The sequence below is a fragment of the Dasypus novemcinctus genome, chromosome 10, assembly GCF_030445035.2.
Source record: "Dasypus novemcinctus isolate mDasNov1 chromosome 10, mDasNov1.1.hap2, whole genome shotgun sequence".
Taxonomy (NCBI): Eukaryota; Metazoa; Chordata; class Mammalia; order Cingulata; family Dasypodidae; genus Dasypus; species Dasypus novemcinctus.
In genome coordinates, this window is record NC_080682.1 from 23,196,894 (window position 1) to 23,268,982 (window position 72,089).

The following is a 72,089-nucleotide window of genomic DNA, read 5'->3' on the forward strand; positions in this document are numbered from 1 at the left end:
TCCACATGCACAAGAATGAGAGAGGATTACCAACTCATGCTTTATACAAAAATCAACTCAAGATGGATCAAAGATCTAAATATAAACGCTAAGGCCATAAAGACCTTGGAAGATAATCTAGGAGAGTATCTACAGGACCTGATAATAGGAAATGGCTTCATGAACTTTATACCCAAAGCACAGCAGTGAAAGAAAAAATAGATAAATAGGACCTCCTTAAAATGAAAGCCTTTTGTACTTCAAAGGAGTTTATCAAGAAAGTGAAAAGACAGCCTACCCAATGGGAGAAAATATTTGGTAACCATATATCTGATAGGAGCCTAATATTCAACATATATAAAGAAATCCTGTATCTCAAAAATAAAAAGAGAAACAATCTATTCAAAAAATTGGCAAGAGATTTAACAGATGCTTCTCCAAAGAAGAAATACAAATGGCTAAAAAGCACATGTTGAGAAAACTCTTTAGAAAATATAATAAGTAAGGGTTACTTGTTTAAGGTGCTTAATGGGGGGCATCTGGAATAGGGGCATGTCGCAGTGTGGGCTCGCCCGGAGGGCCGCTGCAGGGGCAGTGTGGGCTCGGGCGGAGGGCTGCAACACACGGAGGGACCTTCCGAGAAGGCGCTCCGGGGCCGGCAAGGTGCGGAGGACGCGCGGTAGGAAGAAGACTACCGAGGAGACCAGGATCTGTGCGCAAGTCTGATTTATTCAGGAAGTACAGCAGTTAATATAGGGCGAAGACAGGGGAGGGGCAGGGGGCGTGGCCGGGGGGGCGGCAGACAGCTGATAGGTTCGTGCAGGGGTGCATCACTGGTTGCGGACAGAAGTCGGGGTATCCAGGGTTCTCGGAGGCAGCAAGGCGGGGCTGTCATGGCGCAGCGGTGCACCTTGGGGGAGAGGCGGGGTTAGGCCACCAAGGGGGAAGCGGGTGCAGCTGGGCAGAGGGGCGGGCAGTACGCCCGAACCCCAAGCAGAGGGCCTTAACGCCCGTTCCCGCCACCCGGGTCCCACTCGCATCGGCGCCTGGAGACGAGCCGACCCTTGCTGTCGCCGTGCTCCCACACAGTGCCACCCTACAGGGGCAGGATCACAGGTAGTGTGCGAGTCCTCATCTTGTCATTGTGTGCTATATCAATGGGTGGTGACCCACACAATGAGTGGGAAGATGTACGCACATCCTGAGGAAGCTTGATGTTCTCAAACATAGGGGATGGTGTCTCTTAAGAGAATTGGTGACTCCCAATGGGAAGGACAGTCTAGTGTGTCAAGTGCTCAGCATTGTTGCAAATATCTGTGAATCTGATCCTTCAAGCAGTGAAGCTTCCTTGTCACTGGGGGCCACGAGGGGAGTGAGAGAGAGGAATAGAATAGAGTGGGAGTAACTGGGGGCAATGGAAGAGTTCCACAATATCATGCAACAATGGATATAAGCCATGTTAAATTTCACCAAAAATTTATAAATGTGCATAGTCTAAAATGTAAACCATAATGTAACCAAAAATTTACAAAATTGTACACTCTAAAATATAAACCATAATGCAAACCAAAATGGAATGATGGTAGGTAGCTATGTTTCAATATCTGTACGTCAGCTGTAGCAAATATAACATCCACATGTAAAAAGATCATTGCTGGATAAGTGGGAAAAGGGTTTGATGATGGGTATATGGGAGTCCCCTAAATTGTATATATGACTTTACTGTGATCTAAAACTTTTTTGAAGACAAAATTTTAAAAAAGATATAGACTCTAGGAAGGAATGGAGGAGATTGCCTTGCCACTGGACATGCAGGACAACACCTATTACTGTGATGAAAGGCAAAACATCAAAAACAAAGTTTTACCATATTTTTCATTTTTTCATACCCCAACTTATATTTTACTTTATTTTAGCTTTTCTGAATTATAATATATTCTATTTCTAACCTTTAAACCTGTCAATACTATTTCATTTTCCTACTAATTGAATTTGGCAATATATTAGGCTTCATTTTGGAAAAAGTTTTGGATCACAGAAGGGTTCAACTATGGCAGAGGAGGAGCACTGATGTGGGGTGTCATTGACGGGGGATGTATGGGTGAGAGGGAGTTCTCCAGGGCATGCATAAAAGGTATATAGATATGGAAGGATATTCGTTGGATATTGTCAGAGTGGATATAGTTACATATTTTAGTAACAAACATATACAGTTGCAAACAACAACTGAGGGAGTGCTGAGTTCCCATCCTGGGGTGCTCTGCTGCATTCTCCAATGGAGCATCAACAATTCCCCAAGTGCAAGGACAAAGATCAGTGAAGAAGAATGGTCCAAGAATGGGTCATTGTTACTGATGACTATGCCTATGAGCCTGTGCTTGAAATTTCAACTAGGCCTAGAGCTGCAGGGTGCCTATGAATTATCTCCTGAGAACCTCCATGTTGCTCAAATGTGGCCACTCTCTGTGCCAAACTCATCGTGTAAATGCATTACCTTCCCTCAAGTATGGGACATGACTCCTGGGGATGAGCCTCCCTGAAGCCAAGGGGTAACTATCATCACATTCTGGCGAAGCAACTAGAAAAAGACCTTGAATAAAAGGGGAATTGGTAAAGACAAATGAGTTTATGTGGCTAAGAGACTTCAGAATGAGTCAGGAGTCATTAGAGACATTGTGCTTATGCCATCTCAACAGGATGCCAGAGTCAGCCAAAGTAGATACAAGCCCAGATACTGGTTCTCCTGAGGGCTATGGTGCCATACAGGTTCTACAGTCATGACAGATGGCTCTGGAGTTCAGTGCCTTGCCAGTGGTCCCTACTTTGGAATCTGTGCTCCTGAATGTGATGGATTTGAATTCATGTGTGACCCTTCTGCACATGCCTCTTCTGTCACTTTTACAGAACCTGTGGTTGGTGCTGGGGTTTATGTATGTTCAGGAGACTTGAATCTCTTCACCGTCCATGGGCCAGCTGGGCCCTGAGCCTCAGCAGATTTGCAAAACCTACTCTCCAGTTAGTTGGACTTATCCAGGTCAAATGATGAGTAGGTGAAAATGGTCAACCACCACACCAGGGAACCAAGAGTGTCTACAACTGCAAGCAGGAGAATCACATCCCATCAGCCATGTAGGATATAAGCTGCCTTTCAATTTATAGGTGGAGTGAACATTGACATCCCAGCATCCACAGGATGAAGGAATATAATATGGATTGGAGTGGACTTGCTGGTATTCTGCTATAGAACTGTTGTGACTCTATCAAGAAAGTAATTGTGTCATTGATGTAGAGACGGTGGCCACAGGAGTTGCTGAGGGCAGGGAGAGGGAGAAAGAGGTGTGATATGGCATTTGAGAGAGTGGAGTTGTCCTGAACGATATTGCAAGGACAGATACAGAACATGGTATATCCAACCATAACCCACTGGATGAACTGGGGGAGAGTCTGAACTACATGTGGTGTGGTAGTGCTCCAGGGTGTATTCACCAAATGCAATGAATGCCATACTGATGAAAGAGGATGTTGATGTGAAAGGAGTGGTGGTAGGGTGGGGAGTGGGATATATGGGATCATCTTATGTCTTTACTGTAACATTTTGTGTGATCAATTCATCTTTAAAAAAAGACAATAATAATAAAATTAAATTTTAAAAAGTAGTATGCAAACATAGGATTACCATGGGAACTACCAATCCATTATTACATACATATATAAAAGAATTGAAAATAGGTATCCAAACAAATAATTACACAAAAGTATTCATGGATGTACATTTCACAAAAGCCAAGGGTGGAAAAGAAGAGTGATTTAAAAAATCCATCCAATATGTTGTTTATATTAATTATTGTCTATTAAATTCATATTATATATATATATTTTGTATGAGTATACACATGTATACTTTTAAAAGCTGAAATCAATGTTATTGAGCTCAATTTTCCTTTTTATTGCTCTAATACAGTCTCAAATCCCTAGATCATATTAACTGATTTTTATTTTGGATACCCTAAATATTATAGCTATAATATGCATTAAAATACAAAAATATTGTAATATGTAAGTCACACATAGAATACTATTATTATCCTTATTAACAAACCAAATTAAAGTTATGCCTAATACTCTACTTTTATTTATAAAAGTGATATAATCCTAAACAAATAATTGTGTGCTACTTTGTTTTAGTAAAGTACCTTTTCTAAAATGGAAGGTTCTAGTTCCTCAAACTGTTTTGTTGTTTCCAAAATATTTAATCATTCTATATTTCTGATAGTGTTTCTATTTTAGCTCATTATTGGGGATAATATTTTGTAGCTGGGTCACATATAATTTGATTTATAAGAAAATGATGATAAAATTACAATTTAGATGTAAAAATGTGAACTTTTCTTAGATTAGAAGCCCAATATCTACATGGTGACTGGAGCAAGAACAAGACAGCTAGCACTTTGCTAAATTTTACTTACATGTTTGTTATAGCAGCCATCTTCTTTACCAGTCTAGAAATTAATGTTAGCATAGGTACTTTGCCAAGTCAAAGCCTAGAGTCAAACTATGCTACATTTTTGCAGAAGTTTCAACTTTGTTTAAGTTATTGAATTTGGTTGAGAAGTTCTTTTGTACTTAGTCCCTTTAATTCTTGACTAAGATTAAGAAAGTATTGAAAAAGGAAGATGCTTGGTTTGTTTGTTTGAAAGGAAAAAGAATTTGAAATGATATCTTTGTCCCCAGTGATGTGTTGCAACCAAATATATATTAATGGGAAACTTATTTATTATCTCAGTAGAATGTATATTAATTCCATTAAATTTTTTACTTGATCCTCCTTTTATTTCATTTATTTCATTTCTTTATTGTTTGTTTGTTTGTTTGTTTTTATTTTTTTATTTCTTTTCCCTTCCCCCCCATCCCAGTTGTGTGCTCTCTGTGTCCATTTGCTGTGTGTTCTTCTGTGACTGCTTCTATCCTTAGCAGCGGCACCGGGAATCTGCGTTTCTTTTTGTTGCATCATCTTGTTGTTGTGTCAGCTCTCCATGTGCGTGGTGCCATTCTTGGGCAATCTGCACTTTCATTTGGGCTAGGTAGCTCTCCTTATGGGGTGCACTATTTGCACATGGGGCTCCCCTACACAGGGGACATCCCTGCATGGCAGGGAACTCCTTGTGCGCATCAGCACTGCACATGGGCCAGCTCCACATGGGTTAAGGAGGCCCAGGGTTTGAACCGCAGACCTCCCCTGTGGTAGGTGGACACCCTACCCATTGGGCCAAGACCGTTTCCCTCCATGCTCCTTTTATAGTCTGCTACTGAATGATACTATTTTCTACATAGTGCCTTTACTAAAGATATTTGGATGTCAAACAATAAAAAAAAATTCCTAGAGTGATTTTTTCTGTTGACATGTTAGACTTTTTGGTACAATATTTAATCCTTTTAAAATATGGATATGAAAATAGGTCAACATTTTCTATTTTTTCCTGGTTCTTACAATACTTTTCTCTGTTCTATATCACTTTAAATTTTAATAATTTTTTAAATCATTCCAATCAAGCATACTAAATTTCCTTTTTCCCCCCTTACTTCTACAATCCCCATCCACCTGCTATGTTTTACCCCCCTTTCATTATCCATTCATTTCTATCCTAACAGCTACCTGTGCATCTGGAACATGGCCATGAGAATCAGTATGTGGGGCACTGGGTTAGTTAAGGGAAAGGGAGGATGAGTCTAAGACCAGGCAGAAAAACATGGCTGGGAAATTAGTGGCCATGGAACTCTGCCTGGAAACCTCCTGAGGAAAAGACTGCCACTAAGGAGCCTGCCAGAAGGGCTCCACAAGAATCCTGTTTAGAAGGAGATCTCCTTCAGAGTCAAGGGAAAGTCCAGAATACCCTCAAAGGGCCTCACCATGGATCCCTCTGAGCAGATGATGGGTGGGGTAATCAATTAGAATAGAAAACAGCTGGTTCCCTTCCCCCAAACATTAGCAAGGTGAGGAATAATTAATAGCATAAAAGGTAAAAACATAAGCCAAATCTCTCCCTCTGCCTGAGAGAGCCTGCACTGCACCTGAGAATGCACAATCTGTTATTTTCTACCATTTCTGATCTCTTCTCACATTTTCTTAATAAACTAGTGGCCTAACTAAACTACCATGTCCTTGAATTCTTTTATGGAACATAGCCAGGAACCTAGGGGATTCCATCAAACCTGACTTTCCCTGGCTTCAGTTTCTCATTAGAAAGGAAATCAAATTTACTACAGACAGATCAAAGTTATCAAGTCTGTTTCACATGTCTGAAGACAACATAGGTAATAATAAGGTAGAAATGACTGCTAAGAGATGGACAAAAATATTTCATTGTGTCATTAGGAGACAGAGAAAATTCTTTGCCTCATAATTGTTTTACAATGTTAATTTAGGATGAGAAAGCAGAATCAAAAGACAATTGAGAAAACCCATTTCCTTTAACAAACCTTACATAAACATGCACTGAGTTTATAGATGAAGAATATAATGCTTCCCATCAGAGGATGCTGAGGTTCTTTGAAATCACATAATGAATCTTATAATCACAATCAAGGAATGGTTTCATGTGTTGGCCTGGCTGATTATAGCATCCAGTTGTTTAGTCAAGTAAGTACTGTCCTGATGTTTACTGTGATGATATTTCATAGTAGCACTTAGTCATTTCATTGTCCTAGGCTGTTGAAAGCAGATACCATGAAACCGATTGGCTTAAAAAATGGGATTTTATTAATTTATAGTTTAAAGGCAGGAAAATGTGCAAATCAAGGCATCATTGAGGTAATTCTTTCTTCCCAAAGGCTGGATGCTGAGATCCTTGGCTCCTCTGCCACATACACAGCAAGGTACATGATGGCGTATTTTGGTGTGTCCCTTCTCTTTGGGTTTTATTGGTCTCAGCTTCTTGCTTCTTTGTCTTTCTATCTTTGTCTGAATTTCATTTTTTGTAAAGGATTTCAATAAGAGAATTAAGACCCATTCTGATGGAGGTGGGTCCTACATTAACTGAAGTACTCTCATCAAAAGATCCTAATTAAAATGTATTCCCACCCACAGGAGGAGGTTAAAGAACATGTTTTTCTGGGATACATACAGCTTTAAACCACCACAGCCTCAATGGCTGCTTGTATCTAAAATCAACAAATACAATGCCTTCAGCAATGAGTGTATTCTCAACATCCAGGCAGTTGCAGGCCTTTAAGAGTTACTTGAGGATTTCATCCAGAAGAAAGAAGAATTTCTAACATTACTTCAGTGCATCCACTTCTTTGAGGAATGAAATATCACAGTGGACTTTAAACTTGTGACCTTTTCCTACAGAATTTAGACTTGCCAATCTCCTTTAGCATGTGAACCAATTCTTAGAATAAATCTTTTAATATTCATACAATAAGTCTCCTGTCACTTTGTTTCTCTGGAGAACCCTGCCTAATATAGAGGGTAAGAAGGGATATTTAATTGTTATCTACTTATTAGGTTAATTTCTTAATAACAGGGAAACAGTCTGTGTCTTATAATTGGTCTTTGCTTAGGATGCAAAGATAATGAAATTTTATCTTTAAACATTTTTCAGGTACATTTTTCTTGCCATACTCTATTAGGAAAATATTCCATAATAAATATCAAATACAAATGCTGCATGTTTTCTTAAAAAACCTGTGGAAGGCATTTTTTACCTCTTTGTTCCTTAAGCTATAGATCAAAGGGTTAAACAGGGGATTAACTAAGGTGTAAAATACAGAGGCCATTTTGTCAGAATCAACAGAGTGTACAGATTTGGGCTGTATATATATAAAAAGGAGAGTCTCATAGAACACAACCACTACTGTAAGATGAGAAGCACATGTGGAGAAAAACTTTTTCCTTCCCTCAGCAGTATTCATTTGAAATATGGCCATCAAAATCAGCACATAGGATACTAGAACTATCAAAAGGGAGGAAATCAAATTAAAAGCTGAAAATATTATGGTCAACGTTTCTAGTTCTTGACCATTGTTAATAAGGGAACTTCATCACAGTAGAAATGCCTGATGATATTAGGGCCACAGAAAGACAAAGTAAAAGACTTAATGGTGAACAGCAAAGACTGAAAGGTGCTGTACAGGTAGGGGATACCCACAAGCATGTGACAAAGTCTCTGGGACATGGTAACATTGTAGAGCAGAGGGCTACAGATGGCCACAAAGCAGTCATAGGCCATGGTCGACAACATGAAAAGTTCACTGATAATGAACATAATGAAGAAAGTCATCTGTGTGGCACAGGCATAATAGGAAATGGTATTTTGACCCATGAGAAAACTTACCAGCATTTTGGAACAAATGACAGTGGAATTGCCAAGATCAATGAAAGCCAGATGTCTGATAAAAAATACATAGGTGTGTGGAGACGGGAGTCCACTTTGGTCAGGATGATCAATCCCAGGTTACTGACCACTGTAATCAGGTAGATGATGAGAAAGACCCCAAAGAGGGAGCCCTGCAGCTCAGGGCAACTTGTGACTCCCAGTAGCATGAATTAAGGTAGCACAGTCAGATTCTTTTGGCCCATTTTATCCAGTTATCTCTTCTGGGAAGAAAGAGAATATTTGTTATTAGTGTTCATGTAACAGTATGTAATGTAAAGATTTGTAGACAAAATGGGGAAAATTTCTTCATACACAGAAAAATAAACATCATATCTGATTATGAAACTAAAATAAGTTCTTCCCCAATCTGAAGAATCCATATGAAACCCATTTTGCACTGAAAGAAAATTGTCTAAAGTCTTAATAGAATAAACATTATTTGGGGCATATCCCTGGATATCAGAAACATATAGGTGTTAGAATAGAAATATTAGACTCTTACTTTTCTACACAATGAAATCAAAGTTTTTCTTAGTATTGTTGAATATCTGTGTAAGTTTTCTGTGGCGTTTTTATATTCTGAATGAAAGATGCACAGTTACCATGAAACCTCATTGCCCTGCATGTTGCTATAGCAATATGGTCACACAATGATTGGTCTTTTTATATGTTGTGAATGCATGATGATCATATCTGTGATTAATGAAGGCCACCTCCTTTTTCCATTCTGTCTTCTCTTCCATTTCACTGTAGTGTCTGGAGGTATTTCCAAGGTCCAAGTAAGTGGGAATCAAGTTAATAATAATACATATGTATCTATATGACTGAAATAAATGACAAGTTTCATTAAATAACACATACTTCTTTCTGATGTGGGATGGCTACTAAAGTGCTCCTATTACTAATTATTTTATCAAATAATCAAGCTTTTTAATAAAAATATTTTTATTTATGGATTTTCTTTGATTATGTGATCATTGTATTTCCTTTATATCTGAAATTTGTTTTTATTTCATTTCCTTTGAAATAAATATTCACATTTAGCCTTAAATTTGCATTTATAATTTTATTACTTCTTTATTAAAGGTCCCATAATTTGTGTAAGCTTCTAGGTCCATGAGACATAGGCACATAACTGCTAAGATTTATATTTTATATCAACTTTAAATATTTGTCTATTTAATTTATTATTCCTATTTTCTCTAATACATCACAGTGGAGATGATAGGGTCTACAAGACATTTGAAATATTTACTTGTGCTATTACTATATCATATTTTGCAAGCTATCAATTTATTTCTAGAACTTTACATTGAAGAATTATATAGTAAAAAACCGTGATTTCCAAATATTTCCATGGCAAATCCTACTCTCTTCATTTCATACAGTTTGACAAGGAAAAATCAGTAAATCAAAGTTGGAACTGCTTTCATTGAAACTAGGAAAGAAACTTTAGCATAATCCACTTGGAACCTTTTTAAGCTCTTCTCATATTCAGCATCCCCTCAATGAAAATCTAGTTTTCTGCAAGTAAGGTTTCCTAATTGTACAAGTGAATAGAGTTTAAAATATCCAGTCACATAAAATAGAAAGTAAAATCTTTATAATGTAACGGAATCTCCTGATTTATCCTCACAATCGATATGGAGGCCTTAAAGATGGGAGCAATTGCAGTCTAGAGTCACTTCCATTGGTCAGTTATCAAGTAAAGTGAATTTCAGTCACTTTTACTTGCTCTTTGGAATTTTCTGGAGCATGGCAGCAAATCTATTAATCTGCCGATTTTTGGTGTCTGTTTTGCAAGCCTGATCAACAGTATCGGGGCCAGGGCAATTCTTTTTTTTTTTTTTTTATCTAAGCAACATCTTTTTATCTTTTTATTTGCAACTTAATTTCCAAATTAGAAGTTCAATAGAAAACTTCTAACTTTTCAAATAAACACATCAAAAACAAAATTACATGAAAGTTGTAGCTCATATTATCCACAGATTGTGACACTGTGTTGTTAACAGTTTCTTGATTACCAGGAAAAGAATTAATTGTGCTTCTTCCTTCCACAAAGCTTTTTGTTGATATATAATAGAATATGGTGGGATACTACTTTTCGGTGCTATAAGAACAAGCACAAAAAAATGCCTACAGACATTAGAACTAATAAAACACTGACATTTATCTAAACAATATTTCAAAGGTATAGGCTGCAGTAAGCTATAGCAAACCTATTTCATGATCACATTACCATATGCTAAAATACAGACACTTCAGATTTCAGTGTGGAATGTACATTGCATATATACATGGCTTATTTATAAAATGTATCATCTGAAACCCAATCAGGAAAGCAGATGTGACTCAAGCAATTGGGCTCCCGTCTATCATATGGAAGGTCCAGTGCTCAGTTCCTGGATTTGACTCCCGGGGTCTCCTGATGCAGTCAGGCTGGCCTGTTCTGCAAGCTGGCTTGAGCAGAGAGCTAGTCCATGCATAGTGCTGGCTTGCATAGAGACCTAGCTCAAGTGGTGTGCTGTCTCTTGCCCATATGGAGAGCTGGCACAGCAGATGACGCTAAAAAAAGACACACAGAGGAGAGACAATAAGGGATGCAGCAGACCAGGGTGATGAGGTGGCTCAAGAGAATGAGCACCTCTCTCCCACTCCAGAAGGTCCCAGGATCGGTACCTGGTGCCACCAAAGAGAAGACAAGTAGAAAAAGAAGAACACACAGCAAATGGATGCAGAGAGCAGTCAGCAGTGTGGGGGGTGGGAGCAAGGAAGAGTGGGGGAGGTTGATAAATAAATAAATAAATAAATCTTAAAAAAAAACACAATCATACGAACTGTATTTATTAGAGTCCCCTATGTTTAATATACTGAGAATAATTTAACTTTTAATACAATAGCTTATTGCACTTACTACTGTTCCATTATAAAACAAAATTATACTTTATATTTTACATATTAAACTAAGAAAGAGAAAATAATTTAAACTATTGCTATTAATTGTTTTTAGATGAAGAGAACACTCATTTATAGGAGGTAAAAGTTTTACATATAAAGGTTTATATTATATAACTTATAAAACTGCATGAACTAAACAGTAGCAAAAACATGTTTAATCTAAAAAGTCAAAAACAGAAAAATATTAGCTTAAAGTGGCAAATTTTCAAACACCAATCTATGTAAAATGTTTAAATAATATTGTTACATGAAAATACATATTTATTTTATTTTTTCCCTTGCAACAGTTTATAAAGGCAAATTAAACTCAAAGTAAAAACTTTTAAGTACATTCATTTTTATTGCACTGAGAATCACATTTTTATCATGTCAATTTAATTAAATAACCTGCTAGTTATATGATATCAAAGTGAAAATTGGTCCTATATCAAATGCTATATATGAAAAGGGATGAGTGATTATTAGGGGAAGCAGTTTAAAGAGGAACATTAGCAGTGGTTGCCTTAACTTCAACCTCTAAACTGCTTTTAAATAAGAATACATAGTTTACTTTTTATGTAGTTTACTTTTTATGGTGATTTAAGGCTTTTCTATTAAGTATTTTGAATGTGAGATGATTTTCAAGGCTGTCTTTTAACAAAAAAATCAGTATTTTAAACTAAGCTTTATAAAATAATATATTCCTGAATTAAAATTTTTGTAACAATTAGAATTTATTTAATATTCTATAGAAGATGCTATTAAAACACAGGAACTCATTTTTCCTTATCCAAAGTTTGTGAATATGGCTTTCCTACCTCAATTGCAATTCTGAAATTGGGGACCACCGCCACCCCTTCTTCCTAGTTGAGGTTGTCTCTGTTCTTTACTGAGTGACATTCTAACTATATTGTATCTCAAATTGCCATTTCCTGTAGCCTGTGATCTCATAACTATGTTTTACAATAAGATATACAGTGGATTTTGGAAAGGAGTTTATATTCTGATACTGAATATAACACTTTGATGTCTTCAATGTTTTGCTAAGAATTATTCTAGTGTTTATTGAGTCTCTCTCCATTTTCATATTCAGTTACTCTCTCCCTTTCAAGAGTTTTGGATTCGTCTATCCTCCCTATTCTTCTGGTATGGGAAAGATATCTAAAATCTGTTATGAACATCGTAGTATGTACATTTTAATACCTTCATTTAGGGTAATATGAGAACACACAGGATACAGAGGTAAGCAAAGGAATGCCTGAGGTTTCAATATTTAGACATGGTGGTATGAGTTAGAAATTATTTTGGGTTAAGGGGTTTTCTATAACTCCATGACTCATAAAAAGCATACTCTTTATTTGTCAGTCTATTCAATCAGTTTGTAACGTCAATTCTGAAAGTCCAGGCCCAGAGGTAAATAACCCAGCTGGAAAAAACACACAAAACAAACAAACAAAAACAACTAAAACCTCAAAGTTCTCATAAGAAATGTTTACTTAAAATATTTTACCAGTTTATCAAATTTTGCATGGTGCACACTTGTACTAATAGTTTTATTTATCAAATACTATGTAGGACATACACTACAGACATTTGTTGTTTATCTGAAATTCATGTGAAACTGGTGGTCCTATATTACATCTGACAATTTTAACTTTCATACATTCAATTAGATGAGATTAATGATGAAATTTTCAGATTTTTCTAACTTTATCTTAACTTGCAGTATCCAAATGTCTATACACAGTCAGATCTAATAGATCTGTGCCATATGAACAGGTCATAGCATTTAAAACTTTAAATACATCATCATGCTCCCAGAAAACCCAGGTAACAAAGGAGATAATGAATCTTAGTGAAGGACTTGGAGAAATCAGCTCTCAGTTACCACAGAAGTATGCACTGTCAAAAGCCAGGTCTCCCATCCATATACTAACCAGGCCCAACCCTGCTTAGCTTCCGAGATCAGATAAGACTGGTGCGTTCAGGGTGGTATGGCCATAGACAAATGTATTCTATATCTAACCTTTAAACTCTTCACTATATTCTATTTTACTTTAAGGGAAATTGGCAATATATTGGGCTTCACTTTTCAGGAAGGTTTGGATCACAAAGAGGTTCAACAATGGCAGTGGAGGAATATTGGTGTGGGATGTTATTGACAGGGGACACATGGTTGGCAGGGATTTCTACAGGGCATATATCCAGGGTACATAAAAATGTTTTGATATTTTCATAGAGGATACAATTAAAAATAACAACTGAGCGAGTGCTGAGTTCCTAGCCAGAGACGCTCTATCACAGTCCATAAAGGAACAGCAACAATCCCCCAAGTGCAACGGCAATGACCAAAAAAGAACGAAGGTCCAACAATGAGCCCCTTATACTAATGACTATGCTTGTGAGCCTGTACACCTGAAATAAGAACAAGGCCTAGAGCTGCAGGGTGCCTAAGAGTTACCTCCTGAGAGCCTGTGTGTTGCTCAAATGTGACCAGTCTCGAAGCCAAACTCAGCATGTAAATTTGTTGCCTTCCCCCAAGTGTGGGACATGACTCCTGGAGATGAGCCTCCCTGGCACCGAGGGATTACTACCAAGTACAAGTTGATGATGTAACTAGAAAATGACCTTGAATAAAAGGGTCAACTCGGACCAGCAGAATAGCTCAGTCTACATATAATACCAGGAGTTAAAAATGCTTTTTGACCTGAATCAAGGGGCAAATGGAAAGGACAAATGAGTTTATATGGCTATGAGTCTCCAAAAAGAGCTGGGAGGTTATCAGAGGGGTTGCCCTTATGCACATCTCAGCAGAGTCCCAGAGAGAGAGAAAGTAGATACAACTCCAGGTATTGGTTCTTCTGAGGGCTACAGAGACCCACAGGTTCTATGGTCATGGCAGTTGGAGTTCAGTGCCATGTTAGTTGTCCCTTCTTTGGAATTTGTGTTTCTGTGTGATGGAGCTGGACTCAGATGTGATCTTTTTTCACAAGCCTCTCCTGTTACTTTTATCAGAACTGTAGTTGGTGCTGGGGTTTAATATATACCCAAGGGATCTGAATCTTTGGACTGACCATATGATAGCCAGGCCCTGAGACTCAACAGACTTGCAACTCCTACACTCTGGTTTATTGGACTTACCCCAGTCAGCTAACATGGAGTTGAAGAAGGTCAACCACCACACCAGGGAGCCAAGAGTGCCTACAACTGAAAGCAGAAAGATTGCATCCAGCTTTCATGTGGAATCTAAGCCTCTCTTGATATAGATGTGGAGTGGACACAACCAATCCAAGGTCAACAGGATGGAGGAATAGAATATGGATTAGAGTGGACTTACTGATGTTCTATTCATGAACTATTGTGATTAGTAATCGAAGAAAATGTGGTATTGGTATGGAGAAAGTGGCCATGGTGGCTGCTGGGTGTGGGGAATGGGAGGAAGAGATGAGATGTGGAGTCATTTTCGGGACTTGGAGTTGTCCTGGGTGATGCTGCAGGGACAGTTACCAGACATTGTATGTCCTCCCATGACCTACTGGATGGAACGTGGTAGAGTGTGGGCTATGATGTGGACCATTGACCATGAGGTGCAGTGGTGCTCAGAGGTATTGTATTCACCAAATGCAATAAATGTATGATGATGATGGAGGAGATTGTTGCTATGGGGGGAAGAGTGGGGTGAAGGGTGTTGGGGGTATAAAAAATTAAATTAAAGAAAATTTTAAAAAAAGCCAGGAGTCAGTGGAAGGTACCAAGATTCCAGCGATATTCGGAATTAAAGACAGTTCTTATTAAACCACCTCTACTGAAGAGTTGATTTTCTTCTCACACATTATGTTTTCCTTTCCTTTGGTATTAAGAATTTATGATTTCCCTCCCCTTTTGTGATCTTGCCTGAGGAAGTAGCATGTAATTCATTGATTATTCCCAAATCATCAGAGAGACTTAAAAACAAAGTCTTAATGTGTTTGCTAATTTATCTAGCAAACATTCTACATTATTTACATTCTACATATTCCCCAGTGGAAAAGGCAAGGGACAATTCAAGGAAAGAAACAAAAATAAAGGATTTATACCATCCCATGGAGACACCCATATCTAAAGGCACTTATTCACTTAGAGTGAATGACTAATGTGACAATGGAAGAACAAATAAGTATGTCGACTTAATAAAGTCATACTGGAAAAATGTAATCAATGAAATAGTAAATGAAATTAAACTTACTACATAAGTTTTTTTAATTTGTCATTGAAAGACAAATATGTAGTGAGCACTAAATTATAAATATAACATTAATACATACATATGAAATATTGACTACTACTTGTATATTCACGGTAAACCAAGATCAGGTAAACTTTGTCATTTTTCTGAAGTCACACAATAAAGAATTAAGGGATTATTACTTCTTTCCTAGTCCAATCTCTAAATGAGTACAATATATTCCTTAACTATTGATATAATTGATACATAACAAGATCATAGGAAAATCTCCTATCATAGTATTTCCTGAACTGAGATCCCCCTATTTTTGAATAATGTTGATCTATGTTGTATTTGATTTTCTGTATATTATTTCTTGGCTAAATATAACTCAATTCTTTCTCAGAGCTTTTATTAATGGGCATTTGAATTTGGGGCTTTTATGATACAAAAATCCACTATAAACATTCTTATTTATTTATGTACATATCAACTAATTTCCCTTTGTTATATGTCTAACAGTGAAATAACTGGGTCACAGGGTAGATGTATATTTAATGTTACATAAAAAAACTGCCAGCTTTCAAAATTTACTGTAACATTTTTCATCCCAACAAAAAGGTATGAGAAAGCCACTTGCTCTTTATTCTTTCTAATATGTGAAGGGGAAAGATTTTGTTCTTTTTCCCTTAATTAGGCTTTGAAATTTGTGTAAAGAAGTATCTCATTGTGATTATCATTACATTTGCCTACAGATTAATGATAATGAACAGTTTTCCATGTAATTATTGGTCATTAATATCTCTTATTTTAAATGCTCTAAATGTTATGCCCAATTTTAAATTGGCCTTATTTTCTTTTTATTGATATTTTAGATATTTAAATATGTTCTCTTAAAAACTTTTTTAAAAAATTATTTATTTATACCTCTCCCCCTTGCTGCCTGTCCTCACTGTCCTCTCTCTGTTTCCATTTGCTGCACATTCCTCTGTGTCTGCTGTCTTCTCTTCTTGTCTTCTCTTTAGAAAGTTCTGAGAAACAATCCAGGGACCTTCCAATGTGTAGAGAGGCACTCAATTGCTATAGCCTCTTCAGCTTCCAGGTTTGTTGTTTTTCTCATTGTCCTTCCTCTGTGTCTCTTTTTTCTTGTATCATCTTGTTGTGTCAGCTGTCCACACAGGCCAGCTCTTCACATGGGCCTGCTCACATTCACCTTGAGGACCCAGGACCTGAACCTGGAACATCCCATATGGTAGATGGGAGCCCAATTGCTTAAGCCATATCTGCTTCCCGACTGAGATGATTAGGCTATTGTGTCAAATCAGCCAGGGAATTGTGCCCAGCTGTTTGGTCAAGCAAGCACTGGACTAAATGTAATACAAGGACATTTATGGGCTTTAGTAAAAATTGGCTTTACTGCAGTGGTAAATCATAGATAGCTGATTAAAATTACATCAATCAGGGAGATGGCAATCAGCAATGAGTGATGCTTTATTCAATCAGTTGAATGCCTTACAAGGGGAAATGAGTGAGAATTTCCCAGCTTGTCTTTTTTTTTTTTATTGATTTTGTAAAAATATTACATTAAAAAAACAATATGAGGTCCCATTCAACCCCACCACCCCCACCCCACCACTCCCCCCCCCCCCCCCCAGCAACACTCACTCCCATCATCATGATGCATCCATTGCATTTGGTAAGTACATCTCTGGGCATCTCTGCACCCCATGGTCAATGGTCCACATCATGGCCCATACTCTCCCACATTCCATCCAGTGGGCCCTGGGAGGATTTACAATGTCCGGTGATTGCCCCTGCAGCACCATCCACAGCAACTTTAAGTCCCAAAGGCACCTCCACATCTCATCTCTTCCTGCTATTCCCCATACCCATATCAGCCACCATGTCCACTTTTCCCACTCCACTCCAATGCCACCTTTTCTCTGTGGACCTTGGATTGGTTATGTCCATGGCATCTCTATGTCAAGAGGTGGCTCAGATTCCACATGGATACTGGATGCAATCCTCCTGCTTTCAGTTGTAGGCACTCTAGGCTCCATGGTGTGGTGGTTGACCTTCTTCAACTCCATCTTAGCTGAGTGAGGTGAGTCCAATAAATCAGATTGTAGGAGCTGAAGTCTGTTGAGGCTCAGGGCCTGGCTATCATATTGTCAGTCCAGAGATTCAAATCCCCTAAATATATCTTAAACCCCAACACCAACTACAATTCCAGTAAAGTAGCATGAAAGTCTAATGAAAAGAGATTCCATCTGAATCCAGTTTCATCACGCAGAAACACTAGCTCCAAAGAAGGGCCATCTGACATGGCAGTGAACCCCATGTGCCATGACCATAGAAACTGTGGGTCTTTTTAGCCCTCAAAGGAACCAATACCTGGGGTTGTATCTACTTCATCTGTCTCTTAGATTCTGCTCAGTTGTGCATAAGGGCAATCCTTCTGACAGCCTCCAGACTCTTTTTTAGAGACTCGTAGCCATATAAACTCATTTCTCCTTTCCATTTCCCCCTTACATTAGGCCAGCTTGTCTTTTGACAGCCAACATCTCCCAGAATTCATCAAGAACCTTCACTGAAGGAAGCGGACTTGGCCCAGTGGATAGGGCATCCATCTACCACATGGAGGTTCATGGTTCAAACCCTGGGCCTCCTTGACCCGTGTGGAGCTGGCCCACGTGCAGTACTGATGTGTGCAAGGAGTGCCCTGGCAAGCAGGGGTGCCCCCCATGTAGGGGAGCCCCACGTGCAAGGAGTGCACCCCATAAGGAGAGCAGCCCAGCACGAAAGAAAGTTCAGCCTGCCCAGAAATGGCACCACACACATGAAGAGCTGATGCAACAAGATCATCCCATGCTGCTGAGAACAACAGAAGCAGACAAAAAGAAGAACACACAGCAAATGGACACAGAGAACAGACAACTGGGGTGGGGTAGGGTGGGGAAGGGGGGAGAAATAAATCTTAAAAAAAAGAAAAGAATCTTCATTGGACTTTTATTGTAGCCCATAGTTGTAACCTGCCTGCAGAACATGGACTTGTGCATCCCCACAGTTGTGTGAGAGATTCTGACAAAATCTCTTACTATTGACAAATATTTCTTGTTAGTTCTGTTTCCCCAGAGAAACCTGACTAATATGCCAACTTACTTTTCATAGGCTTATATTGTGAATATACAGGCATAAAACAGATATATTACAGGTTTGTTGCAAACTGCAATAAATCAAATATTGCAAAAAAGTTAATCAAACAATATATTTGGTTTCCCAGTGCATGTAAAAATTATGTTTACATTATATTTTATTCTATTAAGTGTGTTATAGCATTATGTCTAAAAAAACAAGGCACATTCTTTAATTAAAACTACTTTACTGCTAAAAAAAGCTATCTATATTGGAACGTTCAGAGAATCATAATTTATTTTGCTGGTGGAAGGTCTTGCCTTAATTTTTAACTTTTTTAAGAATTTTCAAAGATGCTTTAGAGTACATAAAATGTTACATGGAAACTGTAGGGTATTCTCATATTCCTCACCCCCTCCCCTCCCCACACACACACATTTTCCCATTAACAGTATCTTTCATTAGTGTGATACATTTGTTACAATTATTAAATACCTACTGAAGTATTGCTACTAACAATGGTCTATAGTTTACATTATAGTTTACACTTTGCACCACACAATTTTATGGTTATTATAATTTCACATTCACAAAAAAGGAACCTTGTAAATATAAGGATTAATGTCAAGGACCTGTAGTATTGATTTATCCTCCTTTGCTAGGCACTGCCCATTTACTCTAGGGATTTTTGTCACTCTATTAGGACTTCCAGCATGAGAATTCAAGATACTTTCAGTGATTGTATGTGTCACCACCACAAAGACAACACCTCATGACCATTTGAACACATTCTTATGCCATAGAATTATGCTCCAGGTGACCCCTTCCACCTATACTGCCAAAGGAACATTCCCACCATTGTTGTTTTAACCACAGATGTACAAATCCCCAGGATTCATCTGTCCCTCCCTCCAGCCCACCACCTCAATTCTATGACTAGTCCAACCCAACACTACCACCCTGCTCACCCTCACCTTCCAGCACCATCCATCCTAGTTACATCCCTGAACCACTATCACCCTCATCCAGTGAAAAGCCATTTCCTTACACCTTATCATATATTTTGCCCATATTGAGCATCAGGTCTCCAGCCTCTACTCCCTTTCTATCTCCTGATAACCTATCTTTTAGACTCTAACACTGTGGGTCTGCTCAATATGCTTAGGTCATATCAGTGAGATCATGTTATATTTGTGCTTTGGTGACTGGCTTATTTCACTCAACATAAGGTCTTTAAGATTCCTCCTTGTTGCGTGTGTCAATAGTTATTCCTTCTTACAGCTGGGTAATATTCCATTGTATCTATATACCACAATTTACTTATCCATTCAACACTTGATGGATACTTGGGTTGATTCCAACTTTTCTTGCCTTGATCTTGATGGCTCCTGACTGACGAGGGTGGTGATGGTTGAAGGTTGGGATAGCTGTGACAATTTCTGAAAAATAAAAAATAAAAGGACAACAATTTCACTTGAGGCGCTGAATGACCCTTTCATGAACGATTTCTCTGTAGCATGCAATGCTGTTTTACTAACAATAGAGTTTCTATCATAATTGGAAACAATCCTCTCAAATTCTGCCAGTGCTGTATATATTAAGTTTATGTATTATAAATCCTTTGTTGTAATTTCAACAGTGTTCTCAGCATCTTCACCAGGAGTAGATTCCATCTCAATAAACAATTTTTTTGCTTATCCATAAGTAGAAACTCTTTCTACTTATCCATAAGTAGAAACTCGGTTACAGTTTTTTCATAGGATTGTAGCAATTCAGTCACATATTTGGACTCAAATTCTAATTCCAGTTATCCTCCTGTTTCTACCACATCTTCAGTTACTTCCTTCACTGAAGTTTTGAACTACTCAGAGTCATCCATGAAGGTTGGAATCAACTTCTAAACTTCTGATAATGTTGATATTTTGATCTTCTCCCATAAATCACAAATGTTGTTCATGGCATTTTGAATGGTGAAACCTTTCCAGTAAGTTTTCTATTTACTTTGGCCAGATCCTTCAGAGGAATCATTCTCTGTGGCAGTTATATCCTTATGCAATGTATTTTTCACATAATAAGTCTTGAAATTCAAAATTTCTCCTTGATCCAATTGCTGCAGAATTGCTGTTTGGAATGAGGCATGAAAACAACATGAATTTTTTTGTACATCCCCATCAGAGCTCTTGGGTGTGCAGAATTATATATTTATAGATTTATATATTTATTTATATATATATATTTATATGTATATATATAAATGAGTATTAATATTTTGAGGAGAATCTTTTTTTTACTGGGCAGTAGTTCTCAACAGGGGCTTAAAATGGGTCCAGGAATCAGAGTGGAAATGGAAGAGGCATCACTCACTATTATCCTAGTGATCCACTAGTAATAATTTACTGCCCGTCCCTGTGACCTTAGGCTCTGCTGTTCTAAAAGTCTTATTTCCAAAAGAAGGAGTGCTTCCACCAGGAGATGTTATAAAGATTCCATTGAACTGGAAGTGAAAACTGCCATCGTGCCACTTTGGACCCCTCATGCCTCTAAATCAACAGGCAAAGATGGGTGTTACTGTACTTGCTGGTGCAATTGATCCTGATTATGAAGAGGAAATAGATCTGCTATTACAGAATGGAGGTGAAATAGAGCATGCTTGAAATATAGGAGATATCTTAGAATGACTGTTAGTGTTATCATCTCCTGTAAATAAAGTCAATGGAAAACTATGACTACTCAATTGGGGCAGGAATGTTAATGCCCCTTATGATTCAGGAATGAAAGTCACCTCACAATGAAAAGAACTATGATCCACTGAGTTGCTTGCTGAGGCTAAATGGAATATGAAATCAGTAGTGGAGAGAGTTACTTATAAATATGAGCTACGACTTTGTGGCCAATTGCAGAAACAAGGATTGTAAATTTTATGGTAATTTTTCCTTGTTTCATTATAAATATGTTAATATATAATAAATATATTTGTTTTTACCCTTATCATATTAAATAAGTTATATTAACCTTACACCACAGTATTCAAGTTATGCGATACAAAGGATAAGAGTGAATGAATATCACCCAAGGACTTGCATCTTCTTCTAGGGAAATGGTTAGTGCATTTCCTGTTGTATGTAGGACAATTAAATTATATTATGCAAAAATACAACTATATTATCATATTTACTTGGAGATTTAGGATGGTTTAATTAGATGGGTATGGGTGAACCTGACAGGAGGTGGGCAGTGATGGTAATTTACATGTGCTATCTTGTCTAAATTATAGTGTGCAGTTGTTTGGTCAAGAAACACTTTTTGATTGTTTTTGTGAGGGTATTTTCATGAATAGACTTAAATCATTATTCAGTGTTTACATCTACTGCTGGTTGCGTCTCTCAGCAACAAAGGAGATTGACTTGCACGGAGAGGAATCTGCTCATCCAATTATTTGGAGGCCTTAAAGTAAGAATTGAGAATTTCAGTAGATGGAACGAATTTCTATCCTTACTTCAGCCTGCATGTTTTTTCTGAGGAAGTCAACATCACCTTCACTGGAATTTCCAACTTGCAACCTGCCCTACTCAGTTTGGATTTAACAATCCCCATAGTCACATGAACTGATTTCTACAATTACCTTCCCAGGATGTGTGTGTGTATGTGTGTTTCTTTGGGGATACGTGACTATCTCACCCTATGAATTGGCAATTCCACTACAAGATATTATATATACTGAAATTATTGGAAATTGAAAACAAGTATTCAAACCAATACTTGTACAGTGATACTCATACAAACCCTTTTCAAAAAGTCAAATGACTGGGAAAAAACACAAATGTTCTTCAACAGATGAAGAGATAAGCTTGATGTGCTATATCCATACAACACATTACTATTCTGCCATATAAAAGAATGATGACATTTGGTGGATGAGTTTTGAAATTATTATGTTGAGTGAAAGAAGGCAAATGCAAAAGGTCATATATTTTATTATTAAATTTATATGAAATATCCAGTATAGATAAATCCATAGACACAGAAAACAGATTACAGTTGGTCAGTTGCCTGGGGAAAGGAGAATGAGGAGGGCTACTTAATTAGTGCAGAGTATCTCTTTTGAGGATATTGGAAGGTTTTTGGAATTCATGGTGATTGTTGTGCAAATTTGTGAGTGTACTAAAAGTCACAAAATTGTATTCTTTATAATGATTCTTTTTATGTTTTATAATTTTCACATCAATACAAAATTATTATGAATGTCCATTTGACATTTTTCATGCGAATTGTTTATAAATGATCTATTTATCAAATGCTTCTCTTGATCCTTTTCATTTGAGTTCTAGGATTTTTAGAATGTTTTATGTTATGAATAATCTAATAAAAAATAAAATATAAATGAGGACATAGATTCTGGATTTTGGTGATTGAAGAAAATAGTTACATATTAAAAGAAAAGATGGATAGAAATAATCTGATGTGTTTTTATATAATCAAATTTTTACTTCATCAATTACATATATATATGAAATAAAATTCTCGAGTTCATATTTTCTCCTGTTGATAGAACACAGGCTCTAACTCTATAGACAATATTCAGATCATTTACATTTTGCATTGTCCTCAATATTATATAATATATATATATATATATATTTTAAGATTTATTTATTTATTTCTCCCCCCTCCCTCCCAACTCCAGTTGTCTGTTCTCTGTGTCTATTGCATCGTCTTTGTCTGCCTCTGTTGTTGCTAGCGGCACGGGAATCTGTGTTTCTTTTTGTTGCGTCATCCCACTGTTTCAGCTCTCCGTGTGGGTAGCACCATTCTTGGGCAGGCTGCACTTTCTTTTGCCCTGGGCGGCTCTCCTTATGGGGCGCACTCCTTGCGCATAGGGCCCCCCTATGCGGGGGACACCCCTGTGTGGCACGGCACTCCCTGCGGGCACATCAGCACCGTGCATGAGCCAGCTCCACGTGGGTCAAGGAGGCCCGGGATTTGAACCGCGGATCTCCCATGTGGTAAACGGACGCCCTAACCACTGGGCCAAGTCCACTGCCTATAATATATATATAATTACTCTACATGATATATATTAGTATTATACTCATAAGCAATCCAATTTAAAACTTTCCATAAATCTCTAATTTTGATATAAATGTGTTAAACAGATAAATTTCTATTTATTTTTCTTAAGTTATTCTAAAATTGATTTTTGCTCTGATTCCTCTGTTTTGATTTTTTACAAAGTATGGAATCTATTTCTGATGATGTTTTTGTTAGATCATTGCTGGGGATTTTATGTATTTTCTAACTATCAAATAAGTTTGATTTCAAGGAAGTGATGGAAAAATGCACCTTAGCTATTATAATATTTGTATTTCTATAGATTAGTAGTGTGAATACCTGGGTGGAAAGGCCAAAATCAAGAGGTAGAATAAGGTCTGAGAGCATAATATTAAACTTTATTTACATGTTCGTTAAACAGTCATCTTTTTTAGCAGTACAGAAGTTTTTCATAGTACACTATATATGCCAAGGCAAGGACAGCAAAAACTGTACTTTATCCTTAATTTGTATCAATTATGTCCCAAGACTTTCTCTTGTAATTACTTTCTTTAATTATTTCGCAAAGATGAAAAAGTATGAAATATGGGAATATGTTTTGTTTTTTGTTTATTTTTTGGAAGTGAGAAAACTCTAATTATACAAATATATATCCCCAAACCTTTGTAACACAAAATAATGGGGAAAGGGTATATTACATCATGAGAATGTTTTTTTTTTCAATTTATTAGAATTTGTCACCTTCCTCATATATATTCTATTAATGAATGCTATTATTTTGCACATATTTACTAAGATTTTTTGGGGGTGTTTGGTAATGAAAACATTTTATGCTAGAATAATGTGTTCTATTGACATGTTTTTCTTTCTTATTTACAATGTAATATTCTCCAAATCCAATAAAAATATGAATTAGAAAATGTGCCTAGATTATCCATGGTTTTTACAATAGATCTTCCTCATCATGTTACCATCAACTACCACATTTAATAAAACCTTTAGCCCTCCAATTAATGTCCTAAATATCTTTCCTTTGTTCCCTGCCTTTAGTTCTCAACTTTATTTTAATTCACTTTTCATTACTATTGCTTTCTTCCCTAGCTACTCTCTGTGCCCATGAGAATGAGCATGTAGGGCACTAAGTATCATGGGAGGGGAGAAATTAAATTAAATGAGAACAGATCAAAATTATCAAGTCTACTTCAAACATAGAAAATTTAAAGATTATCGGGGTAGAAATTGGTTAGAAAATATAATTAAGTATAATTAAAATAAGATTGAGAAGAACTCTGCCTTTAAAAGAAACTAACAGAAGCAAGCACACAGTATACTGATATAGACTATAGTAAGTTTCACTTCCGTAGAAGGGAGGGGTTCTATGCAAAACATAAGGGCACATCTAATCACAAGAAGGAGTTTTGGGGAAGAAGTGACATTTAAACTGAGAACTAAAATATAGGAAGTAAATAGACTGATTATAAGGAAACCTTTTTTTCTCTTCTGTGCCTTATATTGAGACTGTGCTTAAAAGCCAAAGAGAAAATAATTATGTGTATTAGAAATATTATCAGGTAACATCTGGCTTTGTTATAATAATGTATTAGAACATTGTTCTATATTTAATATTGAATACAACATTTGCATGGATTTCTAAAGACCCTATAGAAGGCATTTTTTACCTCCTTGTTTCTTAAACTGTAAATTAGGGGGTTAAGCATGGGGATAATTAAAGTATAAAATACAGAGGTTATTTTGTCAGTGTCAAAAGAATGAGCAGACATGGGCTGCACATACATAAATAGTAGAGTCCAATAGAACACAACCACCACTGTCAGATGAGAACCACATGTGGAGAAGGCTTTGTTCCTGCCTTCAGGAGAACGCATTCGAAATACGGCTATGAGGATCAACATGTAAGACACTAGGACTACTAGCAGGGAGGAAACCAAGTTAAATGCTGAAAGGACTATGATCAACAATTCAAGTTCTCTTCTGTTTGAACACAGAAAGGGTAACAAAGCAACATCATCACAGTAAAAATGATTGATGATATTAAAACCACAAAAGGTTGAGGTAAAAATCTTAACTGTGATCATCAGAGACTGAAAGGTGCTGTAGAGGTAGGGGATACCCACAAGCACATGACAAAGTCTCTGGGACATGGTAACATTGTAGAGTAGAGGGTTACAGATGGCAACATAGCGGTCATAGGCCATAGCCGACAACATGAAAAGTTCACTGATAATAAACATAATGAAGAAAGCCATCTGTGTGGCACAGGCACCATAGGAAATGGTATTTTGATCCATGAGAAAATTTACCAGCATCTTGGGACAAATGACAGTGGAATTGCCAAGATCAATGAAAGCCAGATGTCTGATAAAAAAATACATAGGTGTGCGGAGGCGGGAGTCCACCTTGATCAGGATGATCATGCCCAGGTTGCCCACCAGTATGACAATGTAGATGATGAGAAAGACCCCAAAGACAGGACCCTGCAGCTCAGGGAGCCTAGTAACTCCCAGTAGAATGAATTCAGGCAACGCTGTCACATTCTGTTGGCCCATGTCATCCAGTTATCTCTTCTTGAAAGAAACAAGGCAATGTTACTAGCTTTCATGTAATAATATCTAGACATAACATTTATATACATATCATAAAGATTGTTTCTTCCTAGTTTGTGATAGAAAAATAATCCTGACATCAGCTTTTGAAGCTGAAATAATGGTAGAATCTCTACTTCCAAAAACAGAGTTATCCACATGAAAACCATTACACACTGATAGAACAGATTGAATTAAAATACAGTCAGCAAAGTTTGGAGCATACTCATTGGGAACAAAGCCATATAGCTGTCAGACAGCTCAGGAATTTGGCACCCTGTCAGTGGACCTTATTTTGGAGTTTATGCTCCCCAGTGTAGCAGAGTTAGAATCATTTATATGCTCTCTACACCTGGATCTCTTACCCCTTTTACTTGAACCTAAAATTAGCACAATATTTAATATATATATCTTCCAGAGACTTAAATCTTTGATCCCTCTATATGCCAGTTGAACCTTAAATTTCAGCAGATTTGCAACACCTACACACCAGTTCAATGGACTCACCTAGGAAAACTAACAGGAGAGGATGATGGAGAACACCCACCCTAAGGAACAGAGTTTCTGCCACTGCAAGCAAGATAGCTCCATCCATCTGACTAATGGCATCTAAGTTCCCTTTTAATTAGAAGCAGAGTGGGCAACATTATCCCCAAATCCTCAAGACTGGGGAATGAACAATAGACAAGAGTGGACTTATTAATATTCTACTATAGACTTATTATTATTCTAGCAATGGAAGACATTAAGGTAGTGGTACTCTTTGATTCTGAGGGATGGGAGAGGGAAGAATAGGTGTAATAAGAGGGCATTTTCGGGACATTGGAGTTGTCCTTCATGATACAGCAGTGATGGATATAGGCTATTGTATATTTTGTTATAAACTAAAAATTGTGTGGAATAGAATGTAAACTACAATGCAAAGTGTAATCCATAGTAGCAATATTTCAATATGTGTTTCTCTATTGTAGCAAATGTACCACATGAATGTGGGATGTTGTTGATGTGGGATAGTGTGGAATGGGAAAGGAGTGGGGCATATGGGAAGCCCTTGTATTGCTTATATAATGTTTCAGTAATCTAAACCTTCTTTAAAAATTAAAAAAAAAACACTATAAAAACGAAAAGAATGAAAAAAACATGTAGCTGTTAATATATAAACACTAGCCTCTTCTTTATCTACAAGATGGCATCCAATTTTTCTTTATGCTTTTTGTATTTATAATTTTAATTTTTAAAATGAAAATTCATATTTTGTATAAAAATCAAGTACCACAATATCTTGACCCATACCTGCTACAATCTTTGGTTTACATCAATATTCATAGACTTGCATTATTTATTTGTATATGCTTTATTTAGTCTAATATAACATGATAGAGGTGAAAAGATCATATAAGACATTGAAAATATGAATTTGTGAAATTATTACATCATATACTTCACACTTTAAATTGATTTCTGTAACTGAACAATGTAAAATTAAGAGAGTATAACACTGTGATTTTCAAATAACAGAGTGAAATACTGTCCCCTTTCTTTCATAAAATTTTACGAGGAAAATCAGCAAATGAAAGTGGAACTACTCTCATTGAAGATACTGAAGCTGTTCTAGCCTATTCCATGCTTTTACACTCCTGTCACAGTAAGCTACCCCTCAGTGGAAACCTAGGAATCCACAAGCCTGATTTGAATTGGAAGCAAAATTTAACTCAAAATATCCAGTCACGTAAAATGTAGTATACAATTCTTAACATACATTCCCCAGGTTGAGCATTATACAATCATAAGGTAGGAATTTCAAGGGCCACAGCTCTCCCCCGTGCCCCGCCCCCCCCCCCCCCCCCATCCCACCAAAATTCTAGCAGTCAGTTTGAAGCTAATGCTCTTTGAAGTCATCTTGTGGCAACTGTCTGGTAAGGATGATTTTTGGTCACGTATCTGGCTCAAAATTTCAAGAGAGTGGCAGAAATTCTAGAAATCTGCTAACTTTTAGCCTGCATTTGATAGCTTGATGGAGAAAATTGGGTTGGGAGGTGGGCAGTGCAATACTGGAGATTGGTGTAACTTGTTCCTGAGGTTGTTGATTTTCTGCTGAACCATGCTCTGCCTTCCAAACCCCTCTTCCCCAAAATTGTGAGCTATAAGTCTACATTCGCTTGAAAATTCTTTCTCAAATTTGTGGTTTTGCAGGATCTGCAACCATGAGATTTTACTCATGATTGAGGGGACTCTTTGCATTGAGCAAAGGAATTCAGACTGCCAGTAGGAATCTTACCTCTCTGAAGTTTTCAATGTTAAGAAATATCCTAGGGGTAATTAACTTTATTTCCATTCTCAGTGTCAGATACTACCTCCCTCTGAAGATGCCTGGATTCTTTTGTCTTTCACATTTTCTAGTGTGAAAAAGAGTATCTCTGACATCTACTGAACTTTTAAATGGTGCACATTTTAAATAACTCCCATTTAGGAATAAGTATTAGAGCAAACATGATACAAAAGTGTGCAAAGGAATTACTAATTTTTCAATCTTCAGACATGCTGACATCAGAAATTACTTTGAGTTCAGACGGTCTCTGTAACTCTGTAACTTATAGAGAAATCTCACGATCTATCAGTTTACTTACTCAGTCAATTTATAATGACTATTCTATATAAGCAGAGCCAGGAGTAAGCTACGTAGTAAGAAAAATAAACAAACAAGCAAGCAAACAACAATAAAAAACTGCAAGGGTCCTACTTACCTAAAATTATTCTTAGTTTATCAAATATTGTATGGTACATACTTATACTAAAAAATCCCCATTTTTATCGAATATTCTATTGGACATACTTGTATGGAAAGAAAATTATGTATGAATCGACTATTGCAAAGAATGTACTTTTGGTAAAGAATTCTTCATTGTTTACCTGAAATTCTAATGTAACTGCATCAAGTATTTTTTTCTGGCAACCGCAAACTTAATAAATTTTATTTGATGTGACCAGTGATCAAGTTTTTAGATATTTTTAACTTCCTCTTCATTTGCAGTATCCAAATGTCACTATCAGTTCAAAGGGATCAAATAGGTCCGGTGCACATATAAAATTCATAGGATTGCATGCCGTAAAATCACCCTACTGCCTCAGGGAACTCCAGCTAATAAATGAGATAATGCAGGTTTTGGCTGTACTTGAATTAATCAGATGTCAGTGACTGTTACGGGAGTCTAAGGTCAGAAGCCAGGAGTCATGGGTCATTACCAAGATCCAAGTGATAGTCACAATGAAAGACAATTCTCATCTACTCACCTTTAAGGAAGAATCAATTTTCTTCTCTATAATTTTTCTTTGGTAGGAATAATTTATGTTCTCTTTTCTCTTTTGTGATGTTCCCTTAGGAAGAAATATGTAAGTCATCGATTATATCCACATCATCCCAGAGACTAAGAAAATTGCCTTAATGAACCTGCTAATTATCTAGGACACCCTACCTATTCCCCAGTGAGAAGAGATAAGGGGCAACTTAAGGACACAAAAGAAAGAAAACCAAATAAATGATCTGTAGAGATCCATGGAAACTATATGTGTAAAAGTACACATTTACTTACACAGAGTCAACAATCATTGCTATAAGAAAAAAAAAATAGATAACACTTTAATCTCAGTAAAACTGAAACAGTTGCAAAGTCATGATGAAAATATAAATGAAATTATAATGATTATTTAGGTTTTAAAAAAAAATTTACTGAAAGACAAATATGTCTTAGGCACTTAGTTTTAAATATACCACTTAACCATACTTATGAAAAGATACTATTTTTCTCATAGTAAGAGTACAAGCTCAGATAAACTGCAATTTACTGGTTTCATAAAATTAATAACTCAAAGAGTTGAAATTAAAATCAGATCTTCCTTAGTTCACAACTTTAAATGAATGAAGGTTATTCCTTGTTCTTTCATAATGCAAGCCTGTAACAATTATTATAATTCAACATATTACCAAAATGATTGTCTCAACTGTATTATTTCTTGAACTGAGTTCACACCACTGCGAGATAATGTTTACTACGATCTCATAGAGTTAAATTTGCTTGTAAGATAGTACAGCTTTCTCTCATACTTGTTTCTCTATGTCCCCTTCCTCACTGACTCCCATTTACAGAAACACTGAGTCCTATTTATACATGAAAACATAGATAAAACATGCAAAAATTAATAAGCTTCGGCAATATATTTCTTTGTACTCCGCACCTAAGTCAAGATGTACTGTATTTTTCAAACAAACGAAAAGACAGAAGTACCTCAAGCTCCATATCTTCTGCATTCTATGCCATTTTCATCGTCAAGGAAATGTCTTCATATCTTAGTCCAGAAATAACATCACCCTTTATCTCCAGGAAACTGCTGTTTTCAATTCTATCATGAGACATCTTTTCTCTGTTCTGGAAATTCATGTAAGTGGAATCAGGAAATACATTCTCTCAGTCTGGCTTCACTCACTCAGCATATTGTTTTGAAGATTCAGTCAGGTTGTGTTTCAATGTTGGACTTTATTCTATTATATGAATATTCCATAAATCTTTAACCATTCCCCAATTGACAGACATTTGATTTTTGGTCTGTTGTGGAAAAACCTAGTATGAACATTCTTTAATTTTTGTGGATATGGAAATCATTTCTCTTGGAAAATATCTAAGTGTAATTACTGAGTCATAAGGTAAATGTATATCTAATTTTATAAAATTTAAATATAAATTTGCCAAAATTTGTAGAACTTTACATTCCCAACAACTATATTTGAGTTACATTTCCTCCTCATTCTTCTAAATATTAGATACAGAAGTTGTCTTTTCTCAACATTGAAATTTGCATAAATTGGCATCCAATTGTTATTTTATTTTTTAATTAACTGGAAACTAATAATAATGAACACTTTTCCATATACTTGTTGATCATTAATAGATCTTTTTTATGTCTAAAATGTTTACCTATTTTTAAACTAGGTTGTAAATATAGTTTCTTTTTTAGATTTTTATGTGGTGAATTTGTTCTACATTTCTTCATTCATTCTCCAATATTTTCCTTTGGAAGTTTCATTGTTTTAAATATATTTTTATTCTATGGTCCAAATAAATAATTTTTGTAACTTTATTCCTAGGATCTCTCTTCTGTTTCCTGATTTAATTGTATGTCTTTAGACCAGTAATATGCTGTTCTGATAACTGAGGCTTGGAAATATATTGTGTTAAAATTCCAACTTTGTTCTTTTGCAATATTGCTTTGGGTATTGTAGGTCCATTGAATTACCAAAGAAATGTTAGAATTCAATTAGGAATATCTACCTCTTTGAATGGTATTAGTTTGAATCTTCTTTTTTTTTCTGGGGTACTAGGAGTGGGGATTGAATCCCACCAGGACCTCGTATGTGGTAATGTGGGAAGCTGGTGCTCAACCAGAGTCACCTCAACTCCCCTAATTTGTTTTTTTCATTTGTTCCCATGTGGGAAGCAGGTGCTCAACTGCTTAAGCTGCCCTGCTCCCTTAATTTGAATCTTTACATGAACATGTGGGGAATCACATCTTAAAAAATGCTGTTTTCCAACATAAGTTTATATGATCCCTCTCCATTTCTGTGAGTTCTTTCAATTCTCTCATCGAAATTTCTTATTTTATAGTTTTGTGATCTTTTGTTCTATTTATTATTTTTTTTAATTTTCCACATATTGTAGCATAATAGTGATTTTATCAGTTTTTTGCTTCTGTTATTCAATTTATATTTTATATACTCATCTTTACATCCTGAACTGCTTGTAAATTAACTTATTAGGCCCTCTTTTTTTTTATCTTTAGAAAAGTTCCCTTTAGGCTATCATGTGCCTTTGAATAAAAATTGTTTCCTTTTTATATATATTTTTACCTTTTCTTCTTTTTATAGGGTTCAAGTATAGATCTGATACCTCTCTGAGGCATAGAATCAATCTACCTGTTGTTGGGGTTAGGATAGGAAACCATCCTCTCTTAGGAAGTGCTGTAGGTGGTGGTAGTGGTAAAAGGAAAAGATGTCTTCTTCTAGGGTAGGTACAGAAACCCTCTGAAGCAGTCCTGAAAAACAAAAAAGAAAGAGAAAAGAAAACTCCTGCAACTGAGAAAAGGACAGAATCAAAACTATTTGTTGCTGGGTACATTCTTGGGCCCAAGATACTTCAAGGTGCAAAGTAATTTGTATTACCCTAGGGAGGAGCAGGAAACACTCCCCTAACCAAGATATTCACAGATAGAAACAAATTAGCTTCAAGAGATTAGGTGGGTAGTGTTGTAGAATTTGAGAGAGGTTCAAATATTTGAGTATAGAGAGGCCAGGACTCAGGAATGATTTTGAGAAGGAAAAATGGTTTATTGATGGCCGGCTGGACTCGGGAGTTTTCTGTTTCAATCCTGAGCCCCTAACAAGATTTATGAGTCCCTTTTATACAGAGAGGAAAGGCCAAATGGTTCTTTTGTTTCAGTTCTCAATAGGCCTGAATTAGCATATATTTCCACATCTTAGGTAAGCTTTTAGCATGGACCTCAGGCATTCGATAAGCTTTTAGCATATTTGGTTTGCATTTCCCTTGAATACTCAAAGTTTATAGACCTTGCATTGTTAAACTGTTTCCTGGTCACCAAGGGCAGGACTGCAGCCTTTTATCATCCCACACCCACAAGTCACAGATAGTGTAGGTTATCTCTGAAGAGACAAAGAGCCTCCCACCCATAGCCCACATCATTTCCCCCCTTTGCCAAAGTTTAACTTGCTAAGCTTTGGCATAATTATTGTTGGAGCTATGAGGTGGATGGCTGTTTGTTGTTTTGATTGATTATTTATCAATCTTTAGTGTAGCATCCAGGATTTTTAAAAGTTTAGAAGTTTTCATTCTGGACAGCAGAATCCTGGGGCGGAGTCCTCCTGCAGTCATCCTGCAGCCACCAGTGCTCACGTGGATTTCCAGTCAGGTTCCAGATCCAACTATTAATTTTATTCTACCCTTGAAGAGTTTACACCTTTAATTTAAAAGGGGTGCTGAAGGGAGACGATCTCTTTTCTGTAACTGCTTCCTGCTGGCCATGGGCTGTAGTCATTGCCTAATAAGCTGTAAAACTCAATTTATTTTAACTGGAGCAAGATGGATCTGGCATTCTGTACAAAGTTGAATGAAGTTTTCATATGGTTAATAAGATGTTCACTCTGAAAGAAACAAACTTAATTAAAAATTTGGAATACCCGTTTTTAAAAGAGTACATTGGATTACAGAGGTAGACAAGGTTAGGTGCCTATAAAGATGGCACTCCTTCTTAAAAGCTGGTGGGAACAGCATATATATTCTTTTTTAAGTTATTCATCTTTAGAGAGAAATTGCAACAGACATTTAGCTTTGTCTGAAGACACATTCCAAGCTGTTCAATGATTGGCACTCATTCGCTCTGTCAGATGCTCCTGGTCAACTGGCACTCCTTGGGCAACTGGCTTCATCCAGGATTAGAACACTAAGTTGGAAATTCTCTTAGTTTTCACCTGTGGGAGTGATCAGAACTACAGAATAAAGGATTTTTACACCTTGGTTTTAATTGTTCAATTTCTAGCAATTTTGACTTGTTCAATAGGTGACTCATCATCAGCAAGCAAGCCTCACCTTTGCTACACAGCAGAGCACAGTAGAATATAGTAAGTTGACTGAGACTGGCTGAGCCTGCCACCTTATTCTATACACATGTTTATTAACTGTTTAGAAAATGATTTTACCAGGAATTTAACATGTCTAATATACTTCTGCCCTTGATCCAAAATAGAAAAGATAACGTTATAATTATTAGGCATATATTTAGTACAGGATAAAAGTACAGCACTTAATATTAACTAATGTATTACTTAATGCATAAGGATTCAGAGTTGCAATTATTAGTTTTGAATTTCAGGTTTGTAATACTTCACATGTTATCTCTCCATGAGAGCAGGCCATAATGCCAATTGTGTGTAAGTTTCACTTACAGTATCCTGGTATCATGGCTCCACTTAGCATGTTCTTCAATGCAGTGAGCAAGTCGCAGCATCCTTGATCTTAGAGAGATTTTCCAGTATTCTACTAGCCTGGTGCATAGTGCTCTCTGGCGCTATGGAACAGTGCCAGTCTGGAGGCGATATCCATTGTACACTTCGCTGTACCGAGTCATTATTTGCTGCTGCAGGAACTTGAAACTGCAACGTAGTTTCCATCGACTTCAGGAGCAGAACCAGAGGCTGATATAACAAATATTTTTAATTGAGGGGTCAGTGACCAGCCTAGTCAATAACTCACATGGAGAGGCCACCTGTAATATATTCAAGGCCTGGTTTGAATGCACAAGAGTTTGACAATGTTTGACAAAAAAACAATGTTCTTTGTTTTTATATATATTTTAAACAATTTAATGCAACACATATATCAAATGACTGTTTACTTACACAATTTTACTATGAAGATAACAGTAGGTACTGTACTTTAGTAATAGAGGAAAAATATTATTTTTCATTGTTAAAATGAAAACAGAAGATTTCCAATAGAATCAAGATAACCGTTTATTAACATTTACTTAAATATGTACTTTGCGGTGGCCTTCAGACAGGTTTTATTATCATGAAGTTATTTCTGCTACCAATACCAATCTAAGTTTTTAGTTAACAATAACTTCTAGAACTAGAACTATTTAAACATTTTCAGTTTGGAAGATGTTTTACAAACTCCTTATAATTGACTATAACCACATTGACTAGCCACCTCATGTTAAATAAAATTATTAAATTACAATTACCAACCAAAGAAATTTTCTCTATTTATTTAAGAGAGCATATCTACAATCTTTTTCCTTTAGCCTAATTTCACCAATGTGAACTTCCAATTTTCATTACTCTAAAGATTTCATACATATAATGTTAATTTAGTTTATAAATTAACTATGGGAGATTACACTCAAGTTAAATAAAATTGAAACCATTATAGTTTATGCCAGGAATGTTCTCTTTTTCCCTTACAGGAAACTAAAAACTTCTTTTCTTTGTTTAAGTTATGAAAATGAATAATTTAAAAGCATACTGACTACCAGATTTTAAAACACATTACACAATTTCTTAATTTGTTTAATCATAACCCAGGAAAGATATATCCGTAGTTTTTATGGACTTTTCTTTACTTACTGAAATTTGCTAATAGAGCCACTAATTACCTTTATTTTGTTGGAAAGAAATCTTCTGGAAGTAAATAAAGCTCACCAGATTGTGGAGAAGAAAATAATTTATTCTCAATCTTGCAAGAAGGGGCACAGAGCCAGATATGGCTGGCGCCCCGAACAAAGAAAAATGACACAATTTATACCGCTATGCCTAGCACACAAGCTCTTCCTCTGTTTTTCCATAGATTGGATACTTCAGAATTTAAGGCTTATCTGAGATCTAACTTTCCTGTGCAAAAGTTTGTGATTTAACTGCTTCCTCTATCACATTCTAACCATTTTAGTTTTTACCTGCTCCCCTTTGTTAAATAAGGAATAGAATTTAGTGCTGAATTGGCACCGACTTAGCTCCTTCTTGGGCATCCTTCCACTGCCCATAGGCCTGGCCTAAATTGGTCTCCTCCACTGCTGTCCAACCTGGGAGTGGGAGACTGAGGCAGCAGGCCACCAGGTTACACAAATCGACATTTTTTTTTCTTTTATGTGAAAATTAACCTAATGTTTTTTTGTTTTTTTTTCTTACATTTTATGGCTGACAAAAGGTTTAAACTGGGAAATTACCAGGCAAACTGATTCCTAATTCACTAGCCTAGTAGGTAGGTTTAATCTGCCACACCTAGTCTTGCCTTTAAAGCTCTTGCAAAGAGGAGGCCCTTTCCCAATTGTTTCTATAATCAGATTTTTATGTGACCTTTTCATCCTGCTTAGTTTAATTTGGGCTTCAAGAATATTTATGCACATATATAACTGCATATTTAATTTTTAACAATTTGAATAGAGCTCTTTTGAGAATTTTCATGTTTATTTGATTTTATTCTGATGTATGAAGACATACACTGAGCAAATGGGCAGACACAAAGAGTTAGACACAGAAACAACTCATCGATATTACTTATAATTTGCATTATTTTATATACTTTAGCTTAATTTGGGGTCCAGAAATATATATTACTTATATAACTGCATATTTAGCCTCAACAATTTGAGCAAATAGGCAGACATGAATAGTTTGACACAAAAATGTAACTTTAAACTTCTAATTTTTACAAAACAAGTGTGACTGCAAAATATTTCAAAGACTCCTGAAACTTTTTTTAATTTGCACTATGACTGTGCAGTTTTACACTATGATCATGCAGTTTTACACAAGAATTTTCTTTCTTAATTAATGGATTATAACCAAAATGTTCTCAATGCTTTAGCACCATTTTGTTTCAGAACTTTATATTTTACTTTGAAATTAGGAGAATTTTGGATAAGCAACAAGATCAGTCTTATATATATTTACTGAGGCTATTTGAAGCCTCAGGGAGACAGACTGGTTTCTCTCATGAATTGCCATTCTTAGGGACACTGACCGTCAAGGCATGAGACTTCTCCCCCTCCACCCCCCTTTTTGATTTTGGAGATAATAAAACTCCAGTGGTCATTTAACCTTCTTTCATCAGGCAGCAATTTATTTAGTTTACACTTGAATTCATGAGAAAAAGGGTTACTAATACCAGGACAGGAGACAGTGATGTCCCTGCTCTTGTCTGGCCTGTAGGGGCAGAAGGTATTATGAAATGACCATAGGCTAAGGCAAGGGGTGAGGTTAGGCTTGAAGTAACCATAAACAAAGGAAAGATTGGTTTAGAATTTACACTTAAATAATAGTTTCAGGCCAAAATCACTCAGCTATAATTTCAGTTATTATCTTTCCACTGTTTTATAATATAAATGCATTTATAAATGATTTTAACTAGTTACAGTTCATTAATTTTTTAAAACCTGTTAATTTTATAACACCTTTATACGCTTTTTATTCGACTTATACTAAATGAACTTAACTATTACTTTAATTTTTCTCTTAAGGTAAAAGAATAAATCTCTTGCAGTTAGTTTGAAATAAAAAGCTACTTTTCAGGATTTGATTTCTAGAACATAATGTTCTTTTAAAAGAGGTAAGACTCTTCTTCAAACACGGAGGAAATGATGAGTTTAAAGCACAAGAAACTATTTTGATAAAATGGATTTTCTTTGTATACTGATCTTACTCAATTTTAATCATAAAAATTTTCCTTCCACAAACCTACATTTTCAGTATTCCTTCAGGTTTTGTCCCACACTCTACTCTTTCCAATAATCAGTCATTTTATCTTAGGACAAAATCATCTTCTGTTTCCTTAATAAAAACACATTCCATATATCCCACATACTAAGTTACCAGGCAAACTTCTTACAACATATAATTGCCATTAACACTAAACAAGCTTGTTAAAATAATGAACTTTTCTTCACTTTAAATACTTAGTAGCATGTAATACCACAAACAGTTTTTTTTGAAGCAAGTTGACAGGGGAGGCTGGCTGCCGAAGAAAAGCTTTCCTGTTATAAAATTACCTTTTATTATTATTATCAATTCAGTTTTTGTTTAATAATGACTTTCTGCAATTAGCCATTTAAATACCTTAATTTAAACAACACTTTATTAAACTTTTATAATTATTTATACCCTTAAGACAAATTTTACTTTCACAGAACACATTCTCTTACTTAAAGTTACTACAGTACCTTCTAAGAACCTGGGCAGAATGCAAACATATTTTGGCTTTGACACACTAGGGAGGGAACTTTACTGCCATTTATTTTGATTCTGCTTTTCAGCCCCTTCACTCCCTTCACTCCCCCCCCCCCCCCCGACTGCACAACAATCAAACAGGAATGCGGCTTATGAATAGAGGGTGTGGACTCACTGGAAAGGGGCAAGCCACTCCCCCCTTTCCAGCTTTCAAGCCAAAATGGGCAGTCAGAACCTACTCAGATTTGGCAACTCTCCCAGAGAGCCAGCCACCCTGACTGGGACAGCCCCAACAAACTCGGGTGAAATGGCATGGACACAGATGGCCTTCAAGCCCCGGCAAAGGGACAGCAGAGCGTGCACAAACATCTAGACTCCACAAACATCCAGACTCCTCAGTTTTGCCCCATAATCATTTCACCCCCTTGCCAATGGTAAGGGAGGGCTCCAGCTCCACTGAATTCTACTTTTCATAACCATACAACTCTAACACTAACATTGAGCTGACACAGACAGAAGCACAAAGGTCACTAATCTGACCCACAAGTTCTATATATATATTTTTTTTTTCAGCATGGCTGCCCCCACAGCCATCACAAACCTTAGAACACTTAACATTTGGTATGAAGCGAATTCATTCACAATTTAGCACCATAATAAAAGATTTCAGCTAGACTTTTTCCACTGTTTAACTTTACACCCAGACCAAGCTCCACTAGAAATCCAATCCATTTTCCTGTAACCAAGTTTTTTTTTTTTAATCTAGACCAATTTCCAGGACGTTAGGACTTGAACCTATAAAAAACCCTTTTTATTAAAATCAAGCCTCCACTCCTTTAGTGGATATAAGACTAGTACCAGATTCTAACATGCAGTTAGACAAACCCAAAACACCAGGGCTTTTTCCCAGTTTTTCTCCAGGACATTAGGAATCGAACCTATAAATAGCCCTTCCTATTAAAATCAAGACTCCACTCCTTCAGTGGATGTAAGACCAGTACCAGATTCTAACATGCAGTTAGACAAACCTAAAACACCAGGGGCTTTTCCCCGGTTTTTCTCATTTTCCCAGGCATAGAGAGAATGGCTTCCCCCCAATTTTCTGGAGCTACTAGGGTTCTCTCAGGAAGTGATCAGCCTCCCCTTCCTAGCAATTAAAGCTAGAGCTTTCCAGACTGTGCTCACCTGGGGAGTCTTACCTTCTTCCATGTTCGGAGTTCTTTTTCGTTCCCAGAATCTTTCTCTTCAGACCTTCAATTGCCCTCAATTTTTGTCGGGAAGATTCTGGTGGAGCCCACATGTTTTCTGGATTAAATTTAATCCAAGGATGCCCAGATTTGGGGTACACCTGAGTCCTCCTGGCTTCCTTGGGGATTTGGAAGGGGCAGCAAAATGCTACCGTCTCTGGCCTTTGTTTGTTGTCCCTTTGTGGCCGCCAAAAATGTTGTAGAATTTGAGAGAGGTTCAATTATTTGAGTATAGAGAGGCCAGGACTCAGGAATGATTTTGAGAAGGAAAAATAGTTTATTGATGGCCGGCTGGACTCAGGAGCTTTCTGTTTCAATCCCGAGCCCCGAACAAGATTTTTGAGTCCCTTTTATACAGAGAGGAAAGGCCAAATGGTCCTTTTGTTTCAGTTCTCAATAGGCTTGAATTAGCATATATTTCCACATCTTAGGTAAGCTTTTTGCATGGACCTCAGGCATTTGATAAGCTTTTAGCATATTTTGTTTGCATTTCCCCTGAATACTTAAAGTTTATAGACCTTGCATTGTTAAACTGTTTCCTGGTCACCAAGGGCAGGAATACAGCCTTTTATCATCTCACACCCACAAGTCACAGATAGTTTAGGTTATCTCTGAAGAGACAAAGAGCCTCCCAGCCATTGCCCACATCAGTAGGAGGGAAGAGAAAGTTAATGAAGCCACAACGTCTAGGACCAGGCACACAGAGACCTCACAAGGTTCAGGAGAAAGCAGGAAAATGAGGATCAGATCCAGCTGCCATGCAGAGCTTTGTTCTAATTTTCCTATACATGTGTGTGTCAACAAATGTTGTATTCTACCTTGAAAATTGTAAATATTATGCCATGCAGATGTCTAAATTTTCCTCTTTGTATTGATTTGTTTTTACATTTAGCAGGAAATTGCTCTTAGCTTCACTCAAAATGGAAAATGCTTTGAGATAGTAGTAAAATATTTTTCATAAACTTAGCATTGTCTAGCCTAATGGTTTCTGACCCAGACATATGCTGTTCAGGGTGAGAATATTGGACAGTGATTTTACACAGAATATGTATCTCCCTCTTCCTGCCTGCTTCCTTTCTGTGACTCATCTTCGATTTTCCTGTGGCTTTGGTGTCACAAACTCTGTCTTCTTGTTTGTCAGGTTAGAAGGACTATGGATTACATATGAAATTTTATATGAAGGATATAACATTGTCCTGCCCTCAAGATAAAAGTCATAAAAATGGGAAAATCATTCTATTGTCTCTCTGTAGTACTTTCCCATAATTTTTTTCCCAAATATATTAGTTATTAACTGTGGGGTGGTACTTCTGATAAATCTATCTTGGTCATTACCAAAAGCAGATGAGGAAATCTTATTTTGCCTTCAATTTTTAATAATGTTATTGTTTCATGTAGAATTCCAATTTGACATTTTTTTCTAGTGATTTAAATAGGGTGCTGCATTTTTAAATTTTATTTTTCATTTTAATTTTTTTGTCTTGAAGGTTGTTTTCAGTCATATATATATAATTTCTCCATAAGAGATGTCACATGTTTTTCCTTGGGAACTGTTCCATGGCTGGAATTGGAAGCTCCACTTCCCCAAAACAGGGGAGGAAGAGGTGGTTGGGCACCAACTTCAGCTACTGATTAGTAAATTTGGTGGGGTAAAGTATAATCCTAAGGACAGCTACAGTTTAAACCTGTCCAAGTCAGAAAGAGACCAGTAGCCAACAACCTAACTCTGCTCATGGCATGAGGGGAAGTGGGGCAGACTGAAAATCACAGTGCTGTTATGTACCAGCTTCTTTCCATCCAGATCACATTGCAGGTCTAGCATAAGCCCTAGCCCCACCTCCAGCAGGAAGGAAGCTGTGGGGACCTACACCATCCTGTCTGGAAAAATACTGGCTATGCTGTGTAGGCTGTGATCATCCTACTCTGGCAGTGTATGCTGCCTCAGGAGGAATACTGTGACTGGAGTTGGAAACTCCGTTTCCCAAAAACAGGGGAGAAAAATACAGTTGGCCACTGACTTCAGCAACTGATTAGTAAATTTGGAAGGCCATGTATAACACTAAGAACAGCTAAAGTTCAAACTTGTCCAAGTGGGAGAGAAACCCGAAGCCACCATTTTGACTCTGCCCCCAGAAGGAGGGGAAGCTGAGCTGACTGAAAATCACAGTGATGATAAAAACCAGTTCCTTTAATCTACATTGGCCTGCAGTCCTACCCTAGCCTTCAGCCCCAATTTTAGCAGAGAGAAAGCTGGTGGGCCTGCACCAGCCTATTCAGGTTAACTGCAGATACATTAGGCTGGTATAGTCTGAATGGTCAGAAGTTTACTGGGGCAATTGTGGCCATATTGGACCCACACTGCATATATTTCTGCCCACACGTGCAGCTCCATCCCCACACCATGCAGGGGATAAAGAGGTATGAAGCTTCATCAGTCTCTCTGGGTAACTAGAGTCTAGGCCTGCATGAATTTGATTATTCAATACAGCTATGAGTCTGTCCCTACCACAGACAAAGGAGAAAGCTGAGAGAAGCTTCATAGGTCCCTGGAGCAATGAAGGCAGCTTGAGACTCCACAACTTATAGCACCAACAGTATCCTTGGCTCCTACTACATAACCAGTAAGGGAGATGGGCAGGAAGCCAATCTTAAACTAAAGAGAAAAACTGCACCCAGAATAAATACTCTAGGAACACTGATGTCAAAACACCAACAAACAATTACACTCCACACCAAGAAATGGGAAGATATGGTGCAGTTAAAGGAACAAGATAAGCCTCCAGATGACATAAAGTAGTTGAGACAACTAATTTTAGATATTGAAACAAATCTCCTTAATAAATTCAATGAGGTGGCTTAAGAGATTAACCATATTAAGAAGACCTTGGATGACCACAAAGAGAATTTGAAAGCATACACAGAAAAATAACAGATCTTATGGGAATGAAAGGTGAAATAAATGAAATTTAAAATAAACTAGAATCATATAATGGCATATTTGAGGAGGCAGAAGAGAGAATTGGTGAGTTTGAAGAAATGGCCTCTGAAAGTGAACATGCAAAATAATTGATGGAGAAAAGAATGGAAAAAAATAGAACAAGGTCTTAGGGAACTACACAACAGCAAGAGATGTGCAAACATACATTTCATGGGTGCCCAAGAAGGTGAAGAGAAGGGAAAAAAGGAATATTTGGAAAAATAATGGTAGAAAACTTCCCAACCCTATTGAAGGACATAGATATCCATGTCCAAGAAGCACAAGGTACTCCCATCTGAAAAAATCTTAATGGACCAACTCCAAGACACATAGAAATTAGAATGTCAAGTGCTTAAGACAAAGAGAAAATCTTGAGAAGAGCAAGAGATCAGCAATGCATAATATAAAAGGGATACCCGATAAGATAAAGTTCTGATTTCTTACCAGAAACCATGGAGGTAAGAAGACAGTGGTATGATATATGTAAGATACTGTAAGAGAAAAACTTCCAGCCAAGAATCTTATATCTGGCAAGACTGTCAATTAACAATGAGGGTGAATTTAGAATATTCACAGATAAACAGAAGCATAGAGTTTGTAACTAAGAAACCAGCTTTGTAGAAAATACTAAAGGGTGTGCTACAGCCTGAGAAGACAAGACAGGAGAGAGAGGCCTGCAAGAGGATCTAGAAATGAAGCTTATATCAATAAAAGTACCTAAAAGTTTCAAAAGAGTGGTGAAAATATAATATGACAGCAAAAACCTAAATATTCAGGAATAAACTTAAAAATGATATAAAGTGCTTGTATTCAGAAAACTACAATTCATTGTTAAAAGAAATCAAAAAAGGCCTAAATAATTGGAGGAACATTCCATGCCCATGGGTTGGAGGAATATATATCATTAATATATCAATTCTACTCAAATTGATATACAGATTCAATGCAATCCTGATAAAAATTCCACCAGCATTTTTTTTTAAAAATCAAAAGCATGATTATCAAATTTATTTAGAAGGGTAAGGGATCCTGATTAGCCAGAAACATCTTAGAACTGAAAAGTGAAGTTGGAGGACTCTCATTTCCAGACTTTAAATCATATTACCTATTTACATTTGTAAAAACAGCACAGTACTGGCATATAGATAGTCACATAGTCCAATAGAACTGGATCAATGGTTCAGAAACAGATTCTCATATGTATGGTCAAGTGATTTTTGACTAGCTTTAAATCCACCCAACTCAGGCACAACTTAGCTATCTGCTAAGATAACAGGACATCCTTAGCCAAAAGAAGGAAAGAGGACCCTATCTCACACATATACATGTTAACTCAAAATGAATAAAAAACCTAAATATAAAAACAAAATCATAAAGCTTCTAGAAGAAAATTTAGGAAAATATCTTCTAGCCCTGGTGGTAGGTGGTAGATTCTTAAAGGACATAAGAGGAGGACTGAGATGGACTACTGATATTTAATGTGTATAGAATTTTTAATTAGTTTTACTTTAAAAGTAAATGTAGAGTTGATGGTAACACATTATACTGAGTAACAGCTGGTTTATAAATGGGGATGTGGCTGAAAATGGTAATCTAGTGATATATATACCAACTGATAGAATACTAGAGAATAATCTAGGGACTGAAAAGCACAGTAAACCCAGAGGTGGATGAGAATTGTGGCGCTAAAGCAAATGTACATACCTATTGCAGGATGGTGGGAATGTGGAGAAGCAAGGGAAAAATACAACTGGAGTGACCTATGGACTGTGATTAATAGTAATAATGTGGGAAGAAGACTTGGCCCAGTGGTTAGGGCATCCGTCTACCACATGGGAGGTCCGCGGTTTAAACCCCGGACCTCCTTGACCTGTGTGGAGCTGGCCCACACACAGTGCTGATGTGTGCAAGGAGTGCCGTGTCATGCAGGGGTGTCCCCCATGCAGGGGAGCCCCACATGCAAGGAGTGCACCCTGTAAGGAGAGCCGCCCACTGCAAAAGAAAGTGCAGCCTGCCTAAGAATGGCGCCACCCGCATGGAGAGTTGACACGACAAGATGACGCAACAAAAAGAAACACAGATTCCTGTGCCACTGACAACAACAGAAGTGGACAAAGAAGACAATGTAGCAAATAGACACAGAGAACAGACAACAGGGGCAGGGATGAGGGGTGAGGGTAGAGAAATAAATAAATAAATCTTTAAAAAATAATAATAATGTAATATTCTTGCGTCTGCCAAACATGTCTGTATTGATAAGGGGGAATATGGAAAATGTGTGCCAAATATTTGCTATGGACCTGGTAATAATCAGATGATATTATCTCAAGATCTGTAACAAATGTTCCATTATGGTGTGGTGTGGTGTGGTGTGGTGTGGTGTGGTGTGGTGTGGTGATAAAGGCATGTTGTTTGGGGACTCTGCACAAGAGCATGACTGTTTTGTAAGTTTATAACATCTGTCATAAAAAATATATTTAAAATTACTAATAGGGTGCATTTGGGGAAAAATACACCAAATATAATATAAGAACTATTGTAGTAAGATTTTGACAATATTCTTTCATAATTTTTAACAAATGTCTCATGACAATGCAAGGTGTTGGTAGAGCATTAATTTATGGGACCCCTGTATGATCTTATGAATGTTCTGCTTTGTAACCTTGTATGATGTTATATGTGTTTGTTTTGTAAATTCACAACTATTACTATACACTTATTATGTATGTTCATGTATGAGTGATATACTTCAATACATTAAAAAAAAAAGAAATTTAGGGCCTAGAGGGTAGCTTTATAAGAGCTGGTGGCATGTGAGAATCCTTGGGCAGAGGTGACAGCCCATTCACCGGGATCAGTTGGCCAGGTAATTGTTTCTTCTGACTGGGTGGTGCAGAGCAAGAGATGGTCTTTATGTCAATCACCTTATGGATGAAGTTGAAAAAATGGTGTTTTGGGAGAGCTTGAACTTTGGAGAGATTTGGAGTAAGAAGACTAAACTATAAAACGAGTTTTTAAGATTGTCATGTTAGTACCTAAACAAATTGAGGTCCCAGGGGGAAGACCTTGGGCTTCTACAGTTTAAAATTGAAAGTGTGCTGTATAACCATCCATTTTAGTTCCTTCCCTAATAAAACTGCTTCTGCCTTTGAACAATTCAAATTTTAAGTTTGTTAGAGGCTCATCCCATAAATCTGGCCTGCTTTGTTCAGTTTTGGTTATTTGTTTCAAGGCAGGAGTGGAGTAGGGACCCCTAAGGATTTGACCAGGAGCAGGGTAGCTGGGTTTAAGGTTTCACAAACCCTTTGTTGCATCTCAGGGATCTCTATTAATTGAGCCTGGTGGTTAATTAGTTGGCTACCTGCAAGCTGTAGATTGCCCCTGGCTTCAAGTACATCTTATACCTGGTAGAAGGATAAAAGGGTTAGGTATTACTGGAAGAATGGGAATCACAAAGTTATTAATTGCTAGTTAGTCCTGAAATAATCTGCAGGCTATTGGGCTTCTTCATTGGAAGTACAGAGATCTGACAGGGGGAAGAGCAAGGAATTAGAATGCCAAATTCTAAAAATTTTTATCGTGGGCTTGTTCCCATGTATTGATTCTGTTTTAGTGAATACTGTTTTCTATGAGGATTTGGCAATTGGGCATTATAGGAGATGGAAACTGGGGGAAACGGAGAGCCTGTCTAGGTACTCCAGTTTCCCAGATCATAGGATTTACTTTCCTAATTATTTTCTGGAGTATAGCCAATGGTGGCCAAGCACAAGACTCCACATTCATCTTTTGAGCACTGGGTTGCAGGCATTCTAGAAGTTTCACTTATTCTTACTAATTGGATGCATGCCCCTAGGGTACAATATAAGTCCCATCCCAGTAAGGGTTAGGGCATTCAGGGATAATTAAAAGTTGATGGCTTACTATTAGGTCTCCTATTTGACAGAGGAGAGGCTCACTAAAGGATCTAATTTTAGATTTAGAGTTAATTCCCAGTACTGGACAGGTTTGGGAAAAGGGAAGTTTGTGATGACAGGCCATAACTAAATAAGTGGCTCCCGTCCATATTAATCAAAAAGTTAATAGTCTTACCTGCCAGGTCAAAGGTCTCTGGGGCATCTCAAGACTGATGTTACATTTAGTTGTCCAAGTTTTAAGGAGCCATGTTCTGCCCTGGATCCCATTGTTCTTCCCTCTCTTATGTCCAAGGGCCTGCAGTTGCACTCTGCACTCTTCCCTCCCCCACTTTCAGGGTTCTGTGAATGCCTGAGACCAATGACCTAATTTTATGGCACTGGGGACAGGGACAGGGGTGGGAGAATCACTGTGGGTTTGTGGCCTTTGCCTCCTTGATGGCCTTGTCATGGTTGTTGAAGATGGAAAAAGCTATTTCTAACAAAGAATTCATTGGCATTTGGGGCCTTAATGCTAGCTTCTGGAGCTTTCTTCAAATATCTGGAACTGATTGGCTGATAAAATAGATTTTAACATAATGTACCCTTCTGGTGAGTCTGGATTAACCTGAGTATACTTTTGCACAGCCTTCACTAACCTTTCTTAGAACAGGGCAGGGTTTACTTTTCTTCCTGGGTTATTTCTTGCAACTTCTCATAGGTAACAGGCTTTGTGACACATTTTCTCATTCCTTCTAATAAGTATGCTATCATGTGGTTCCTTTTCTTTAGGCCTGCTTCTCCTCTTTGGTAGTTCCAGCATGTTGCTGAAGGAGTTGGGCTGCCATTTTATTGGCATGTCCCTGAGCCTCCTCCCAAATGTGGTGCTTGTCCCCTGGTGTGCAACAGATAGTTAAGATCACATGTATATGACCCCATGTTAATTCAAAGGTTGCATTAGGTTCTGAAATACTTCAGCAAATTTTGCTGGATCTTCTGAGAATCACTCTAGTTGTTTTCCACATGGAGCAAGATCTGTCAGAGAGAAGGAGATAGAGACTCTAACTGTCCCTGCATCTCCATTTGCTACCTCTTTTGTTGGCTGGAAGCCACTTTTAGGTTCTTTTGGGGAGTGGAAAGACACTCGCTCTGGACACATAAGGTAGGGGTGAAGAGGCCACAAGTGGAGATAGGTCTAAGGGTGGTCTCAGGTTAGGGAACTGAATAATGCAGCAAAAAATTGAGGATGGGATCACATAAGATATCTCCCTCCTTTTCAAGTTCTCTCTGTTTAGGTTCCTTCTTTTTTGGCTCTTTCCTTTTGGGGGCAAGTTCCCTTCATGAGCATAACACAACCTGTGGGACCCCTTTAAACCTGTTTTCTGATATAGAGCCATAAAGACTTGAACATATGGAATTTCTGATTGCTTCCCTTCTCTTTTTCAAAGGAGATCTCACTGTAAAATAAGGTTATAATTTAAGGTACCTTTGACAAGCCATTGCTGGCCATCCTCAAGACAGTACTGCAGCCATATGGTGTTATGGAAGAAGATAAGTTTACATTTTTTCAACCCCTCAGTGGACAGAGTTGTCCAGTTTTTAGTATATATTGAGCAGAATGCCTGTTGGGATGCTAGAGGCTGTGCCCATTTTTCTAGGGAGAAATAGAGAAAAGTTGTCAGCCTATATGGCATCCTAGAACTGGTCTGACTATACTTTTTGCTTGCATACTGAAGCACCCAAGTTGCTTAAGTCTCGGGACATTTCCCAGGTTGCTCAAGTCCTGGGGGACTTTTGGAGCTGCCCCTCTGGTTCCTGACATCCAGAGAACACAGAGGCTATGGCGACGGGTGTCCCCAGGGTATGCTAGGTCTTGGAAGATATCTGGGCGTAAGTTCTGTATTGAAACTTCCAAGCTGAGTTCTTGGAGGAGGAGGGTGAGTTCCTCTGTCTGTTTTTAAATCTGTTCCCTCAAGGGGGAAAAGTTTGCACATTGTCCAAATGGCTAGGGATTGGAGGTAAATGAGCTGGCCTATAAGAGGCCACAACTCATCCATAGGACTTTTTGCACATTGCACCAGATTCTTAAGATAATTAAGAGACAGATAGGAAACTGTGTCTGGTTATTCATGAATAGGGAGGAGGTGATCAGAATTAGAAAGTGGTTTAGGATGAGTTGGATCTTCTGGACTTTTGTGCTCCCATTGAACTTCTATTCAACTCAGGGAATGTCCCTAGTTAGATTTCAAGTATGGTGTTACCTGTCGTCCAAAGACTCCTTGGATCTACACAAAGAGGGAGCTGGAGGACTCTTGGATAAACTGAAATTAAGTCCTTTGGGGCCAGGGTTGGAGATCTGGTTGGAATGGCAAAGAGAGAGTGAGGCCTATAGGCGGGCTTCAGTTAGAAGCCAAAACTCACCAGTCTTGTTGGATGGAGGAGAAGGTTACCAGAGATTATCACCTGGCTGGTTTGCTAGAAGTATGTTGCCAGAGTTGTTGTCCAGGTTTTTGGTTACAACGTCAAAAAGAATTCAGAGATGTGCCACAGTTCTAAGAATGTCAGAAAAGATTTAACAAATGATTAAGGGTGTGCTCAAGGTGTAGATGTGCACTCTGCCTTGGTGTTCCCTATTTTATGGGCCACAGGTCTCTAGGTTCTGTGCTGATTGTTGTATTTGAGACAAAACAAGGGAAAATCATAGGGTAGTTTGATTTTCTTAGGGGCTTAAGGGTTGCTGTTCAGTGGTGATTGACCTCTGGCCATGAGTTCTGCAGGGTGTGTTGTCCAGCAGTGATTGACCTCTGGACACTGTCCATGAGGCATGAGGTAATATGAGTGTGGGCGGTGGTGGTGTCCCTCCTGCCCCTTCCCTTTCTTGCTATGTGATTATGTTGTTAGCTGTCTTCAGATAATGGAGCCATAGGGTGTGTGCTGTAAGTTGCCCCATAATAATTTGCTTGTGCAAGTCAGCAGGCTGATGGAAGTCAGCAGGCTCTTGACTCAGCCTCTTACCATGTGATGTTACTATGGCTTATTGTGTTTTTTGCCCTTCCACCTTAGGTCCCTACTCTATTCTGCTTATTTATATGGGTATAAGTTTATTCTTTTGGGGATACTTTGAGCTTTTGGGTTCTGAATTTATCGATTTCATCAAATTGGCAATAAATTTTGCCATTATGTTTTAAAAAATATTTTATGACTGTTACTCCTACCCACTTGGAATTCAGGTTAATACTTTCATATCAGCTGATATCATAGTCCAATTTTCTCAAAATACATCTTTTTCATTCTTGTTTCTCACTTCTATAGCTTCCATAGCTCAGTATTCTAGTTCATTTTTGTTTTCTGCCATGTCTGATCTACTTGTAGGTCTACCCAGTGACATTTTCATTTTAGATATATTCGAATAGCTTTGGAAACTAAACTTATTTATTATGATTTCTCTTTTCTGTTTGTTTGTTTATTTGTGTTCTTTTTTACCCATAGTTCCTTGAATATATTTCTGTGTTTTAAGGTCATTGACTGCTAATCCAATCCACATTTTTATTCTAGGGTCTATTACTGGTGATTAATTTTCTCATGATTATGGATAACATTTTCTTGCTTCTTCAACTTGCCAAAATTATATCTATCTGGATGGTGAACATTGTGAAAATTATGCTGTCAAATCTCTTTATTTTTAAAGTATTTCTTTAGCAATTATTGAGTTTTGTTTTGGCAGGCAATTTGTTTACTTGCAAATCAGCTTAATTCTTTTGAGTGTTAATTCTGAGTTCTTTTTGAGTATGGGTTTTGAATTTTTTCAAGTACAATGGTTTATAGCTCTCCTCCCTTCTGTTATTTTCACTAAATGCTCTAAATATTTTATCAATTGATTTATGGTCACTTTTTGTTTTACAAATTTTTCACAGTTGTCCTAGGCATGGTCTTATAATATTTCACCATATATGTAGAGTTAAGTGACCCACCAACCACAAATGGACACCATGCAGAGTTCTTAGTCACTAACTTTCTCTACTCCAGTCCTTGACTCAACATATTCCAGCCACCTCAGCCATTCCAGATACTGATTTTTGTCTTCATATCGACATGTCTGATGTTTTCCCCTTGTGCCCCACCACCAGTCTCTGTCAGGGACTAGTAAATATCTTCCTTCTCTCACAGATCTTTCCCATGTTCTACAAGTTGTCGATTGTCTATGATTTTTAAAAATATATTGACCATGAATCATGTATCTCCCCAAAGGGTATAATTAATCCATGTGTTCTGAAGAGTTGACAAAAACATGAAGCCAATTATGGGGTGTTCATTGATTCAGAAAAATGTACTAGAAACAAGAATTTAAAAATTTTGAATTCATAAAAAGTATGAATTTCCTAAATCATACATGGTTACTTTTAGTAGGCTATTTCTAAACTGTCTCTTCCTGCAGATGTGGTAGATAGGATATCTATATAAGGAAGCAATATACACACACAGATAGAGACACAGTATATACAAACAAAAGTGTAGTTGCTTTTCTCTACTTTCAATTTACACATAACATGAGATTTGATGCAATTCTGTTAGAAATACAGTTTACAGTCAATGTTTATGTTTATAAACTAATATTTTGGGGGGATATACCCTTGGTATTATGTTACACATTAGAAATAAAAAAAGTTATCAAAAGTGTTTGGAGGAAGCAAATGTGGCTCAAGTGGTTGGATGCCCTCCTTCCTCATGGGAGATCCTGGGTTAAGTTCCCTGTGCCTTCTCAAGAAGACAAACAAGACAATAGGCTGATGAAATGGACTGGCACAGCAAGCTGATGCAACAAGATGATGCAACAAAGAGACACAATGAGGAAACCCAATGAGAGACACAACAAACAGGGAAGTACAGGTGGTTCAAACAATTGGGTGCCTACATCCTACGTGGGAGATCCTGGGATCAGTTACTGGGGCCTCCATAAAAACAATTAGCACACAATGAGGAGACAGCAAGTGCAAACAAAGGAGGCAATGAGAAATAAATAAATCTTTTTTAAAAAGTATTTAGACATCCTTTGCTAGAAGTGTCTGTCTTAAAGATCTTGCATGTTTATTCAGCCATCACTGTAATTTCAGGATCTATTTTCATTGATTACTAGATTTCCTGTTTAGAGTCACATGTTTTCATTTGACCATATGTTGAAAATGTTTTGTTGGAAGTTGTATATTGTGAAATTTATGTTAATAAGAGTTGTATTTGTTTATTAAGGCATGTTAAAATTTTTCAAAGGATAAGCTATCTCTTTTTAAAACTCATTTCAAGCTATAAAGTTAGGGTCTACAGTAGGTTTTAACTCTGAATTATCTACCAGATGACTGAGGGTTCAACAAGGACTCTGGTTATTTGGAATTCTGATGTCTACCTGACCTCTCTTACCTTGAATTGTTCAGCTCACAAGCCCATAGTTATTCTTTCCTGTGTACCTTGACCATAGGAATGCATATTTAGTGTTCAACCACTGAGGAGTTAACCTAAATGCCCATTCCCCCTCCTCCTCTGGGTTGATCAGAACTGAGGAAAAGGATGGGTTGAACTTGCCAGCAGTCCAAACTGTGAAGATAAGAGCAAGGATGTGGTGAGAATCTCATGCACAAGTTATTTCTGTAGCATTTCTGTGGCTGTTCTGGGCATTGTCACTCCCTCCCCCACCCCATGTAATACTTCATAAACCCCTACCCCCTGAGGAGTGATGCTGTACCTTCTGGCTGGCTGCAGTCTGGTCCTGTAAGTATTAAAGGCATGTCTACTTCTCCTGGCCTCCCATTGGGGTTTCTTTGGAATATTGAAACATTTGGTCAAACTTCCTGGGCTTGATCTCCTTCATTACAACCACAAACACAATCAGCTTATTTGAGATTTTTGGAGTTACTTTTCTGAATTGCTCTGTCACTGGATTTTGTCTAGGTTCTTGACTATGCTACAGAAATGAATTTCAAGAGCATGTCAGCTAAGTTAGGCCAGTAATTTATTTAGGCAGGCAGGGACAAGAAACAGGAGAAAATATCAGACCGTGGGTCCCAGGTAGAGTGGCAAGACTGAAAAGTGATCAAGCAGGCAACCTTATAGACTACAATTCCCATAATGGATTATAAATGCCTAGGTTTTACTTGTGTGGCCATCATGACAGAGGAAAAACGGTGAGAGTAGGGCACAGAAAGGCAGGAACAGGGGTCCAAAGGTGACTGAGAGCACGAGAGAGAGTTCATGCCTTGTGCCTGCTTTTTGAACGATTATTCCACCCCTTTTATATGGGGGAAGAGTTCCAGCTGTTTGCTGTTTTGATTGATTACCCCCCGTCAATTCCCAGGGTGGGCCCAATGATAAAGTTCTTGGAGAGTGTCCAGGGCTTCTCCTGACTTCCAGATAAAGTCTTGTTCCAGTTGGCAGAATCTTGGGAAGGGTCTTCCAGAAGCCATCTTGGGGGTTATTGATGTCCTCGTGTACTCTTTGCCAGATCCATCTATTGGTTCCCTATCTTACTAGGTGGCTTCACTTTCTTCATCAATATACTCTGTTTGACATATTTATTTCCACTACCTTCCTGAGTCCAATATTGGTCTCCTCATTAGAATGCCCTGCTTTCCAGAACATACCTCAGGCAGGTAGCCAGACTTATCATGGGTCTTTGGCATTGCTTCATGTCTCTTAGAAATCACTTTCCTGTTCTGCCTGTTGTTCAGTGTCAAAACTTTTATTTGCTAAATTTTGTTCAATTTTGTATTTGTTTATGGTAGGTCTGGTCCTAGTAGCTACATCAAGGAGGTGAGAATAACACTGAGAGTATTTTAACTAGAGATGCTTATATACATGTCTATTTCAGATAGGAAGAGAAACTTTCTTAAAAAGACAGCAGTCTTTAGTAGACCCTATGAGTCTTTGAATATTATATTTGATGATAAGTTAGGCTTACATTGCAAAGTAGGAGTAATGGAGTGGGGTGGGGGGGATGGAGGATTTACAAAGACTTGATTGGCTGCTATTGCAATGAAAAGAAAAAAACCTGAACAATGGGAGGACACATAAGATTTCAGTACAGTATATAATGATCTCTCTATCCCCACTGATATGCAATAAATTTACAAACTGCTCGCAATAAATATTTTTACATTAAATTTTGCTGAAACCAGTGAATGAATTTATCTAGGTTATTCAATAAAAAATGTTAATTTGAAAAATGAAAATGTTCAATAGATCATGAGATAGACTATTTTTAAGAATTATTTGATCATTTCTCTTATCTCATATCCTACTTGTTTTAAAAGTGATTATGAATGCAGGAATGACAGTGGAAATAGCAGAGTAGGAAGCTCCAAAGGTCTTCCCCCCACAGAAGCACTAAAAAAATGGACAATAGTATCAGCATCAAATTTGTTGGAACTCTGTAAGATAGGCAAAGGTTTGAAGGAAACAAACAAATGCTGAATCATGAAAAAGTCACCTTACAGACAGGAAGAAAGCTTTCTGCTGTTTAAATGAGCCTTGCTACACACACTCACTGGCCCTTAATGGTCTAAACATTGTCAGTCTTTGTTACCATGTGGGTACTTCATTGTAGAGGGTTCAGAGCAAACCTCCCAAGGAATTGTGTCTGTCTGTTTGGACTTGTTTGGATGTTTTTCTAAACACCAGATGCTTGTCATTGTTTTAACTAAATTGAAACACTGTCATGTTAGAAAAGGGGCTAAGCAGAGGCAATTCCTCCAAAACATGGAAAGAAATGAACAAGCTGCTACCATCTGGACAAAATGACATGACAGAATTGAGGCATATAATAGATACTTTAAGAGTGAATTTAGAGTTGTTCTATGCTAGACTTGTTGTGATACTAGGAATGGAAGAACTTTTATCATGAATGTGGAGGCAGTGGCTGTGGAGTTTCTGAGGAGAGGGAGAGGGAAAAATAGGTGTAATTTGGGGTCATTTTTGGAACTCGGGAATTATCCAGCATGACATTTCAGTGACAGATACAGGCCACTAGATATCATGTAATAACTTGCACAAATGTGTGGGAGAGAGTGTAAACAGCAATGTGAACTGTAGTCATTGCTTAGGGGCAGTGCTCCATCCAAGATGAGATGTCAATTGTGACAAATGTACCACACTAATCAAGAATGTTGCTGTTGTGGATAAATCTGGGAGGGCTAGGGAGTGTGGCATATGGGAATCCACTGTATTTTTTATGTACTATTTATGTATTCCATTTCTTTAAAAAATTAAAAATGTATATTTAATAACTTACCTGAATACAAAGAAATTATTTTAAATAATCTCCTTACGATCAACAAAATCCATGACTCATTAATTCAGTAAGGTTTTGCTTACTGTTATTTGTTTGTTTTATGTTTTTAACACTGAATATTTGAGGTATAGAACATGATTTTTAAGTTCAAGAATAGCAATTTGCTCCAAATATTAACCCTCATGTTTGTCAATAGTTTAATTTTTATGTCTTTGAATTTTGCAATTAGTAACGAATTTTATTGCTTAGCACTTAGAAATCTATAATTTTGCAGATGATTTAGATGCTTGTTTAAAATCACACATCTAGGTATTAACAGTACCTGATAATGAATCTACACCACCCTATTCAAAGTCCAAATAACTACACTTATTAAAATAAAGTTGAAAATTTATTAAGTAAAGAAAAGAGAAAAAAGTCAGGAAAAAGATTGGTGTGTTTGTGTTACTTTCTGGAAATAAATATTTGAAATGCTGTCAAGCTCTCAAGGATTACAGAGAATGTAGAAAACCACATGCTTCCTTGGTACAAGACATATGCTCAGGAAAAGAAAAAAAAATAAAAAACACTGAAAACCTGAGGAGACCCTGTGATTACAGTGGCAGGTAATATATATTCTCAGCAGAAATATTAAGCAAAGCCTGGAGCAGAGTGATTAATGAACTGGTTAAGCATTTAAGAAACTTGGCAATACTGAGCTAATCTCAAAGATTAGGAGAGTAGGTTTTCAATTATTTTCTTATTTTTATTTTCTGTTCTGATCAAAGTATTTCAAAAATTCTCTCAAGCCACCAGCTGTCATCATTTTAAAGATCAAGCCTTTAAATCCCCTTTTGACAGAGTACAGATTTAAAAACTCTTTTAAAAAGCCAGCAAACAATAAGAAACTACAAACTACAGCAAGTAACAATATAAAATTCTGAGTAGGGTAAAATCTTATGTCAAGAGTAATCACTTTATAATATTCAAAATGTCATATTTCAAAAAAAAAGTGGGAAAAAAGAAAAGTGGGGGACTCATTCACAAGAAAAAAATTAACAAAGTTCCCCATGGAAGAAGAGACTTGGGCTTATCAGACAAACAATTCAAATCAGTTGTTGTAAATATGCTCAGTGACTTCAAGTATATCATGAACAAAATTTATAAAAGTAAAAGAATGATTATTCTACAAATACAGAATATCAGTAAAGTGTTATATATAAAAATAATCAGAAAGAATTTCTAGAGTTGAAAGCTTTAAACACGAATAAAAAATTTGCTAAAGGATTCCCACAGCAGAAATGGAGGACAGAGATAAAACTAGGAAACTTTCAGATAGGTCAATTGAAATTATCTATTCTGTTGAGCAGAAAAAAAATGGCATGAAGAAAACTGAACACAGTCCCAGAGTGTTTGGGACATCGTCAAGTACAATAACATATTTATAATGGGAATACTAGAAGCAGAGTGGAGGGAATACAGAATTGGGTAGACAAATTTTTGGAAAAAAATGGTTTAAGACTTACCAAATTTAATTAGGACATGAATCTACACATGCAAGAAACTCAGTGAAAATCCAGAAAGTTAAACACAAATGATTGACAATTTGAATTATTTTAAAGAAAGTATTGAAAAACATGAACAAAGAAAACAAGGAAGAAGACACTAATCACATACATGGAATCATCACTCACATTAATTGCTGTGGTGGTCTGCAGCTGAGTGTTCTTAGGTTAGTTGGTTCCTGTGTGTGTGGACACACTGTAGGAGGAATCTTTTGGTGATTAGGATCTTAAAAGTTAAAATGTGACCCAGTCATTCAAGTAATGCTTAATCCTCTTCTGGAGTCCTTTAAAAGAGAATTAAATTTAGATGATGAGAAAAAGCCATGCATTCCAAGCAAGGAGCTGTGTAAAATAACAGCTTTCCACCAAAGGGAGAGGGATTTGTTAAACCAAAAAAGACTTGGACAAGTCCAGCTTAGTGAGTGAGTATTTATTTGGGAGCTCACATGAAAAATATCTTCCACCTTGTGGGTGCAAGCCTGGTAGTAGTCTAAAATACTCATATTCAGTGGTGGGAGGAGAGCTGATGCTTCTGAGCCTCCACTATCTGCATTTTCCAAAAAATGAGAGAGTTCTTTTAAAGTACAAGACTATGCATGGACAGCAGTGCATGTGTGGAAAGCATGATTTAGAGATGCCATGCTCAGGACCGATGATTAAGGATCAGAGATATACAATGTTTTCCAGCAAAGCAGAAGTTCTTTTTCATAAAACAAGTATTTACAATGTTTGTCAGTAGGACTGAATTACATCTTACAGTAATTATGTAAAGGATCTATTGATACAGAGATGGTCGAGCAGTACACAGAAGAGATCATTCTTAGAGTTTCTGGGAGAGAAGTCTAAGCATTTACACGATATACTTACCAGCCATGAGCTCAGTTATTTTTCAAGGCTTGCACTAAGGAATAAAATTTTGCTATGACTGAAAGAAGAAAAAACTGGAAAAGTTGGGTGAAATATGCAAAGTCATTTTAACTACACTTTGGAAGCAAGAAGCTTAGAGCAAGAAATACAGGAAGAGAAGGGAAAGATTAAAAGGTGCTGCCATGTGCCCTGCTATGTGGTAGGAGAGTCCAGGATGCTGGCAGCTGGTCTTGGGTAGAAAGTATCACCTGATAATGCCTTGATTGGGACATTTTTCTTACCTCAAAACTGTAAGCCTGTAAATTCCCACTTTTAAAAGTCAACCCATTATATGGTATCTGCTTTTGGCAGCTTGGCAAATAAAAGCAATGGCCAATTTCTTATCACTAACGACGGATATCAGGTTATTGAGATGACATTTATAATGCGATGAAAGAGAGAAAAAAAACAACAGGCAACACTGTCCTTCAAAAAAGAGGAGAATTTTGTTATTCCTTGATAGAAAAAGCTGAAAGACATCCTTAATTCACTTGCCCTACTAGGCTGAAATAAACATAAACCAGAGAGTAACTGAAGGGCAAATGATAAAATTTTAAGAAATTATAAAGATAAATAAAAATTCCAGTGTTATCAAAAATTAATTTATAACTCTTCTTTTTGTTCCTCTATGATTTTAAAAAACAAGTAAAAAAAAGTCATAAAAAACAATGATGATAATATAAAAAAAGGATAAAGATGTAAATTTGTGACTCTAACAATATTAGAAGGAGGGATTAACTTTTAGAAACAGTGAAAGAAAAGAGGATGATTTAAAAAGTGAGCACCACAAAAAGCAATTAAGCACAAAAGAAAGCTGTAATGGGTGAAATAGCAAATATATATATTTGTTATATTGGATGGAATGCTCCAATTAAAGGCAGAGATTGACAGAATGGATTTTAAAAAAGAAAAACATGTTGTCTAAAGGAGACTCACTTTAGCTTGATCAAATGATATGAATACAGAAAATGCGATGAAAAGAGAGGTGAGGTTGCTAAGTTAATTTTAAAAAGCAACTTTAAACCAAAACTGTTACAAGAGACAAAGGAAGCATAACAATTTTTAAAATATGATTAATCTGGATATAATAATTAAAAACTTTAGGCACCATACAGCAGAGCACTCTAATAAGGAAACAAAAATGGGCAAAATTGAGGAGAGAGATAGTTTCCATAACAATAGTTGCAAATTCAGTGCTCCATTTTCAATAATGGATCAAATTATTAGATTGAAGATCAATAATAAAATAGATGGTGCTTGAAAAACACTCTTAAAAAACTAGACCTAACAGATTTACACAGATCATTCCACCCTATAACAGTAGACAACACATGCTTCTCAAGTGCTCATGGAATATTCTACAGATGTATAACCGGGTAGGCCATAAGATGTGTCTCAATAAATTTAAAAGTTTGAAACCATGCAAGTAATCTTCTCTGACCACAGTGAAATGAAATTGGATACCAATAATGAAAATAAAATCTTCAACAAGAGTCACAAGTCCATTCAATAAAGAAAGAATATTCTCTTCAATGAGTTGCTGAGACAACTGTATGTTCATATGTAAGAATTTGAAGTTGAATTTCTTCCTCACACAATATAGAAAAATTAACTCGAAGATCTAAAGACAAGACTTAAACTATATAAATTTAGAAGAGAATATACAAGCAAATGCTTATGATCATGGTCTGGCAACAGATAGTAGTATTCGGATGATACAAAATTATCTTTTACTTCAATATAAAGCCAAACAACACAATTACAAAATGGGGTAAGAAGTTGATTAGATATTTTGCAAAAGAAGATTTATAAATGGCAAAAGGCACATAAAAAGCATCTTAACAACACTAGTCATTAGGGGATTGCAAATCAAAGCAAATGAGATAAAATTTCACATACACAGATGAATTTAAAATATGAATTTAAAAATATGAAAATAATTTTGGCAAGATGTAGGATAAATATGAACCCTTGTACATTACTGGAGGGAATGTACTCCTTTAGAAAACAGTTAGGTAACCTTTAAAAAGTTTAACATAGATATATCATATAAAGCAGCACTGCATATCTAAGTTTATCCTCAAAATTGACAAAAATTCAAAGAAATAGTAGTACACAAATTTTCATACCAGTATTAATCACCGGTGTCCAAATTATGGAAATAAGCCAAATGCTCATCACAGAGGAATGGATAGACAAAATGTAGGGTACTCATAATTGCAAATTTATTCAACCATGAAAATGAAGAAGATTCTGATACATGTTATGACATGGACGTACATTGAAAATATTATGCTAATAATTACAAAAGGTCCCATATTTTATGATGGAATTTATATGAAATATCCAGAATGAGACTAACAAACATTACTGAGTATAATCTCTCTTACTGAAAGTCAATTTATTGCAGATTTTAATATCATCTATAAAATATATATGTAGCAAGAACTCTTCCAGTGCGTATCAGTTTGATATTATTTATGATTTCCAAAAATAGATATAGGATTATGTTTTTTAAACTGGTCTGTTCCTCTGTGCATACTAGATTATATTAGATTCAGAGTTTTCACTTTTACTTGATTAAATAATGATTAAGGCTTTGATTGGGCCATGTCAGTAGGATGTTGAGTCCCACCCCCTTGGTGACTGGGGACTCACAAAGGAAACTACACTGCAGAGAAGGGAGATTGAAGTTTTAATGCTGGAGCCCCTGGAAGTAAACACACAGAGAAGCAGATATGTGAGGAAAGGAGAGAAGGTGCAGGCTGGATTAGACACAGCAGAGGGCCCAGGAAGAGAGACAAGCTGTTTGCCAGATAGTTTACAAATGGACTTGTGGAAAGACAGAACAGCTGAACCCAGAGAGGAATGAGCCCGGGGAGAGAGAAGACTTATCCCAGCCTACAGTTGATGTTGGAAGAAGCTGGGATCATGGAGCCTTAAGAGGAAGAGGAAGGCTAAACCCTTGCAGATGCTGGCAGCCATCTTGCTCTAACATGCGGCAAAAGACTTTGCTGAGGGAAGAAACTTAAACTTTATGGCCTGGTAACTATAAGCTTCTACCTCATATAAATACTCTTTATAAAATTCAAGATATTTCTGGTATTTTGCATCAGCACCCCTTTAGCTAACAAATGCACATTGTTTGAACAGCATAATCTTCATGTGTTGACACAAAATTAAGCAACGTATATCACTTTTAGAGTTGTACTACTTTTTCTTGTCAGCGGCACTGGTCTTTTTAATTAATTGAGCAATACATACATTCCATGAGGGCATAGGATTTTTGAATCTGTCTTAATAAGTGAAATACATATCTAATATGATAGACTGAGTAAAAAAGTCAATCAATTTGATTTACTAGCTATTTACACTAGCTATTAAATTTGAATTTTGTCAGTTATATATGTTTTCATCTTTAAGCAATTTTTTTTCACATTTTCCCTTTTTGAGCAACTCAGTCTCAAATACCATAGACTATATTTATCTTGTTTACCAGTTACAAGTTTTTCTTAAAGCACCATCTATGCCAAAACAAAGCAGTTATTGCAAACTAAGTAGAATTGATTTGTGTAAATTATGGTGAATGGTTGGGGATTTTTCTCCTGCAATTATTGAGCTACAATAAATGCATAATATATAGAAAAATGTTTTGTTTTTTAATGGATTGTTTGTTTGAAATAGAGAATTGAAAATGACATAAATATCTATCCCAAAACTATTGTAGTAACTGAATGTAAAACAATGAGAAAAGGGTATATTACATCAATAGAACATTCAGTAATTCATTACAGTTTTGCTCACCCTTCTTTTTTATATACTCTATTAATCAATGTTATGTTATCCACATAGTGGCTTAACTGAGATTTTGGCTGTTCTGTAATGAAATACATTATCCTAAGAAATTTTGTCCTCAAGATGTCATTCATCCTTCTTCACCAATATAATGTTCTCCAAATTCAATAAAATAATACCAGAGAATGTAGATATTATCTTGTAGTTCTCACAATAGCTTTTCTTTATCATGTTTTCTTTCAATTTTCATCTTAATGGAATCTTTAAGACCTTCCAAACAGGCAATTTATATATCTTCTCTTTCTTTCCTTTCTTCTTGCCCCCATTTCTATGCATTTGTTTGTTTGAACTACCTGTTTTCTGTGCACTTAAAATATGACCGTGAAAATCAGGAAGTAGTGCATAAATGAATATCAGGAATCAGGGAAAAAAATCAAGTTCTAATGATCAAATCTATCACATATATATGAGTATTACACAGTGAACAGGAAATTATTATTACAGGAGAAATCGATAATAACAGCAGAACAAATAAATTTTTGTTGGTGCCAACAGGATACATAGATAACTCTGTCTCAATTTCAATCTATGTACTGGTTTTTTGTTGTTGTTCAGAAAATACAAAGAAAATAAGACTAAGAAGATTCTTGCCCTTAAAGATGAAACAATCAAACAAACAAACAAACAAACTGAGAAACAAACAAATGTTTTAAGGATGTATAGTGGTAGAATATAAAAATATGAGGGTAAGTATGAGGTTCTAAGGTCGCACAAAGGGAAATTCCTTGCTTAGGAGCCAAGGAGTCAGTAATTCTACCTACTAAAATATTACCAAATGATACTTGCTTTTTTCATAGCTTTCTAGAACAATATTATATATTGAGTATTAAATACAAAGATCAGGAAATCTTAAATACTCTGTAGATGGCACTGTTTACTTCTTTGTTCTTTAAGCTATAGATTAAAGGGTTAAGCATAGGGATAACTAAAGTGTAAAACATTGAGACTATTTTGTCAGTTTCAAAGGAGTGAATAGAGTTAGGTTGCACATACATAAATAGTAGAGTCCCATAGAACATAACCACTGCGGTCAGATGGAGAATGCTTTTTTCCTGCCCTTCGCTGAATGCATTTGAAATATGGCTATAAGTAATAACAGGCAGGACACTAGGATTAATAGAAGGGAGGAAATCAGATTAAATGCTGAAAATATTATGATCAGTAATCCTATTTCTTGCACTTTAGAACAGAGCATAGATACCAAGGGAACATCATCACAGTAGAACATACTGATGAATTTAGAGTCACAGAAGGTCAATGTAAAAATCTTAATAGTAAACATCAGAGATTGAAAAGTGCTGTAAAGGTCAGGGATACCCACAAGTACATTACAAAGTCTCTGGGTCATGATAACACTGTAGAGCAGAGGGTTACAGATAGACACATAGCGGTCACAGGTCATGGCTGACAAGATGAAAATTCACTGATAATGAACATAAGGAAAAAGGCCAACTGTGTGACACAGGCATAATAATAGATGCTATTTTGATCCACAACAAAATTTGCCAACATCTTGGGACAAATAACCATGAAATTGCCAAGATCAAGGAAAGCTAGATATCTGATAAAAAATACATAGGCGTGTGGAGGCAGGAGTCCACCTTGGTCAGGATGATCATGCCCAGGTTGCCCACCACTGTGACCATGTAGATGATGAGAAAGACCTCAGAGAGTGGAGCCTGCAGCTCAGGGCACCTTGTGATTCCCAGTAGCATGAATTCAGGCACCATAGTCAGATTCTGTTGGCCCATTTTATCCAGCTCTCTCTTCAGGAATATAACAAAGGGATTAGTAGTTTTTATGTAAAATTATATAAAAAAATTATATTATTTGTAGACATAATGCACAATCTTTTTTATATTGGTGGATAGAAAATAAATTCCCACATATGATTTGGCCACTAAAATAAACTGCCCATTTGGCTTTTTCCCAATATAGGGATGTTTCATATAAAACTTATTGTGCACTAATTCCATGTAGATTAAATTCTTAATAGAGTAAAAAATATTTGGAGCATCTCTACTGAGAACAAAATGATGTCTGTTTTATTAAATTTTGTATATTTTCATGTCCTTAAAGAGAGAGGTAAGGAATAGGTGTAACTATGAAGCATAATTTTATGGTCCCTTATTTGTACTTCAAGGACCCTTTGTGGAGTCTTAGCAATGAACTCACACAGTTATGTATATTTGTGAATGTTTTGTAATAAGATGTTCATGATCAAGTTGGTCATCGTGGTCATATTTATTCTCAGTTATGACCATTGTCTCTTTCCATTTTCTCTTTTGCTCCATTGTACCTGACCTAATGTTATGTTGCTTTGGAACATCTATAGGAATTATTGGAAGTCAATTGTTTGGGAATTGAGTTCAGCTTTATTTAATACTAAAGAATATATTTATGTGGTATAAATTAATGAAATATAATTAAATAATGCTATCTGTTCTTGGTGGGAATGACTTTTAAAGACACTCAGCATCAGTATACTGAGGTGTGTAGATATAATTAACAAAAATCATTTTACATGTAGACTCTATGAATCATATGACCATTGTCAATTTGTACATAATTGAATCTGTATTTTTATCTTTCTTTCTAAATACATTCTCATGTTTTTGCCTTGATTTTCATTTAGAATTTATTTTTAAAGCCCCAATTTGTGTAAACTTTAAGAGCCAGAATATCTGATTCATGCCTTCTAAATTCTATGGCTTACATCGATATTCAGGCATTCTGACTGAGAGTTCAAAATATTCACAAATAAACAGAAACTGAAAAAGTATACCAACAAGAAACCTCCCCTTCAAGAAATTCTAAAGGGAGTTCTGCAGGAAGAAAGGAAAAAACAGGAAAGGCAGAGTTGGAGGAGAGTGTAAGAGCAACAAAAAAGACAAAAAATAGAAGGAAAAAAAGCAAACAAAATATGACAAACACAACTCCAATCAAAATATGGCTAACACAAATAATTCCTTGAAAGTAATAACACTGAATTTCAATGGATTAAACTCACCTATCAAAAGATTCAGACTGGGACATTGGATAAGGAAATATGACCCATCTATATGCTGTCTACAAGAGACACATCTTAGACCCAGAGACTCATGAAGGTTGAAAGTGAATGGCTGGAAAACAATCATACAACTAAACAAAAACCAAAAAAAGGCAAGAATAGCTCTAGTAATAACAGACAAAATAGACTTTAAATGCGAAACAATTGTGAGAGACAAAGAAGGATACAACATTTTAGTGAAAGGGACAATCTGTCAAGAAGATCAAACAATCATAAATATTTATGCTGCTAACAAGGGCGCCTCTAAATACATGAGGCAAATGCTGGAAAAACTAAGTGAAAAAATAGGTGCATCTACAATTATAGTGGGGGATTTTAATACACCACTGTCAACTCTGTACAGAACATCTCAAAAGAGAATCACTAAAGAAACAAAACATTTGAACAGTATATTAGAGGAGCTGGATCTAATAGGCATATATAGATCATTACACTCAAACACAGCAGGATATACATTTTTCTCAAGCACACATGGATCATTCTCCAAGATAGACCATATGCTAGGCCACAAAGAAAGGCTTAACGAATTCAGAAAGATTGAAATCATACAAAACAATATCTCTGACCACAGTGGAGTGAAGCTGGAAATTTGCAAGGGACAGAGGCCCAGATTTCACACCACAATTTGGAAATTAAACAACACACTCTTGGAAAAACAGTGGTTCAAAGAGGAAATCTCAAAAGAAATCAATGACTACCTTGAAACAAATGATAATGATAACACAACATACCAAAATTTATGGGATGCAGCAAAAGCAGTACTGAGAGGGAAATTTATAGCCATAAATTCTTATATCAAAAAAGAAGAAAGAGCAAAAATTGAAGAACTAACTGCACATTTGAAGGAATTAGAAAAACAACAACAAAGTAACCCAACAGGAAGAAGAAGGAAGGAAATAACAAAGATAAGAGCAGAACTAAATGAAATAGAAAATAAGAAAGCACTTGAAAAGATAAACAAGACCAAGAGCTGGTTTTTTGAGAAGATCAACAAAATTGACAAACTTTTAGTGAGACTAACAAAGAAAAAAAAGAGAAGATGCAAATACACAAAATAAGAATTGAGAAAGGCGATATCACCACTGACCCAACAGAAATAAAGACTATTATAATAGGATACTTTGAAAAACTATATTCCAACAAAAATGACAATTTAGAGGAAATGGACAAATTCCTAGAAACACATAAGCAGCCCATATTGATGAAAGAAGAAATTGATGATCTTAACAAACCAATCACAAGCAAAAAGATAGAATCAGTCATTAAAAATCTCCCAACTAAGGAGAGCCCAGGGCCAGACGGCTTCACAGGTGAATTCTACAAAACATTCCGGAAAGAACTAACACCCCTCCTGCTGAAACTATTCCAAAAAATTGGAACAGAAGGAACATTACCTAACTCCTTCTATGATGCCAACATTACCCTAGTACCAAAGTCAAACAAAGACACCACAAGAAAGGAAAATTACAGACCAATTTCTCTAATGAACCTAGACGCAAAAATACTTAACAAAATACTTTCTAATCGTATTCAACAATACATTAAATGAATTATACACCACGACCAAGTGGGATTCATTCATTATAGGTATGCAAGGATGGTTCAATACCAGAAAATCAATCAACGTAATATACCATATAAACAGATTGAAGGGAAAAAATCTCATGACTATATCTATAGATGCAGAAAAAGCATTTGACAAAATACAGCACCCTTTCTTGATAAAAACACTCCCAAAGATTGGAATACAAGGAAATTTTTTGAACATGATAAAGAGTATATATGAAAAACCTACAGCAAACATTGTTTACAATGGAGAAATCCTAAAATCCTTCCCTGTAAACTCAGGAAAAAGACAAGGATGCCCATTGTCTCCGCTCCTATTTAACATTGTCTTAGAAGTACTTGCTTGAGCACTGAGGCAAGAACCAGATATAAAAGGCATTCAAATTGGAAAGGAAGAAGTCAAAATTTCATTATTTGCAGATGACATGATCCTATACATAGTAAACCCTGAGAGGTTTACAACAAAGCTTCTAGAACTCATAAATGAGCTTAGTCAAGTCGCAGGTTATAAGATCAATGCACAAAAATCAGTAGCATTTCTGTACACCAATAATGAGCAAGATCAGGAGGAAATCAAGAAACAAATACCACTCACAATAGTAAATAAAAAAATCAAATACTTAGGAATAAATTTAACTAAAGAGGTAAAGAACTTATACAACGAGAATTATACAAGATTGTTCAAGGAAATCAAAGAAGGCCTTAATAAATGGAAGAATATTCCTTGTTCATGGATAGGAAGACCGAATATTATTAAGATGTCTATCCTACCTAAACTGATCTACACATTCAATGCAATCCCAATAAAAATCAACACAGCCTTCTTTAAGGAACTAGAAAAACTAACTATGAAATTTATTTGGAAAGGAAAGAGGCCCTGAACAGCCAAAGACATATTGAAAAAGAAAAACGAAATTGGAGGAATCATACTTCCTGACTTCAAAACATGCTACAAAGCTACAGTAGTGAAAACAGCATGGTATTGGCATAAGGAGAGACACACAGACCAATGGAATCGAATTGAAAGTTCTGATATAGAACCTCATATATATAGCCTTATAATATTCAATAAATCCACCAAACCCTCTCAACTGTGAGAGAATGGCCTATTCAACAAATGGTGCCTGGAGAACTGGATATCCATATGTAGAAGAATGAAAGAGGATTACCATCTCACACCTTATACAAAGATCAACTCAAGATGGATCAAAGACCTAAATGTACGAACCAAGACCATAAAGATCTTGGAAATTAGTGTAGGGAAACATCTACAGGACCTTGTAATAGGAAATGGCTTCATGAATATCACACCAAAAGCACGAGCAGCAAAAGAACAAATAGATAAATCGGACTTCCTCAAAATTAAAGCCTTCTGCAACTCAAAGGAGTTTGTCAATAAAGTAAAAAGGGAACCCACACAATGGGAGAAAATATTTGGCAACCATATATCTGATAAGAGACTTATAACTTGCATGTATAAAGAACTCCTACATCTTGAATATAAATAGATAAACAACCCACTTAAAAATGGGAAAAAGATTTAAACAGACACTTCTCCAAAGAAGAAATACAAATGGCTAAAATGCACATGAAAAAATGCTCCAAATCTCTAGCTATCAGGGAAATGCAAATCAAAACTACAATGAGATACCATCTTACTCCCATAAGATTGGCAGCTATGAAAAAAAACAGAAGAATACAAATGCTGGAGAGGATGTGAAGAAAGGGGAACACTCATCCACTGCTGGTGGGAATGCAGAAGGATCCAACCATTCTGGAGGACAGTTTGGTGGTTTCTCAAAAAACTTACCATAGATTTGCCATATGACCCAGCAATACCACTGCTGGGTATATACCCAGCAGAACTGAAAACAAGGACACAAATCGACATATGTACACCAATGTTCATAGCAGCATTGTTCACTATCGCCAAAAGTTGGAATCAACCCAAATGCCCATCAACAGATGAGTGGATCAATAAAATGTGGTATATACACACAATGGAATACTACTCAGCTGTAAGAACAAATACACTACAAACACACGTGATAACATGGATGAATCTTGAGAACCTTATGTTGAGTGAAGCAACTCAGGCATCGAAAGACAAATACTACATGACCTCAATGATATCAAGTAAGCAAGCTGCCTCAGAGAGCTAGAGACTGGAAAATAGGCTTACAGGAAATCAGAGGTTGGAGGAAAGATGTGAGCTGACGTCTGCAGGGGTGGAATCTATGATGAGCTGGCAGTAAGTATGAGCACAAAGAAGAGATAAAATGGGGGCAAGAGGTTGCCTTTTGGGTGGGGTTTTGCAGCTTTGAGGGGGGCTGGGGATGGGCGGATGGGTAATATTGCCCACAAAATTGGGGGGAGTGAGGGGCAACATACGAACATAGGAGAGTGTCTGGTGTTGGTTGAGAGTAAAATGCTGAGAAAATCATATCAAAATATAATTAGGAGGGTTACCTGTTTAGGATGCTCGGAGGGGATGATCTGATGCGGGACAGACTCCTGGGGAATGTCTGAATGCTCATTTTGCCAGAGCGGGTTGTACCATTGGGTAGAGACCCAAGAAGCGAGAGTTGGGGTGGACCCACATCCTGGGGAGGACGAATGCCATCAAATAGAGAGAACTGTATCTCTCGAGAGAAAGGGTGGCTCGCAGGGCATTAGGGCAGTTGAGCAAGTCAGGCCCTGAACACTGTTGCAAGTATCTCTGGACATGGCTCCTTGGGAAATAGAGATTGGCTGTCGCTATGGGCCCCAAGGGGAGGGGAAAATGGATGTTGAATGGATGGAACCATGGTAAATGTGGGGGCAAGAGAGGAGTTTTGCGAGAGTACACGAGGATGAATATAAAACATGTAATATTACACCAAAAACATATAGGGTACGACAGACTAATAATGTAAACCATAATGTAAAACATAGGATAACTAAAAAATTTAGAAAACTTTGTATCCTAAAGTATGGACCTCATTCTAAGCACAGATGTCACCTTGTTTGAAAGCTATTGTTTCAGAGTCTGTACATCAGTTTCAGTAAATATGATATGAATAAGTTAAAAGATTATCACTGTGGAAGGGAAAAGGTTTTATGGTGGATGTGTGGGAGTACTGTATATTGTATATATGAATTACTGTGATCTAAGACTCTTGTAAAGAGAAGCTCAATAATTAGGAAAAAAGAAAAGATAGGATGTAGAAATTTTTCCAAATCAATATGTACTCTAGATCTAACCTTTAAACTCATCGCTATATTCCATTTTACTAGTAAGGGAACCTGACATTATATTGGGATTCACTTTACAGGAAGTTTTGGATCACAGAGTGGTTCAACAATTGCGGTGGAGGAATACTGGTATAGGATGTTATTGACAGGCTATATATGGTTGACAGAGAGTTATACAGGGCATATGTCCAGGGTGCATGGTAATGTTTGGATATACTCATAGTGGAAACAATTAAAAATAACAGCTGGGGGGGGTACTGGGTTACTGACCGGGGGGGCTCTGTCATGGTCCCTAGTGGAGCAGTGGCAGTCCCCCAGGTGCAACAGTAAGAACCAGGAAGGAATGAGGGTCCAACAGTGGGCTCCTGATACTAATGACTATGCTTGTGAGCCTATACACCTACAATAAGAACAAGGCCTAGAACTTCATTGTGCCTGGGAGTTTCCTCCTGACGCCTTCATGTTACTCAAATGTGGCCAGTCTCGAAGCCAAACTCAGCATGTAGATGCAGTGCATTCCCCCCATCGTGGGACATGACACCCGGGGATGAGCCTCCCTGGCACCAAGGGATCACTACCAAATACCAGCTGAAGATGCAACTAGAAAATGACCTTGAATTAAAGGTTCAATGCGGATCAGCAGAATATCCCTGTCTACATATAATAACATGACTTTAAAATGCTGTTTGACCTAATGTAAGGGGGAAATGGAAAGAAGAAATGAGTTTATATGGCTATGAGTCTCTAAAAAAGAGTCTGGAGGCTTTCAGAAGGATTGCCCTTATGCACACCTGAGCAGAATCTCAGAGACAGATAAAGTAGATACAACCCCAGGTATTGGTTCTTTTGAGGGTTAAAGAGACCCATGGGTTCTATGGTCATGACAGATGGGGTTCACTGCCATGTCAGATGGCCCTTCTTTGGAGCTGGTGTTTCTGCGTGATGGAACTGGACTCAGATGGGATCTCTTTTCACAAGACTTTCATGCTACTTACTGGAATTGTAGTTGGTATTGGGGTTTAAGATATATTTAGGGGATTTGAATCTCTGGACTGACAATATGATAGCCACGTACTGAACCTCAACAGACTTCAGCTTCTACACTCTGATTTATTGGACTTACCCCACTTAGCTAACATGGAGTTGAAGAATGTCAACCACCACACCATGGAGCATAGAGTGCCTACAACTGAAAGCAGGAGGATTGCATCCAGTATCCATGTGGAATCTAAGCCCCCTCTTGACATAGATGTGCAATAGACACAACCAATCCAAGGTCCACAGAGAAAACGTGGCATTGGTGTGGGAAGGGTGGCCATGGTGGCTGCTGGGTGCGGGGAATGGGAGGAAGAGATGCGATGGGAAGGCGTTTTTGGGACTTGGAGTTGTCCTGGGTGGTGCTTCACGGACAACTACAGACATTGTAGATCCCCCCAGGGCCTACTGGATGGAACATGGGAGAGTGTGGGCTATGATGTGGACCATTGACTGTGGGGTGCAGCGATGCCCAGAGATGTACTTACCAGGTGCAATGGATGTGTCATGATGATGGGAGAGAGTGTTGCTGTGGGGGGAAGTGGGGGGTGGGGGCTGTGGGGTTGAATGGGGCTTCATATTTTTTGAATGTAATATTTTTAGAAGACAGTAGTCATGGAAATTACCCAAATCTGGTGTAAACAGAATCAGTGACAATTCTTATCAATTCACTGTGGAGTGAGTTACAAGAGAAACTTTCAGTAATGAACGCTTTACTGTACAGAACTAACAGTCCAGAAATCGCAAATTTACCTGTCATTTGTTTATCACCAAGGCCAAAAGAGCAGGGGAACAAATCCCTAACAATCTGTATACAGAGTGGCCCAAAACTTCTTGAGACAAAGTCAATTGATGGAAGCTCTGAATGCCCCGTTTTACACTAGAGAGACCAGTCTTTACTCTTTGAGTGTGATTTGTAATTACCTTGGGGGAAGGAGGCAAGGCTATTAGGAATTTCTGTTCTGATAAGAATCATCTGTTTCCTTTCTGCTCTTTAGACCAGGTAATGTGAGTTGTTTGATTTTCAGGTCAAATAATTGTTTCAGGTCAAATAATTGTTTTTAAATCTGCTTTTGAACTCAATTAGTGAATTTCAGTTCATTCCACTTCATTTCATTTCAGTATTTCACTTCACTTCACTTCACTTCACTTCACTTCACTTCACTTCACTTCACTTCACTTCACTTCACTTCACTTCACTTCATTTCATTCCAATTTCAGCTACTATGATTTTCAACTCCAGAATTTCTATTTGGTTCTATTTGATAATTCTTTCTTTAATGATATTCACCAGTTGTTCATATATCATTCTCCTAATTGTATTTATTTGCTTGTACATGGTTTCCTTTAGGTCTCTGAGAATATCTAAACTGTTAATTTGAAGTCTTTGTTTAGTAAATTTGATGTCTGCACTATTTCAGAGATGGTTTCTTTCAGTAACTTTTCTTTCTCTGACTGGGCTTATTTTAAGTCTTCGTATGCTTCATAATTTCTTGAGAATTAAATATTTCAAATATTATAATGTGGTAACTCTAGAATTAAAATTCTTTCCCTTACCCAAGCAACTGAGTCTTGTTATGGGTTGTAATTATCTGTTTAGTGGCTTTTTAAAGTTATTTCTGTATGTGTGGTCACAGAAGTCTCTACTCCATTATCTCTGGGGTCATCCAGGGATATAGTAATGATTTTCTTATGTTCCTGGTGTTAATAAGCAAAGAACAAAATTGTGGCCTGTCCATAAATGTCTTCAGTGTATGCTTCTCAGGTAGCTGCTTCATCCAGAGGCATTTAAAACAATTGCCAGTTCTGTGCCAGGTCTACAGCAAACCATTGGTAGATCAAAACACACAGCACCAGTATTTGGAGGACTCGGTTATTACATCCCACCCCACCCTCAGCACCAGGAAACCATTCCAGAAGTCAGGTCAACCCTCTCCTCTGCTGCCTGACTTGGGGCTGGGGCCTGATATAGAAGCTGCTACATAAATCCACAAACTTCCCTGAAATTTACTAGATTCTTCCTTTATTGAATCCTTCCCTCATCATTGCAATTGTTAGACTAGACTCCAGCATTCTGAATTTTTTTACTCCCATAGCTCAATATTTGTTTTATTGGAGGGACTGGTTCCTGGAGCTTCTGAGACTGCCATTTTCTATAATGTGGCACTCATTTTAAAAATTTGTACATTAGAAATTCACATGGACATAGTTTTTGTTCTTTTTAAGATTCTCTACAGCTGAATATTCCACCTTTCTTTGCCTAGCTCTCTCCACTCCAGGACTCATTTCCATTTATTCCAGGCATCTCTGTTTTTCCAGATTTCTTGTTTATCTTCTCATCTCCCCTTCTACTGTCTTTGTAACCCATCCTTACCCCTTAACAGTGACCAGTGAAGGTTTGCATTCTCTCATAGATAATATGA

General features: G+C 36.9%; 1 protein-coding gene, 1 long non-coding RNA gene and 2 pseudogenes across 2 annotated transcripts; all 4 read right to left on the reverse strand.

The window, feature by feature from the left end:
- Positions 1 to 7,629: 7,629 nt before the first annotated feature.
- On the reverse strand, positions 7,630 to 8,558 carry LOC101415479 (olfactory receptor 8K5-like; annotated as a pseudogene).
- Positions 8,559 to 18,533: 9,975 nt separating this feature from the next.
- On the reverse strand, positions 18,534 to 30,653 carry LOC139439726 (uncharacterized). Its single transcript, XR_011649810.1, has 3 exons — positions 30,566 to 30,653; positions 29,574 to 29,657; positions 18,534 to 20,069 (listed from the first exon to the last, which is right to left on the reverse strand). It is a non-coding gene; the product is annotated as an uncharacterized lncRNA (long non-coding RNA).
- LOC101415918 (olfactory receptor 8K5-like) lies at positions 25,299 to 26,246 on the reverse strand. Its single transcript, XM_058306288.1, has one exon. It carries the CDS (start codon positions 26,244 to 26,246, stop codon positions 25,299 to 25,301), a length of 948 nt encoding a protein of 315 aa, XP_058162271.1.
- A 30,947-nt stretch (positions 30,654 to 61,600) lies between the features above and the next one.
- LOC101416348 (olfactory receptor 8K5-like) lies at positions 61,601 to 62,512 on the reverse strand (annotated as a pseudogene).
- Between the last annotated feature and the right edge of the window lie 9,577 nt (positions 62,513 to 72,089).

Excerpts from the sequence above, each read along its gene's own strand:
- LOC101415918 (XM_058306288.1), bottom strand. The coding sequence starts at position 26,246 with ATGGGCCAACAGAATGTGACAGCGTTGCCTGAATTCATTCTACTGGGA.